Source organism: Haematobia irritans, chromosome 4 (genome assembly GCF_050003625.1).
Source record: "Haematobia irritans isolate KBUSLIRL chromosome 4, ASM5000362v1, whole genome shotgun sequence".
NCBI lineage: Eukaryota > Metazoa > Arthropoda > Insecta > Diptera > Muscidae > Haematobia > Haematobia irritans.
The window spans coordinates 215,018,370-215,090,458 of record NC_134400.1 but is presented as its reverse complement, the minus strand read 5'-3'; the positions used below and the strand labels follow the sequence as shown (position 1 = coordinate 215,090,458).

Sequence of the window (72,089 nt, the reverse complement as noted above, 5' to 3'; positions counted from 1 at the left end):
AATCGTCTAATATCTTCTACATTATTGGTATTACAGGAAAAGGTGTTAAGAACTAAAAAATCTCGTGGATGTGAGAAAGACGTGAGGGAAAATGCAATTAGCAAGAAAACAATGTTTTTTTTTTGAGTTAGTCTTTATGAAATTGTTTTTACATCCTGGAAAAGAATAAACGTTTATCACAAAAAGTATATAATTTTCTTCCAAATACACTTCCTTACAGCGAAAAGCAAATGAGAAACGAACTTTGTTTGTCTAAAATTTCGTTTGGGAGGAAAGAATTATTTTTTGCGTGTAGAATGTTGTCTCTAACAAACACGCAAGAATTTGTCCATATCGGTCCATAATTATATATAGCCCCCATATAAACCGTTCCCCAGATTTGATCTCCGGAGCCTCTTGGAGGAGCAAAATTCATCCGATCCGGTTGAAATTTGCAACGTGGTGTTAGTATAACGCCGCTAATATACATGCCAAAATTGGTCCATATCATTCTATAGTTATATATAGCTGATCCCCAATCGTGATAAGAGAGAAGTTCACCAATGTGGTATCACAATGGACTGAATAGTCTAAGTGAGCCTGATACATCGGGTTGCAACCTAACCTAACCGTTTCGTTTTGAAAAATTTTTATGAATTAGTCTTTCTGGGAATCATTACTGGCGTTTATTTCAATGTCAACGTTTAAATTTTTCTTTTCAATTCTGAGCTAATTAATTCTGTGAAATATGCATGCTTTGCTCAGAATGCAAACCACAGTTTGTCTATCACTTTACAAATAAATAGAATTTGCTTACCCCATTACTCCCTTTTGGTTTAAGAGTGTAATAGTCAAAGTCATCTATCCCTGGGGGGAAACGTCAAACAGTCTGGCTTGTTTTTTTTTTTTTTTGCTTTCGCTTCTTGGTGATTTTATTCGCCATTTGGCGTTGTGTTTTAATGAAGATCAAGTGGTGTGAGTTGCATTACAAAACGAATCAAAAAAGAACGATTGCAAAAAACCCAGGGGGGGATGGTAGGATAGACGGACGATGACGAAAGCCGGTCGGCTTGTTGCTGAGGGTGCATTAGAATAAAGGGTTATAGCTGGTGTAAATTTTCTTTACATTCTCCATCATTCGCGTCAAGTCCTTTACCCCCTCTTGAATAGAGAGAAAAGTTACAATCCCCTGCCATGCACTATAAAGCTATGAGTTATGCATTCAGGATTTTATTTCATTGTGTCTTCTCTTCTCCGGTTACGCTTTTGTTCATGGTACACTCGCACACACACACGAAGCTCTGTCTGACTATTTGCGATGTTTTTATTTCATCTTCCTGTCGTGTTGCCATACAAATTCAAATTGTATTTTTCCGGCTTGAGTAGCTCAAGTTGAATTGTTGCTGATGCTGCTGCTGCCGCTTCTACTCCACAGAAACTGGGAATATTTTCATTCTCAACTCCCCTTGATTCTCATTGTTGCTGATGGCAATGGAGATGAATGTAGCCACAGGCTGCTGAATGCTTGTCTGGCTAACTGGTGAATTGTGATGATTTTATGCGGTGAGTGCATGTTGCGCGTGCTTTACTGGAAGTTAACTTCCTGTTGGTGTTGTTCTTGTTGTCAGATAAAAAAAACACCAAGCATCAGCTATTGTTTCAGCATCTTTTTTGTTATGCGGGAGGAGGCGAGGGGGATTAAGGACAAAAACCAGAATTCCAAGGATGCGTAGTCACATCGTGAAAACAATACTGCGCGTCTTAATTCCTAAAGCGAGTTGTCAACGCTTATGGTCCTCTGACCACGGGAATCATGAAGCAAGATTGCCCAACACCCTTCCATGTTAGAATAGTGACAATTGTCTTGAACATTATTTGCTTTCAACAAAACGGAGAAGTGTTTCCTTTAATTACCCATCCACATTCCCCTACAATAAAATTCGTTTCGTCCATTGTGCGCCCTCCAAGAATTAATTAAAATGCATCACAGCCTCTTTTGTCATCAGAGTTTAGAACAACACCAAGAATCTGCACCACTCTCCCTCTCCCCATATGGACTTGAACATAAATATCCTTTGGTACGTGGTCATGCAAGAAAAAACAGAAAAGTTTCCGTTGCACTCTCACATTGCAGTTTACGCATTTCAAGTATAGTTTTGGGACCAACTAAGACCCCCAGAATTGTACAACAATTACCTCACGCAGTAGCAAAAAACAACAACAAAAACTACACAAACAAGGTAAATCCAAGAGATTTTCGTAAAGAATTCAACTGCAAATATTTTTATTGCCAAAGCGTGTGGTAAACTTTAACTACGCCCAAAAGGGTAGGACCACTTTAAAGGCAGGTGCGTTCATTAGGGAATAAATTTGACTTAAATCTTAGTAAGTTCATTTGTGTTATGTACTCCAGTATCTTTACTATGGACCCCACAGTAGATGGGAAGCAAAGAAATTTGCGTGTCCGTCACTATATATACTATCTGGAATCGGTTCTGAGTCCTGTTAGGTATAGTACAGCCGGATATTTCAGACTATTCCGTTTCCGTTCTCCCGCCAGTAGCCAAGACACTTGAGGCACTACTCCTCCAGAGCCTTGTGGAGAATTTTCCAGCTGCCAAACATTAACATGCATTGCATATCTTTTCAGCTTATATATGTTAGATACAGGACTCAATCGACCCAAGACGTGTCGCAAAACGGCATTCGCTACGGTCAACCATGACATACTACGTAGCTATACCTAAACACTTTCCTCCAAAACAACAGTAGGGATCGATATGCCAAAATTACTTATACCAAATTTAAAGGCGATTGAAGTCAAACTATGAACTATAACTCGTACCAAAAATAATCTACCAAAATTTGCAAAAAATTTTACCAACTTTCTATTTTCGCAAAGAAAAAAATTTTGACAAAATTTACTATATATATAAAATTTTGACAAAATTGTCTATAGAAATAAAATTTTCTATGGAAATAAAATTTTGACCAAATTTTCTATAGAAATAAATTTTTTGACAAAACCAAATTTTGACAAAATTTTCTATAGAAATACATTTTTGACAAATTTTTTTTATAGAAACAAAATTATGAAAAATTTTTCTATAAAATGAAAATTTTGACAAAATTTTCGATAGAAATAAAATTTTGACAAAATTTTCTATAGAAATAAAATTTTGAGAAAATTTTCTATAGAAATAAAAATTGCACACAATTGTCTATAGAATAAATTTTTGACAAAATCTTCTATAGAAATACAATTTTGATAAAATTTTCCATAGGAATTAATTTTTTTCAAAATAATCTATAGAGAAAAAAATTTTAATAAAATTTTCAATAGGAATAAAATATTGACAAACATTTTCTATAGAAATAAAATTTTGTTGTTTTTTTTTATCTCAGCTTAAAGCCATGCATTGACTAAACTACAAGTGTAGCTTAACCAACAGAGGAAAAGTATGCTTGTCAAATTTATTTGGGCAAAGCCCTATAGACTGCAAGATGGTTGGATGTACAGCTGTTTCGGAATTACCACATTCCTCATCAGCATCCTCTACACACAAAAATTTTTTTTTCTGATTCAATCACCAAATTAATTGATCCAATTAATTTTTTAATTGAAATGTCTTCAATCACGAAAATGATAGTATCAATCACAGTTTTAACTGGGCATAGAAAAAATTCTTGATTAAAAAATTAATTGATTTTTTCAGCAAATTTCAATTAATTTTTTAATTGATTCAATTAAAAATTTAATTGATGTTGATTGCAAAACTCAAATAATTTATTAATTAAAAAAGGTAACTATTTTTAATTACTTTCTGAATTGGCTTAAAGTTTTTATTTGGATTAACAAATGATTGGTTGAAATACATTTTTCATTAAAAATTAAAAAAAATCAGCACTTTTTTTAACTGAATTAGTCTTCCGAATTTGATTAAAAAGTTAATTGTATCAATTAATTTTTTAATTAAAATTTTTAAAATGTTCAATCATTGACTTAATTAACTTAATTTTCTATCATGATTAAAAAGTTAATTGTATCAATTAATTTATTAATTGAAAAAATTTTCAACTTCAATTAACTTTTTAATTGGAAATATTTTGGTGATATTTTTTTCTGTGTACTTGCTGAAAAACTATCAACCAATTATCAGAATAAATTCGGGTAATTCACTCAACCCAAAGTGAACTACACTTGAACCTCCCGAAAAAGGGGTTGATAGTCGGCTACTGCCTAAACAAATTTGCCAGCATATCTCTTTTCCTTTGCCAAACTCAAATCATCGATTTGAATGTATTTGGCTGGGTTTGTTTTTGAGCGTGCTTCCTCTATCTTCATTCGTTTTGTTTGTTATTGTTGGCTTCTCTTCAATCGTTATTGTTGGTTTTGACTATCAAACCCTTTTTCGGGAGGTTCAAGTGTAGTTCACTTTGGGTTGAGTGAATTACCCGAATTTATTCTGATAATTGGTTGATAGTTTTGCTGCAAGTAGAGGATGCTGATGAGGAATGTGGTAATTCTGAAACAGCTGTACATCCAACCATCTTGCAGTCTATAGGGCTTTGCCCAAATAAATTTAACAAGCATACTTTTCCTCTGTTGGTTAAGCTACACTTGTAGTTTAGTCAATGCATGGCTTTAAGCTGAGATAAAAAAACAACAATAACGATAGAAGAGAAGCCAACAATAACAAACAAAACGAAAGAAATAAAATTTTGACAAAAAATTTTAAATAAAGAAAATTTTCAATAGAAATAAAATTTGCACAAAATTTTCTATAGAAATAAAACTTTGACAAAATTTACTATAGAAATAAAATTTTGACAAACTTTTCTATAGAAATAAAATCTAAACAAACTTTTTAATAGAAATAAAATTTTTACAAAATTTTCTTTAGAAATAAAATGTTGGCAAAATTTTCTATACAAATAAAATTTAGACAAATATTTTTATAGAAATAAAATTTTGACAAAATTTTCTATAGAAATAAAATTTTGACAAAATTTTCTATAGAAATAAAATTTTGACAAAATTTTCTATAAAATAAAATTTTGACAAAATTTTCTATAGAAATAAAATTTTGACAAAATTGTCTATAGAAATAAAATTTGTTGTTGTTGTTGTTGTGATCTCAGCTTTAAAACCATTGAGTTGACTTAACTAAAAGAGTAGCTTAACCAACATAGGACAAGAATGTTTAGGACAAGAATTTTGACAAACTTTTCTATAGAAATAAAATTTTTACAACATTTTTGATTGAAATAAAATTTTTACAACATTTTTGATTGAAATAAAATTTTGATAAAATTTTCTATAGGAAATAAAATTTTGATAAAATTTCCTATAGAAATAAAATTTTGACAAAATTTTCTATGGAAATAAAAAAAAATTTCAAGATAAAACAAGTAAATAAAGTCTAAAGTCGGGCGGAGCCGACTATATTATACCCTTCACCACTATGTAGACAAACATTTGTGTTACCATCTCAACTACTTAAAATTTGCTGGGAGCTATATAAAAGTTTGCATTTCCAGATACAAATACTTTTAATGGAAACAATTTTTTGTACTTCTACAAAAACTCTAGAATTAAAATTTAAATCGGCTAACGCCCTGGGATGAAACACAATGTTAGTAAAAAATATCGGAAATATGAAGCGAGAGAAATTTTAATGCAATTTTACAAAAGAGATTTATGATTTTTCAGGCGATACATATGTATTCAAGATATAGGACAATTCGAGTAATATTTACAATTTTTGCTACTCAGCAGTGGCGATTTTACAAGGATATTGGTTAGATCTCGCCAAGATATGTGGTCAAGTGTGGGTTGTGATATATTATTTGGTCTAGTCTACTGGACTTATATGGCCCCAGAAGCCAGAGGTTTACCCTAATTTGCTTAAAAATTTGCACAAGAAGAACAATTATTACTATAGTCAAGTGTGCAAAATTTGATTGAAATCGGTTCAGATTTAGATATAGCTCCGATATATATTTTTCGCCGGATATGGACTAATACGGTCCCAGAAGCCAAAGTTTTACCCCAATTGGGTTGAAATTTTGCACAGGGACTAGAATTAGCATTGTAGCTATGCGTGCCAAATTTTATTGAAATCGGTTCAGATTTAGATATAGCTCCCATATATATCGTTCGCCCGATTTACACTCATATGACCACAGTGGCCAATCTTTTGCTCCGATTTAGTTGAAATTTTGCACAGGGAGTAGAATTAGTATTGTAGCTATGCGTGCCAAATTTGGTTGAAATCGGTTCAGATTTAGATATAGCTCCCATATATATCGTTCGCCCGATTTACACTCATATGACCACAGTGGCCAATCTTTTACTCCGATTTAGTTGAAATTTTACACAGGGAATAGAATTAGCATTGTAGCTATGCGTGCCCAATTTGGTTGAAATCGGTTCAGATTAAGATATAGCCACCGTGGTGCAATGGTTAGCATGCCCGCCTTGCATACACAAGGTCGTGGGTTCGATTCCTGCTTCGACCGTACACCAAAAAGTTTTTCAGCGGTGGATTATCCCACCTCAGTAATGGTGGTGACATTTCTGAGGGTTTCAAAGCTTCTCTAAGTGGTTTCTCTTTAATGTGAAACGCCGTTCGGACTCGGCTATAAAAAGGAGGTCCCTCGTCATTGAGCTTAACATGGAATCGGGCAGCACTCAGTGATAAGAGAGAAGTTCACCAATGTGGTATGACAATGGACTGAATAGTCTAAGTGAGCCTGATACATCGGGCTGCCACCTAACCTACCCTAACCTAACCTAAGATATAGCTCCCATATATATATATATATATATATATATATATATATATATATATATATATATATATATATATATATATATATATATATATATATATATATATATATATATATATATATATATATATATATATATATATATATATATATATATATATATATATATATATATATATATATATATATATATATATATATATATATATATATATATATATATATATATATATATATATATATATATATATATATATATATATATATATATATATATATATATATATATATATATATATGTTTTTCTGATTTCGACAAAAATGGTCAAAATACCATCATTTTCCCTTTTAAAATCGTCTCTGCTTAGTCGAAAACTTGTAAAAAGGACTGTAATTTCCCTTATCATCAAATACATATATATCGAGCGATAATCATAAAAAAAAAAACTTTTGCGAAGTTTCTTTAAAATTGCTTCAGATTTAAATGTTCCCATATTTATACTCTGCGCCACACTGTGGAACAGGGTATTATAAGTTAATGCATATGTTTGTAACACCCAGAAGGAGACGAGGTACACATATGGTGTGTTTGGCAATAATGGGTGGTTCCCTGAGCCAATATAACCATGTCCGTCCGCCCGTCCGTCTGTCTGTGAACACATTTTTGTGATCAAAGTCTAGGTCGCAATATAAGTCCAATATCAATAATTAAGAGCATACACAATAAATAGAAATAAAATGTTAATATTGTTTGATTTTATTCTTAATTAGTGAAATTCAGGTTTATTGCCTAATTTATAAACCAAGTGTATAGATTTTATAGAAGTCTAGCAAATTTTGTCCAGATCGGAAAATGTGTTGTTTTGACATTTTTTTTTCGTAAAAATTTAAATAATTTGTACCATTTTGTTTACTCTTAATATGTTTTTAAACTATTTGAAACAAAGAAAGTTAAAATTACCCATTAAAAATATTAAAAAATGAGTCAAAAAAATTATGTAAAAGAACTTCCTGTGTAGTGAAAAATAGAATACATTTTGGAAGACAATACCTTTGGAAGTGCTTTTAAAGTTGTGCCTTTAGAAGAACTTCCATTTTTTTGCTGGAATAAGAATTGAATTCGTATTTTAAGGACATGAAGTTTTTGTGCATAAGACAATCTTTTTATACTGTGATGCTGGCATTGAACCCATAATGCTTTATATGGAATGAGAGCAACTATTAATATCCCACTCTGAATACCGCCCTGGTACTAAACAAACAATAAAAAAAAGTGCGTCCAAAAGCCAACTCTTAACATTTTTACAACACAACACTCTGTAAACTCTTAAACATCTTTGCAACAACCTTTGAATTTTCCACATTCACACGTAGCGAAATTTAAACGTTGAACTATAAACAGTAAAAGTGCAATTCTAACTGTGGTAGACAGTGAGTCAAGCGTATCGCACCACAAACTTTTTCCCAGCACGTTCGATGGCAAAAATGCTGCATGATGTTGCTGCAGCTAAACGCCTCAATCTTTTGCAATAGCAAGCAGATCATAGCCAAAAGCTGAAAGCCTTCAGCACATGCAAAACTAAGGACGAAGCGAAAAAGTGATCAACTTTTTAGCCAAAACTTAACCACAATGACAAAGATACCCCGAGATACTCTCTTCTCAGGAACATTGACCGCACATGGATGAGATGGCCCCCTCAAAAAAAAAAAAAAAAAAAAAAAAACAACGAAAACTTGGAAAAATCTAAGGCATAACACGACAAAGTTGCCAAAGGATACCTTTTGCCAGAGGCAAGATTTAAGCGTGTATCCATCTATCCATTCACACCCCAAATTCGATATGCCCAACGCGTACACAACGTGGTGGTATTGCATGGGAGCCAAAGAAAAAAAAATACCAGCCTTGCTCCACTCCATGCACTTTGGAAACTCCAGATAATTCTCAATGCAACCAAGTACGGTTACACTAAAGCATCACAATTGAGTCGTAGCGGAAGCTAAAGTGGAGCTATGAAACAATTTACTAAAGTTGCTCAAAACTTGCAAGCGAACCAAGAGCAAAGTTTCCATTTTGTTTTTGTTCCAGCATTCACGTGCATTGCGATGTTAGCATCGAGCGTAACATTAGAGCTGCGGATACCTGAAGCCAGGCAAAGGATGTAGCTCACCAGAGACCTTAAGTTTAAAATGCAAAAATATTGTTGCAACATTGTTTGGCCCTCTGTCCTCGTCTAGATTTTAACGGCGGATGGTCTGTATGGTGTTGATGTTATAGCGTGCCTTTTGCCATAGGTCGTAAAGGTAATGTCACAAGAAAAAACTGGCCTTTGCAAATCGTTTATGCCTCTGATGTGATGTTAAGGGATTTGGGGAATCAATTTAATTTGTGCGTTTTTTTTTTTTTTTTTTTTTTGAAAAAAGAAAGGAGAGTATAAAGTCGGGTAGCGTCGACTTTATTACACCCTGCACCAGTGCGGTGATCAACGCTTTCTTAACCATCTGATGCGAATTCCAAAACTAATCTACCAAATATTTGAAGAACATTTTACCAACAATCTACCAAATTTAAAAAAAATGTTATCTTCAAGTTTTTTATCAAAATTTTGTATTACTTTAGAATATGTTGCCAAACCTTTATTTCTGTAGAAACTTTAGTCAAAATTTTATTCCTATAGAAAACTTGGTCAACATTTACAACATTTTAATTCTCTTAAGCCAACATTTCTATAAAAAATTTTGCCAAAATTTTATTTCTATAGAAATTTTTGCCAACATTTTATTTTTATACCCTGCACTGTGGAACAGGGTATTATAAGTTAGTGCATATGTTTGCAACAACCAGAAGGAGACGAGATAGACACATGGTGTCTTTGGCAAAAATGCTCAGGGTGATCTCTTGAGTCGATATAGCGATGTCCGTCTGTCCGTCTGTCCGTGAACACATTTTTGTAATCAAAGTCTAGGTCGCAGTTTTAGTCCAATCGACTTGAAATTTGGCACAAATATGTGTTTTGGCTCATAATAGATCCGTATTGATTTTGGAAGAAATCGGTTCAGATTTAGATATAGCTCCCATATATATATTTCGCCCGATATGGACTTATATGGCCCCAGAAGCCAGAGTTTTACCCTAATTTACTTAAAATTTCGCACAAGAAGAACAATTAGTACTATAGTCAAGTGTGCCAAATTTTATTGAAATCGGTTCAGATTTTGATATAGCTCCCATATATATCTTTCGCCCGATATGGACTAATACGGTCCCAGAAGCCAGAGTTTTACCCCAATTTGGTTGAAATTTTGCACAGGGAGTAGAATTAGCATTGTAGCTATGCGTGTCAAATTTTGTTGAAATCGGTTCAGATTTAGATATAGCTCCCATATATAGCTTTCGCCCGATTTATACTCATATGGCCACAGAAACTATTTTTTTGCTCCGATTTAGTTGAAATTTTGCACAGGGAGTAGAATTAGCATTGTAACTATGCGTGCCAAATTTGGTTGAAATCGGTTCAGATTTAGATATAGCTCCAATATATAGCTTTCGGCCGATTTACACTCATATGACCACAGAGGCCAATTTTTTGGTCCGATTTAGTTGAAATTTTGCACAGGGAGTAGAATTAGCATTGTAGCTATGCGTGCCAAATTTGGTTGAAATCGGTTCGGATTTAGATATAGCTCCCATATATATGTTTTTCCGATTTCGACAAAAATGGTCAAAATACCAACATTTTCCTTGTAAAATCGCCACTGCTTAGTCGAAAAGTTGTAAAAATGATTCTAACTTTCCTAAACTTTTAATACATATATATCGAGCGATAAATCATAAATAAACTTTTGCGAAGTTTCCTTAAAATTGCTTCAGATTTAAACGTTTCCCATATTTATACCCTGCTCCACACTGTGGAACAGGGTAAATTTTTACTAAAATTGTGTTCCGCCCTAGTGCATTAGCCAACTTAAATTTTGAGTCTATAGATTTTGTAAAAGTCTATCAAATTCTGTCCAGATCGAGTGATATTTAAATGTATGTATTTGGGACAAACCTTTATATATAGCCCCCAACACATTTGACGGATGTGATATGGTATCGAAAATTTAGATCTACAAAGTGGTGCAGGGTATAATATAGTCGGCACCGCCCGACTTTAGACTTTCCTTACTTGTTTTTATATAAAACTTTGCAAAAATTTTGTTACTACGGAAAATGTTCCCAAAATTTTATTTCTATAGAAAAAAGAAAATTTTGCCAAATTTTTTGCCATAGACAATTTTGACAAAATTTTATTTCTATAGAAAATTTTGCTAAAATTTTATTTGTATTGAAAATTTGGCTAAAATTTTATTTCTATTGAAAATTTGGCCAAAATTTTACTTTTATAGAAAATGTTGCCAACATTTTTATTTCTATAGAAAATGTTATCAAAATTTTTTCAATAGACAATTTTGTCAAAATTTTATTGCTATAGAAAATTTGGTCAATATTTTTTTCCAAAATTTTAATTATCTAATGCCAACATTTCCATAAAAAATTTTGCCAAAATTTTATTTCTATAGAAAATTTTGCAAAAATTTTTTTCTATAGGCAATTTTCCCAAAATTTTATTTCTATACAATATTTTAGCAAAACTTTATTTCTATAGAAAATTTGCCAAAATTTTATTTCTATAGAAAATTTTGCTAAAATTTTATTTCTATAGAAAATTGTGCTAAAATTCTGTTTCTATTGAAAATTTGACCAACATTTTTTTATAGAAAATTTTGCCAAAATTTTATTGCTATAGACAATATGGTCAACATTTACAACATTTCTCAATTTTTTTTTTAATTTTAATTCTCTAATGCCAACATTTCTATAAAAATTTCCCCAAAATTTTATTTCTTCTTTATATAAAATGCAAAATTTTGCAAAATGTTATTTCTATACAACATTTTACGAAAGCTTTATTTCTATAGAAAATTTTGCTAAAATTTTATTTCTATTGAAAATTTTGCTAAAATTTTATTTCTATTGAAAATTTGGCCAAAATTTTATTTCTACAGAAAATTTTGCCAACATTTTTTTCTATAGACAATTTTGCCAACAATTTATTTCTATAGAAAATTTTGCCATAATTTTATTTCTATAGAAAATTTTGTCAAAATTTTATTTCCATAGGAAATGTTGCCAACATTTCTTGCCAAAGACAATTTTGACAAAATTTTATTTCTATAGAAAATTTGGCTAAAATTTTATTTCTATTGAAAATTTGGCCAAAATTTTATTTTTATAGAAAATTTTGCCATAGACAATCTTAACAAAATTTTATTTCTATAGAAAATTTGGCTAAAATTTTATTTCTATTGAAAATTTGGCCAAAATTTTATTTTTATAGAAAATTTTGCCTAAATTTTATTTCTAAAGAAAATTTTGCCTAAATTTTATTTCTATAGAAACTTTTGCCAACATTTTTTGCCATAGACAATTTTAACAAAATTTCATTTCTATACAAAATTTTGCTAAAATTTTATTTCTATTGAAAATTTGGAGAAAATTTTATTTTTATAGAAAATTTTGCCTAAATTTTATTTCTATAGAAAATTTTGCCAAAATTTTTTCTATAGACAATTTTGCCAAAATTTTATTGCTATAGAAATTTTTACCAAAACTTTTTCTGTAGACAATTTTGTCAAAATTTTATTGCTAAGAAAATGTGGTCAACATTTACAACATTGGTCAACATTTTTTTTCCAAAATTTTAATTCTCTAATGACAACATTTCTATAAAAATTTGGCCAAAATTGTATTTCTATAGAAAAGTTTGCCAAAATGTTATACCTTTTTTATATAAAATTTTGCCAAAATTTTATTGCTACGGAAAATCTTTTTTTTTGCCAAAATTTTATTTCTATAGAACATTTGGACAAAAGTTTATTCCTATAGAAATTTTTGCCATATTTTTTTTTTGTAGACAATTTTGCCAAAATTTTATTTCCATACAATATTTTGCCAAAATTTTATTTCTATAGACAATTTTGCCAAAATTTTATTTCTATAGAAAATTTTGCCAACATTTTATTTCTATAGAAAATTGTACCAACATTTTATTTCTATATAACATTTTGCCAATACTTTATTCTATAGAAAATTTTGCCAAAATTTTTGTGTCTATATAACATTTTGCCAAGACTTTATTTCTATAGAAAATTTGCCAAAATTTTATTTCTATAGAAAATTTTGCCAAAATTTTATTTCCATTAGAAAATTTTTATGGCAAAACCTTATTTCTATAGAAAATAATACTAAGAAAATTTTATCGAATTTGTTTTATATACAATTTGGTCAATTTGTATTAAATAGAAAATTGTGTCAAAATTATATTTCTACAAAAAATTAAGTACATCTTTGTTAGTGAGGAATATTTTACAAAATCTACCAAAATATCAAGAATTCTACCAATCTACCAAACAGCAACAAATCTACCGTTTTTGGTAGAATTCTACCAACTGTAGCAACCGTGTTCAGGACACGACCCTGAGCATTATTACCAAAGACACAATGTGTTCAACTCGTCTCCTTCTGGGTGATGCTAACGCATTCACTAACTTATAATGCAGGGTATAAAACAGTAGGTATCAAACTCCACTTTCTCTCACTCTGCACCTGTACAAAGCCAACATTTTGAAACAAAAAATATATTATCCTTTTTCAAAAATGTATCTTTGATGTAGCTAGGCCCCAGTATGTAAAGGATATAGAAAGGTTCTCATTGGATGAAGTATAACCATTTCTTATGTTTGGGGACTCACGCACTTTGCCTTTGTTGCCATTACCAGTCTATGCTGTTCCCTTTAACGTTGTCCCTTATGAGGAACTGAAGGTCATCTTTATTTGAACTTTTTGAACAAATTGCAATTATGTGACTGGGCCATAAGAGAATTGCTATACGGGTCCATTGTAGTAATGTAAAAACTCATAAAAATGAAGCATAATAAAACAACACCAAAGGCAAGCAATGTAACACCAAAAACTTTCCTTGAACATAGCTACAACTACAATGTCAAGTCCTTGTTCCTTCGCTATCTCTCTCTCTCTTTCTGTATACCGAGGTGAGTGAGTGGTATTTGTCTGTGACTAGCTCACCATATTTCCTTGGAATAATTTAACGGAAAGCATAATGGCAATAACTATTTCCTCAAATACTAATATCCCTGAACTGAAAACTGAAATTATTTTCTGAGGGAAGCAGCTAATTTACCATAAAAACTAATGTCCGTCTTCATTCGGTGTTGAGTTGCAATCATTTTGAATGTCTTCAAGCATGACAAGATTATGGAAAAATATATATAAAAAAAGAAAACTTTAAATTTTATTTAATGTTCGTCCATATTGAAATCGGCTTTATTTCAGCTCCTTCGAATGGAGGAAAATTAGGGTCAAAAGAATGGTAACTTCTATTTGTTATAAATCAGGAGTTAAAGAATTCGTAGATGCTATTGTTGAAATCGTATTTGGTCATGTCGATTTTTAGATACTCAGTAATTATATCTGATAAGATCATTGATGTTTCATTAACTAAGCCAAAATTTTACTTTTATAGAATATATATATAGAATATATATATATATATTCTATACAAAAGAGAAATGTCTATAGAAATGAAATTTAAAAAAAAAAAAAAAAAAAAAATATATATATATATATATATATATATATTATATATATATATATATATATATATATATATATATATATATATATATATATATATATATATATATATATATATATATTATATATATATATATATATATATATATATATATATATATATATATATATATATATATATATTTTTTTTTTTTTTTTTTTTTTATATATTTTTTTTTTTTTAAATTTCATTTCTATAGAAATTTCTCTTTTGTATAGAAAGGTTGTCAAAATGTTATTTCTATAGAAAAATTTGTCAAATTTTATTTCCATAGAAAATGTTGTCAAAATTTTATTTCTATAGAAAATTTTGTCCAATTTTTATTTCTATAAAGCAAATTTTGTCAAAATTTTATTTCTATAGAAATTTTTCTCACAATACTATTTCTATAGAAATTTGTTTCAAAAATGTTATTTCCATACAAAATTTTGTCAACATATTATTTCTATAGAAAATTTTATCAAAATTGTATTTCTTAAGAAAATTTTGTCAAAATTTTATTTGTATGGAAAATTTTGTCAAAATTTTATTTCCATGGGAAATTTTGTCAAAATTTAATTTCTATGGAAAATTTTGTCAAAATGTTATTTCCATGGGAAATTTTGTCAAAATTTTATTTCTATGGAAAATTTTGTCAAAATCTTTTCCCATGGGAAATTTTGTCAAAATGTTATTTTCATGGAAAAATTTTGTCAAAATTTTATTTCTATCTACAATTTTGTCAAAATTTTTATTTCCATGGGAAATTTTGTCGAAATTTTATTTCTATGGAAAATTTTGTCAAAATGTTATTTCCATAGAAAATTTTGTCAAAATTTTATTTCTATGGAAAATTTTGTCAAAATTTTATTTGTATGGAAAATGTTGTCAAAATTTTATTTCTATAGAAAATTGTGTCACAAATTTTATTTCTATAGAAAATTTTGTCAAAATTGTATTTCTTAAGAAAATTTTGTCAAAATTTTATTTCTATGGAATATTTTGTCAAAATTTTATTTCTATAGAAAATTGTGTCAAAATTTTATTTCTATAGAAAATTTTGTCAAAATTGTATTTCTTAAGAAAATTTTGTCAAAATTTTATTTCTGTGGAAAATTTTGTCAAAATTTTATTTGTATGGAAAATGTTGTCAAAATTGTATTTCTATAGAAATTGTGTCAAAATTTTATTTCTATAGAAAATTTTGTCAAAATTGTATTTCTATAGAAAATTTTTTCAAAATTGTATTTCTTAAGAAAATATTGTCAAAATTTTATTTCTATGGAAAATTTTGTTAAAATTTTATTTCTATGGAATATTTTGTCAAAATTTTATTCCTATAGAAAATTGTGTCAAAATTTTATTTCTATAGAAAATGCTGTCAAAATTGTATTTCTTAAGAAAATTTTGTAAAAATTTTATTTCTATGGAAAATTTTGTCAAAATTTTATTTCCATAGAAAATTTTGTCAAAATTATATTTCTATGGAAAATTTTGTCAACATTTTATTTCCATAGAAAAATTTGTCAAAATATTATTTCTATAGACAATTTTATCAAAATTTTATTTCTATGGAAAATTTTGTCAAAATTGTATTTCAATAGAAAAATTTGTCAAAATTTTATTTCCATAGAAAAATTTGTCAAAATATTATTTCTATAGACAATTTTATCAAAGTTTTATTTCTATGGAAAATTTTGTCAAAATTGTATTTCAATAGAAAAATTTGTCAACATTTTATTTCCATAGAAAAATTTGTCAAAATATTATTTCTATAGACAATTTTGTAAAAATTTTATTTCTATGGAAAATTTTGTCAAAATTTTAATTCCATAGAAAATTTTGTCAAAATTTTATTTCTATGAAAATTTTGTCAAAATTTTATTTCTATGGAAAATTTTGTCAAAATTTTATTTCCATAGAAAAATTTGTCAAAACATTATTTCTATAGAAAATTTGTCAAAATTTTATTTCTGTAGAAAATTTTGTCAAAATTTTCACAGAAAATTTTGTCAAAATTGTATTTCTATAGAAAATTTTGTCAAAATTTTATTTCCATAGAGAATTTTGTCAAAATTTTATTTTAATAGAAAAATTTGTCAAAATTTTATTTCCATAGAAAAATTTGTCAAAATATTATTTCTATAGAAAATTTTGTCAAAATTTTATTTCCATAGAAAAATTTATCAAAAGTATACTTCTGAACTAAAGCACTTCTTATGTGGAGAGGAATATTTTGCGAAATCTACCAAAACACCAAGAATTCTACCAATCAACCAAACAGTCAAATATCTAGCATTTTTGGTAGACGTTGACCAATGGTGGCAAACGTGATTTGGATCAATTTTTGGCCATTTTGATGTGATCGACACTTTGGTATTTGTTAGTGCCAACCTTACTCTTCAAAATATCCCAGACGCAAAAGTGAAACAGATTGAGATCCAGATTTTGTTGTGGCCGTTGTGCGTAGAAATTAAGCTATGAATAACCTTTTTAAAATCGAAAGATCAGTCTATATAGGGGCTATACCTAAACAGGGACCGATACGGACCATTTACGACACACCTCTTTATGGTCCTAAGGTACATCTATATTTCTAATTTCCGGCAATTTGGATAAAAACTACGAATTCTAGAAGCCCAAGGAGATCGGTCTATATGGGGGCTTCACCAAAATATGGACCAATAGGCACCATTTGCGTCACACCTATTTGTCTTAAAATACCTGTAGATTTTCAATTTCAAGCAAACCGGCTAGAAAATATAGTCTCTAGACGCCCAAGAAGTAAAACCGAGAGATCGGTCAATATGGGGGTTATACCAAAAAATGGACCGATACACCTCAATTTCGGCACACATATTTGGGGTCCCAAAATACCTCTAGATTTCCAATTTCAGGCAAATCGGGTAATAAATACAGTTTATAGAAGCCAAGGAATAAAAATCGTGAGATCGGTCTATATGGCGACTATACCAAAACATAGACCGATACGGACCATTTTCAACACACCTCTTTATGGTCATAAAATACCTCTAGATTTTCAATTTGAGGAAAATCGGATAGAAAATACAGTTTCTAGACGCCCAAGAACCAAAATCGGGAGATCGGTCTATATGGGCCTATACCAAAACATGGACCGATACGGAGCATTTTCGACACACCTCTTTATGGTCCTAAAATACCTCCAGATTTTCAATTTCAGGCAAATCGTATAGAAAATACAGTTTCTAGACGCCCAAGAAGTAAAATCGGGAGATCGGTCTATATGGGAGCTATACCAAAACATGGTCCGATGGGCACCATTTTCGGCACACCTCTTTATGGTCCTCAAGTACCCCTAGATTTTCAATTTCAGGCTAATTGGACAAAAACTACGTTTTTTATAAGCCCAAAACCCCAAATCGAGAAATCAGTTTATATGGGGACTATATCAAAACTTGGACTGATATAGCCCATCTTCGAACTTGATCTGCCTGCACCCAAAAACGAATCTCTGCCAAATTTCAGGACGATAGCGCAATTATTGAAGGCTGTAGCGTGATTACAACAGACAGACGGACAGACGGACAGACGGACATGCTTATATCGTCTTAGAATTTCTCCCTGATCAATATATATACTTTATATAGTCGGAAGTCGATATTTCGATGTGTTACACACGGAATGACAAACTCATTATACCCCCATCACCATTCTATATAAAGTGAAACCTCTCAAACTTTGATACTCTGAAAAGCAGATACCTCCCAAAAGTGGATAATTGTCGTGAGATATTTCCTATATAATCACATTAAAATTAACCTCTCTTAACAGGAGAAGGATCCCAAATGTGGACAAAATTGAGGCGCTCGTGGCTGTCCAATCCTAAGAGGTTTCACTGTATTACACTGATTACATGAATATTTGCTCATATCGTCTAAAGGGTGATACGGAAATTTGGTCAAGGGAAAACGCGTGTAAATCGGTGAAATCGTTTATTTAAAAAATCAAATTAAATTTCTTTTTCAAGTTCAATTAGTATAAAATTCAGGAAAAATATTCAGTTAGGCTTTCGCTTTTCCAAATCCGAATTGCCGGGCCTCACGCTTGACACCTGCCATCAGATTTTGTACAGCCACCTTGTCCACCTTCTTCGCCGCAGAAAGCCAGTTTGCCTTGAACTGCTGCTCGTCCTTAGCAGTTTTTTTTTTGGTCTCCTTTAGGTTCTGCTTGACAATAGCCCAGTATTTCTCAATTGGGCGGAGCTCTGGCGTGTTGGGAGGGTTCTTGTCCTTGGGAACCACCTGCACGTTGTTGGCGGCGTACCATTCCATGGCCTTTTTACCGTAATGGCAAGATTCCAAATCCGGCCAAAACAGTACGGAACAACCGTGTTTCTTCAGGAAAGGCAGCAGACGTTTATTCAAACACTCTTTCACGTAAATTTCTTGGTTGACAGTCCCGGAAGCTATGAAAATGCTGCTTTTCAAGCCACAGGCACAGATGGCTTGCCAAACCAGATATTTCTTTGCGAACTTTGAAAGTTTTATGCGCTTGAAAATATCTGCTACCTTTCCCCTTCCTTTTGCCGTATAAAACTCCAGTCCCGGAAGCTGCTTGTAGTCGACTTTGACGTAGGTTTCGTCGTCCATTACCACGCAGTCAAACTTCGTCAGCATCGTCGTGTACAGCCTCCTGGATCGCGCTTTGGCCGTCGTATTTTGTTTATCATCGCGATTTGGAGTCACTACCTTCTTGTAAGTCGATAGTCCGGCTCGTTTTTTGGTTCGATGCCAACCAGCTTTGCGTGCGTGTAGCTCGGATTTTCGCGATGCGCGAGCAAAATTTTAATACGCTGCTCTTCTTGCTTGGACGGCATTTTGACAACTGAAGAGTGAATTTGAAATTGTGACCATATCACCCTTTACATGCAAAATTCAAAATTCATATTATTGTAATTTTAGTATTAAATCCAAATCTTTTGACAAGGAACATTTTTATACATTTTCTGTAATATTCCTCTTGATAGGTTAAGAGACAATAAAACAATGAGAGACCAAAAATTTACCACTTTAAATATTTCATAAAATGAAAATACTTTGAAAAACTTAATACAAACCTCATGAATGAACTCATATTTGGTTTGATTTTGTTACAACTAGTAGCCCAGTATATGATGATGGTGGCCCTTGACAAGTTTCTGATGCCACCGAAAATTGCCTTGCAGTTGTTGAATGGTCCATGATGAAATTACTTTACACCTAAACCAAGAAATCTATACAACCTCATGCATTCCCTCATGTCATCTCCGACGACATTCCTTGGTCTATGGCCATGAATATTACACAAAGTTTTTCCCAGTCGTTGGTCCATGTGTGGTCCATGGTTATCGACACAAAGTCCAGGTCGAACAACAAACGAAACCATTGGATAGACAGAGTCCCATACCCTGGCCTAGGCGAATGACCACAGCACATACAACCTACAGAGAAAACAGTCCGAACAGTGGTCTGGAATTGAGCAGCTGGTTGATGGTGTTTTTGCCTGAGGGTCTTCTTTTAAAGTTGGTCAACCACATGAAAATACACAAAAAGCTGATCATAAAACATCAATGCCATACTCTCCATGTAGCAGTAGCAGAAATAACAACAAACGGCCTTTGGCATAGCATAGGCCAGACATTGAGATCAAGGAGCAGGTCCCATCGTTGAATACATTTTATGCTCAAATGCCGACACCATCACAGTGTCGGCAGGATCCAACAAGTTGCCAAAGGTTTCAGACATTACCATCAAGCATGTGAATCGAGAACTTTTCACTTGGTTAAGTTGCTATGAGAATGTCATAGCTCGATGCTAGGGTGAATGAGGGAAGGGTTCTGGCTCTGCGGGCATGGAGGATAACAACCATATGCAGGTGTTGGTATTTCCTGTTAAATACAAAATGACTGATATATTTCAATTGTTAAACTATACACTCAACCTAATGATAAACCAATTGCGATAGAGATATTATAGGGAAACGGATGTTAATAATGCTTAAAATGGAGATTTCGGCGAATACGAGGATTCTCTTTTATTTGGCGGAATTGAGAACCATACCTCTTTCTTAAATCTTGATATTTTTGAGGTTATACATATTCAGAACGTTTGGATATACGAACGCTATTTGTGGTGCCACAAAATTCGAATTACACCGTGGACATTTCAGTTTTTACAAATTTCGACGTGGATTAATCGATTACTCCGAAAAATACACGAATATTTTTTCAATTAAAGTCTTTATTGTGTATTAAACAAGTAAGTTCGGCCAGGCCGAAACTTATGTACCCTCCACCATGGATTGTGTAGCAGCTTTTACTAAAGACTGTCATCCACAACCCAGCAAAAAAATTTGGAAATTCTTCTAAAGGCACAACTTTAAAAACACTTCCAGAAGATGCACTCCCAATGATGTTCTTTATTTTAACTACCCAGGAAGTTCTTTTAATTAAATTTTTTATAACTTGGGTTTTATACCCTCCATCATAGTATGGGGGTATATTAACTTTGTCATTCCGTTTGTAACAAATTGAAATATTGCTCTAAGACCCCATAAAGTATATATATTCTGGGTCGTGGTGAAATTCTGAGTCGATCTAAGCATGTCCGTCCGTCTGTTGAAATAACGCTAACTTCCGAATGAAACAAGCTATCGACTTGAAACTTGGCACAAGTAGTTGTTATAGATATAGGTCGGATGGTATTGAAAATGGGCCATATCGGTCCACTTTTACGTATAGCCCCCATATAAAGGGACCCTCAGATTTGGCTTGTGGAGCCTCTAACAGAAGCATATTTCATCCGATCCGGCTGAAATTTGTATATGGTGTTGGTATATGGTCTCTAACAACCATGCAAAAATTGGTCCACATCGGTCCATAATTATATATAGCCCCCATATAAACCGATCCCCAGATTTGGCTTGCGGAGCCTAAAAGAGAAGCAAATTTCATCCGATCCGGCTGAAATTTGGTACATGACGTTGGTATATGGTCTCTAACAACCATGCAAAAATTGGTCCATATCGGTCCTTAATTATATATAGCCCCCATATAAACCGATCCCCAGATTTTGCTTGTGGAGCCTCTAAAAGAAGCATATTTCATCCGATCCGGCTGAAATTTGGCATGGTGTTGGTATATGGTCTCTAACAATCATGCAAAAATTGGTCCACATCGGTCCATAATTATATATAGCCCCCATATAAACCGATCCCCAGTTTTGGCTTGCGGAGCCTCAAAGAGAAGCAAATTTCATCTGATGCGGCTGAAATTTGGTACATGATGTTGGTATATGGTCTCTAACAACCATGCAAAAATCGGTCCACATCGGTCCATAATTATATATAGCCCCCATATAAACCGATCTCCAGATTTGGCTTGCGAAGCCTCAAAGAGGAGCAAATTGCATCCGATCCAGCTGAAATTTGGTACATGGTATTGGTATATGGTCTCTAACAATCGTGCAAAAATTGGTCCACATCGGTCCGTAATTATATATGGCTCCCATATAAACCGATCCCCAGATTTGGGTTGCGGAGCCTCAAAGAGAAGCAAATTTCATCCGATCCGCCTGAAATTTGGTACATGATATTGGTATATGGTCTCTAACAACCATGCAAAAATTGGTCCACATCGGTTCATAATTATATACAGCCCCCATATAAACCGATCCCCATATTTGGCTTGCGAAGTCTCCAAGAGAAGCAAATTTCATCCAATCCGGTGGTAATTTGGAACATGGTGTTAGTATATGATATTTAACAACCGTGCCAGAATTGGTCCATATCGGTCCATAATTATATATAGCCCCCATATAAAACATTCTGCAGATTTGACCTCCGGAGCCTCTTGGAGGAGCAAAATTCATCCGATCCGGTTCAAATTAGGCACGTGGTGTTAGTATAAGGTCGCTAACAACCATACTAAAATTGGTCCAATCACACAAAAATTGGTCCATATCGGTTCATAATCATGGTTGCCACTAGAGCCAAAAATAATCTACCAAAATTTTATTTCTATAGAAAATTTTGTGAAAATTTTATTTCTATAGTATATCTTGCCAAATTTTTATGTCTATAGAAAATTTTGTCAAAATATTTTCTATAATTTTGTCAAAATTTTATTTCTATAGAAAGTTTTGTCAATATTTTTATTTCTATAGAAAATTTTGTGAAAATTTTATTTCTATAGAAAATTTTGTTAAAATTTTATTTCTGTAGAAAATTTTGTCAAAATTTTATGTCTACTTTGTCAAACTGAATTATATACGTATTGGATTGATCTTTTTTGATTTAATATATATGGACTTACATACAATTTAGAAGATGGTGTTAGGAGGTCTTAAGGTACCTTGCCATCGGCAAGCGTTACCGCAACCCAAGTAATTCGATTATGGATGGCAGTATGTAGATGAAGTTTCTACGCAATCCATGGTGGAGGGAACATAAGCTTCGGCCTGGCCGAACTTACGGCCGTATATACTTGTTTCATATTTTAATGGATAATTTTAACTTTTTTTGTTTCAAATAGGTTAAAAACAGAGTAAGAATTCATAAAATGGTACAAATCATTTAAATTTTGCCGACAAAAATGATAAATCCAATCTGAAAAAATTGTGAATTTTTGAAAATATTTGCGGTCAAACGTTTATTTATATGACAAAATATCACAGAATTTTTTATTTTCCATCCAAAACATTGAATTCGGATCACACCTAAAGAAGTGATGCAAAATCAGTGTAACGGCTTTTGAAGTGCTGGACTTCCGTCCTATAAGAAGCCCACGTTAAATTCATCGCTTCTGCGTCAATTTTGCACCACTTCCGGGAAAAGAACATTTTCACTACTTTTTTGGCGACACTTTTTTTTTTGCAAAATTGGAGCAGAAGCGATGAATTTAACACGGGCTTGTCATAGGACGGATGTCCTCCATTTCAAAAGCCGTAGCACTGAATTTGCATCACTTCTTTAGGTGTGATCCGAATTCAGTGTTTTGGATATAAATTAAAACATTTTGCAATAATTTACCAAATAAATAGTTTTTATATTTTTTATGATTTTTAAAGCATTGTACCGCTTGTCTGAAACGTTTGACATAAAATATTTTCAAAAATTGGCAATTTTTCTAAAATGGATTTAGTCTTTTTTTGAAAAAATTTTTATAATTTTTACCATTTTATTAATTCTTACTCGGTTTTTAACCTATTTGAAACAAAAAAGTTAAAATTTCCTTTCAAAAATATGAAAACAGCGAAAATTTTTCTATAGAAATAAAATTTTGCTAGATTATTTTTGGCGATTTGGACCAATTTTTGTGTGCTTGGCCATCGGCTATATATAACTATAGACCGATATGGACCAATTTTTGCATGGCTGTTAGCGGCCGTATACTACCGCAATGTACCAAGTTTCAACCGAATCGGATGAATTTTGCTCCTCCAAGAGGTTCCGGAGGTCAAATCTGGGTATCGATTTATATGGGGGCTATATATAATTATGGACCGATATGGATCAATTTTGCATGGTTGTTAAAACCATATACTAACACCACGTACCAAATTTCAACCGGATCGGATGAATTTTACTCCTCCAAATTACTACACATTTTTCGGAAAAACATATTTAAAACAAGTATATATGGCCGTAAGTTCGGCCAGGCCGAAGCTTATGTACCCTCCACCATGGATTGCGTAGAAACTACTGCTGAAGACTGTCATCCACAATCGAATTACTTGGGTTGCGGTAACACACGCCGATGGCAAGGTATCTTAAAACTTCCTAACACCGTAATATATACCACATAGTCCATACGTGGTATATATTAAACTAAAAAAGGGCGATTAAATACGTATATTATTAAGTTTAAAGTTTCTATAGAAATAAAATTTTGACAATATTTTTTATAGAAGTATAATGTGGAAAAAATTTCTATAGAAATAAAATTTGGAAAAAATTTTCTATAGAAATAAAATTTGGAAAAAATTTTCTATAGAAATAAATAAATTTTCTATAGAAATAACATTTTGACAAAATTTTCTATAGAAATAACATTTTGACAATGCTTTCAATAAAAATAAAATTTTTGTAGATACTTTTTGGCTCGAGTGGCAACCATGATTATGAACCGATATGGACCAATTTTTGTGTGATTGGGGATCGGCTGTATATAGCGGCCTTATACTAACACCACGTTGCAAATTTCAACCGGATCGGATGAATTTTGCTCCTCCAGGAGGCCCCGAAGATCAAATCTGGGGAAAGGTTTATATGGGGGCTATATATAATTATGGACCGATATGGACCAATTTTGGCATGGTTATTAGCGGCCTTACACTAACACCACGTTGCAAATTTAAACCGGATCGGATGAATTTTGCTCCTCCAAGAGGCTCCGGAGGACAAATCTGGGGATCGATTTTTATATAATTATATATAATTATGGACCGATATGGACCAATTCTTGCATGGTTGTTAGAGACCATATACTAACACCACGTACCAAATTTCAATCGGATCGGATGACTTTTGCTCCTCTAAGAGGCTCCGGAGGTCAAATCTGCGGATCGGTTTATATGGGGGCTATATATAATTATGGACCGATATGGACCAATTTTGGCATGGTTGTTAGAGACAATATACTAACACCACGTACCAAATTTCAATCGGATCGGATGACTTTTGCTCCTCTAAGAGGCTCCGGAGGTCAAATCTGGGGATCGGTTTATATGGGGGCTATATATAATTATGGCCCGATGTGGACCAATTTCTGCATGGTCATTAGAGAACATATACCAAATTTCCGCCGGATCGGATGAAATTTGGTTCTCTTAGAGGCTCCGCAAGCCAAATCGGGGGATCGGTTTATATGGGGCTATATGTAATTATGGACCAATATGGACCAGTTTCTGCGTGGTTGTTAGGTACCATATACTAACACCATGTACCAAATTTCAGCCGGATCGGATGAAATTTGCTTCTCTTAGAGCAATCGCAAGCCAAATTTGGGGGTCCGTTTATATGGGGGCTATACGTAAAAGTGAACCGATATGGACCAATTTTTGCATGGTTGTTAGATATCATATACTAACACCATGTACCAAATTTCAGCCGGATCGGATTTGCTTCTCTTAGAGCAATCGCAAGCCAAATTGTGGGGTCCTTTTATATGGGGGCTATACGTAAAAGTGGACCGATATGGCCCATTTGCAATACCATCCGACCTACATTAATAATAACTACTTGTGCCAAGTTTCGTTCGGAAGTTAGCGTGATTTCAACAGACGAACGGACGGACGGACATGCTCAGATCGACTCAGAATTTTACCACGACCTAGAATATATATACTTTATGGGGTCTTAGAGCAGTATTTCGATGTGTTACAAACGGAATGACAAAGTTAATATACCCCCCATCCTATGGTGGAGGGTATAAAAATATCGTTACGATGTTTTAAATGTATCGGGTTTTATCTTAAATGATACTGTGCCTATTTAAGGGTTAATTCAATAACAGTGCATCGATGAACTAAATTCAATTTTTGGAAATAAAGGTTAGGTTAGGCATAGTGTCCGCCCGATAATTAAGGCTCTCTTAAACAAATGTGATGCCACAGTGGATGTGCTTCTCGCTTATCAATAAGTGCTGTCCGATTCCATATTTAGACCAATGAAAAAGGACATCCTTTTATAGCCGAGTTCGAACGGCATTCCCCATTGAGGCGAAACCACTTAGATAAGCTTTGATACACCCAGAAATGTTGCTGAGAGGGAATACTCCACCGCTGGTTGGTGTTTGGTCGAAACAAAATCTAACCCATGACCCATTGTATACAAGGCAAACGTGACAACCACTACACAACGATGTCTCCATGTCGGTGAAGCTCCATCAAGGACCCTTATTTATAGATGGTATGGTGAATTCAACCGAGGTCGTAGTTCACTTCAAGATGAATTTCGTGAAGGTCGTCCAACCTCACTTGTTATTCCAGAAACCATTAATGCTGTGTACCAACTGATATTGCAAGATCATCATGGGACCTCTCGTGACATTGAGACAAACTGAAGCAGTGGTGGAGCTAACATACATTCAATATTGCATGCATTTGTTCACGTTGGATCCCACACAATTTGTCATTCGCGCAAAAAAAGGGTCGAAATAAATGCTCCAAAAAATACGATCGCGGTGCTTCGAAATACGTCTATGACATCGTGACAGGTGATGAAATATGGATTTACGTGTGTGGGTCCGAAAGTAAACAGCAGTCGAAATTTCGATACCTGAAGCAGCAATAGATGGGTTCAGAATGCATGTTTTGGAGATACCTTAATCCATGTGCCAAAAGTAGTTCGATACTTTGTTGAAACCCATGCAAAAGAGTCTAGATCTTAATGGGGAATATTTTGAAAAACAATAAAGTGATTTCCGATTATTATTATTTGTTTTTGTTCTCTAATCGAGAAATGTAAAATGCAGCTCTCGTACACCCATCACCATCCTCTGGTGGTGGGTATAAAAAGTTTCATTTTTTTATCGAAAAGTTGTCATTTTAAAGGTAAAATTTCATTTGAAATGAAATGAATGCTGTAATGTACTATCGTCGCTGGAATATTGTCTGTTTTCAACTCCACTTCTACTATTATTCATATGCCATTAAGTAATCACATGCTCATGTATAACAACAATCACAAATAGCCAAACTTTAGCCACTCTTACAAAGAGAGAACAAGAGCATAACAAAGGCTAGTGTTAAAATACTCAAAATTATCCCAGAAGCTATAACAGTTAAACATTTGTGTCTATGTATTTGTGAGTTTGCATGTGTTTATCGAGTCTATGTAAAGATTTCAAGAACAAAACATCAAAGGCATTAAAAATTCTTACTTTAACTTGTGATGTGAGAGTCCTAAAGAACTTTCAACAGTCTTAGGCACCCGGACAATGCATGTCAATAAATCATCGGGTATAATACAGGAGTATTTCGACAGACTTTCTTTGGTCAGACCAAGTAAGATACTAACTTAAATCGACTAAAAGCCAGCTCTTTTCCATCTTCATATTGTTAAAGCCATTTAGTTTAAATTTATTTTATTAGAAACAAAGTAAGAATGTTGGTTGTTATGGAATTTTCATATAGAGATAACGAGTGAAAAAAAAACGAATATTTGGATAGTGTGAATTTGAGACCATAATCGACCTGATCGGTCGATATTTCTATACATGGGAAAATTCTCTACACTACAAAAAAAAAAAAAAATAATTGAATACAAAGATTTCAACATATATTTTAAGCTATTTATTATTTACTCCACGGATCCACTATTACAATTAATTAAAGGCATTTGTATGCAATCCATGATAGAGCGGTCGAAAGGTTCTGCTTATTCTTTTTAGTTTGTGTATGATTTTCTACACCCGAGCCTTGAAATTCTTTGGTGGATGCTATATAAACTTTGGATAAGCCGAACTGTCAGTGTTTCTTACTTGGTTTCTCCAAAACTATTTCAATTTGACAACTCTATCCTAAGTGGACAATCCTACGTTTTAAAATACAATGTCATAGAGAAAACCATTGGTGTTTGTTAAACTAAATTAAGCAAGAAATTCAAGTGAAATATTTAGTTTCGACATTTGTCTCTAAGAATTACCACAATCTATGACCCATTCTATATATTTTTAGAATTTATCAAAACAAAAATAAATAAATAAAAGGAGAATAAGAAATCTATTAGGTACAACTTTAAAAGCACTTCCACAAATTTCCTCTATTTAACTACAATAAAGGGAACTGATGAGAATGTGGAAATCCGAAACAGCTGTCTCTTAACCATTTTGGACAACATTTTTAACTATTCAAACATTATAAAAAAACCTGGTAATGATGTGCTAATAAATAAGCCATGATATCATTACATGTACTCGAGTACGCTATGTGTACTTCGTACAACAGTCTCGAATGCTTATCACTATGATAAATGCATTTTGAAAATTTTACTTCTATAGAAAATATCATCAAAATTTTATTTCTATAAAAGATATTGTAAAAATATAATTTCTACAGAAAATATTGTCAAAATTTTATTTTTATAGAAAATTTTATCAAAATTTTATTTCTATAAAAAATCCTGTCAAATTATATTTGTATAGAAAATTTTGTCAAAATATTATTTCTGTAGACAATTTTGTCAAAAATTTTGCTTCTATAGAAAAATTTATTAAAATTTTATTTCTATAGAAAGTTTTGTTAAAATTTTATTTCTATAGAAAATGTTGTACGCTTGTGTACTTCGTACAACAAAACACTCTCGAATGCGCATCACTATAATAAATGCATTTTGAAAATTGTATTTCTATTGAAAATTTTGTCAAAATTTTATTTCTGTAGAAAATTTTGTCAAAATTTTATTTCTATAAAAAATTTTGTAAAAATTTTATTTCTATAGAAAATATTGTAAAAATTTTATTTCTATTAAAATATTTGTCTAAATTTTATTTCTATAGAAAATTTTGTCAAAATTTTATTTCTATAGAAATATTTGCTTAAATTTTATTTCTATAGAAAATTTTGTCAAAATTTTATTTCTATAGAAAATGTTGTCAGCATTTTATTTCTATAGACAATTTTGTCAAAATTTTTTTTCTATAGAAAATTTGGTAAAAATTTTTTTCTATAGACAATCTTGTCAAAATTTTACTTGTATAGAAAATTTTGCCAACATTTTATTTCTATAGAAAATTTTGTAAAAATTTTATTTGTATAGAAAATTTTGTAACAATTTTATTTGTATAGAAAATTTTGTAAACATTTTATTTGTATAGAAAATTTTGTCAAAATTTTATTTGTATAGAAAATTTTGTCAAAATTTTATTTCTATAGAAAATTTTGTCAAATTTTTTTTCTATAGACAATCTTGTCAAAATTTTATTTCTATAGAAATATTTGCTTAAATTTTATTTCTATAGAAAATTTTGTCAAAAGCTTATTTCTATAGAAATATTTGCTTAAATTTTATTTCTATAGAAAATTTTGTCAAAATTTCATTTCTATAGAAAATTTTGTAAACATTTTATTTGTATAGAAAATTTTGTCAAAATTTTATTTCTATAGAAAATTTTGTCTAAATTTTATTTCTATAGAAAATTTTGTCAAATTTTTTTTCTATAGACAATCTTGTCAAAATTTTATTTCTATAGAAATATTTGCTTAAATTTTATTTCTATAGAAAATTTTGTCAAAAGCTTATTTCTATAGAAATATTTGCTTAAATTTTATTTCTATAGAAAATTTTGTCAAAATTTCATTTCTATAGAAAATTTTGTCAAAATTTTATTTCTATAGAAAATTTTGTCAAAATTTTATTTCTATAGAAAATTTTGTCAAAATTTTTTTCTATAGAAATATTTGCTTAAATTTTATTTCTATAGAAAATTTTGTCAAAAGCTTATTTCTATAGAAATATTTGCTTAAATTTTATTTCTATAGAAAATTTTGTTAACATTTTATTTCTATAGAAAATTATGTAAAAATTTTATTTCTATGGAAAATTATGTAAAAATTTTATTATACCCTTCGCCACACTGTGGAACAGGGTATTATAAGTTAGTGCATATGTTTGCAACACCCAGAAGGCGACGAGATAGACACATGGCGTCTTTGGCAAAAATGCTCAGGGTGGGCTACTGAGTCCGTCTGACCGTGAACAGATTTTTGTAATCAAAGTATAGGTCGCAGTTTTAGTCTAATCGACTTCAAATTTGGCACAAGTATGTGTTTTGCCTTAGAATAGAACCCTATTGATTTTGGAAGAAATCGGTTCAGATTTAGATATAGCTGCCATATATATATATTTCGCCCGATATGGAGTTATGTGGCCCCAGAATCCAAAGTTTTACCCTAATTTGCTTAAAATCTTCCACAAGAAGAACAATTGTACTGATTGTCAAGTGTGTCAAATTTTATTGAAATCGGTTCAGATTTAGATATAGCTCCCATATATATCTTACGCCCGGTATGGACTAATACGGTCCCAGAAGCCAGAGTTTTACCCCAATTTGGTTGAAGTTTTGCACTAGGAGTACAAATAATAGTGTAGTAAAGTGTACAAAATTTTATTGAAATCGATTCAGATTTAGATATAGCTCCCATATATATCGTTCGCCCGATTTACACTCATATGACCACAGTGGCCAATCTTTTACTCCGATCTAATTGAAATTTTGCACAGGGAGTAGAATTAGCATTGTAGTTACGCGTGCCAAATTTTATTGAAATCGGTTAAGATTTAGATGTAGCTCCCATATATGTCGTTCGCCTGATTTACACTCATATGGTGATTTACACTCATATGGTCAATTTTTAACTCCGATTTAGTTGAAATTTTACACAGGGAGTAGAATTATCATTGTAGCTATGTGTGCCAAATTTGGTTGAAAAGGGTTCAGATTTATATATAGCTCCCATATAAAGCTTTCGCCCGATTTACACTCATATGACCACAGAGGCCAATTTTTAACTCCGATTTAGTTGAAATTTTGCACAGGGAGTAGAATTAGCATTGTAGCTATACGTGCAAAATGTGGTTGAAATCGGTTCAGATTTAGATATAGCCCCCATATATATGTTTTTCTGATTTCGACAAAAATGGTCAAAATACCCACATTTTCCTTGTAAAATCGCCACTGCTTAGTCGAAAAATTGTAAAAATGACTCTAATTTTCCTAAACTTCTAATACATATATATCGAGCGATACATCATAAATAAACTTTTGCGAAGTTTCCTTAAAATTGCTTCAGATTTAAATGTTTCCCATATTTATACCCTGCGCCACACTGTGGAACATTACTAACATTGTGTTCCACCCTAGTGCATAAGCCGACTTAAATTTTAAGTCTATAGATTTTGTAGAAGTCTACCAAATTCTGTCCAGATCGAGTGATACTTAAATGTATGTATTTGGGACAAACCTTTATATATAGCCCCCAACACATTTGTCGGATGTGATATGGTATGGAAATTTTAGATCTACAAAGTGGTGCAGGGTATAATATAGGCGGCCCCGCCCGACCTTAGACTTTCTTTACTTGTTTCTATAGAAAATTTTGTAAAAATGTTATTTCTATGGATCATTTTGTAAAAACTTTATTTCTTTAGATTTTTTTTTTTTTTAATTTTATTTCTATAGAAAATTTTGTCAAAATTTTATTTCTAAGAAAATTTTGTCTAAATTTTATTTCTATAGAAAATTTTGTCTAAATTTTTTCTATATGGAAAATTTTGTCAAAATTTTATGTCTACAGAAAATTTTGTCAAAATTTTATTTCTATAGAAAATTTTGTCAAAATTTTGTTTCTTAGAAAATTTCTATAAAAAATGTCTTTAACATATAATTTTTATAGAAAATTTATGAAGTACCTCTTAGCTGGAGAGGTGTATTTTGCAAAATCTACCAAAACATCGTAAATTCTACCAATCTACCAAATAATAAAAAACTAACACTAACTCTTCATCTTAAACCAACCTTTAGATTTTTTCTACACAGAAAAAAATTTCACGAAAAATTTTCCAATTAAAATTTTAATTGAGTTTTAAAAAATATTCAATTAAAAATTTAATTGAATCAACAAATTTTTTAATTGAAACAAAAATCAATCACAAAAATTAATAGTATCAATTAATTTTTTAATTGGATCAATTAATTTTTTAATTGCCCTTCAATTAATTTTTTAGTTGATATTATCATTTCTGTGATTGAAGACATTTCAATTAAAAAATTAATTGGATCAATTAATTTCGTGATTGAATCAGAAAATTTTTTTTTTTGTGTGTACTTGATATGAGCTAATATCAATTTTTCCTTTCTGTCAAGTACACGCACAGAAAAACCATGTTTGGCCATGGTCGCCGCATCCATTTAATGCTTATCTGGAGCATGTAATTGCCGCGAAAACCATGTATTTTGTCTTTGTAAAAATAGTTTTCGAGCGGAGAAAAATGTATGGTGGCAATAAGCATTTGAATGGTTATCAAATACCACAAACATGTTCTATCATTTAAATGATAGAATTTGAGACCATTAAATGGTCGGGAAAATCATGTACCTGACCATTCAATTTTTTTTTTTTAATTTTTTACAGAAAAAAAAGTATTTTTATAGGTTAAGTATAGATATGTCTAGAACCATTACATGGCCATAAAGACCATTTACATTTTTCGTGACCATTTAATTTTTTAACTTTTTTTGCAGCGAAAAGAATTTTATAAAAACATTGAGCAGGTACACACGATTTTCATTTTGCGCGTCAGTCATGTGTTGATTGTTTCTTGGAATGGACGGAGAATACGGATTTACTGTGTTTTGTGTTAATTTATTTATTCATAAGTGGCACGTGGTTTTATGTGAAAACAAAAAAGGAAAGTGTAATTGAAAACAAGTAAGGAAAGTCTAAAGTCGGGCGGGGCCGACTATCTTATACCCTGCACCACTTTGTGGATCTAAATTTTCGATACCATATCACATCCGTCAAATGTGTTGGGGGCTATATATAAAGGTTTGTCCCAAATACATACATTGAAATATCACTGGAAGAATTTGATAGACTTCTACAAAATCTAAAGACTCAAAATTTAAGTCGGCTAATGCACTAGGGTGGAACACAATGTTAGTAAAAAACAAGCCGTAAGTTCGGCCAGGCCGAAGCTTATGTTCCCTCCACCATGGATCGTAGAAACTTTTTCTACACACTGCCATCCATAATCGAATTACTTGGGTTGATCGATCCAATACGTATATAATTCAGTTTGACAAAGTAGACATACAATTTTGAAAAAATTTTCTACAGAAATAAAATTTTAACAAAATTTTCTATAGAAATAAAATTTTCACAAAATTTTCTATAGAAATAAAAATATTGACAAAACTTTCTATAGAAATAAAATTTTGACAAAATTTTGTATAGAAAAATATTTTGACAAAATTTTCTATAGACATAAAAATTTGGCAAGATATACTATAGAAATAAAATGTTGACAAAATTTTCTATAGAAATAAAATTTAGACAAAATTTTCTATAGAAATAAAATTTTGACAAAATTTTCTATACAAATAAAATTTTGACAATGATGAAAATTTTATTATGAACCGCATAAAATTTTAACAAAATTTTCTATAGAAATAAAATTTTGACAAAATTTTCTATAGAAATAAAATTTTGGTAGATTATTTTTGGCTCTAGTGGCAACCATGATTATGAACCGATATGGACCAATTTTTGTGTGATTGGACCAATTTTAGTATGGTTGTTAGCGACCTTATACTAACACCACGTGCCTAATTTGAACCGGATCGGATGAATTTTGCTCCTCCAAGAGGCTCCGGAGGTCAAATCTGGAGAATGTTTTATATGGGGGCTATATATAATTATGGACCGATATGGACCAATTCTGGCACGGTTGTTAAATATCATATACTAACACCATGTTCCAAATTACCACCGGATTGGATGAAATTTGCTTCTCTTGGAGACTTCGCAAGCCAAATATGGGGATCGGTTTATATAATTATGAACCGATGTGGACCAATTTTGGCATAGTTGTTAGAGACCATATACCAATATCATGTACCAAATTTCAGGCGGATCGGATGAAATTTGCTTCTCTTTGAGGCTCCGTAACCCAAATCTGGGGATCGGTTTATATGGGAGCCATATATAATTACGGACCGATGTGGACCAATTTTTGCACGATTGTTAGAGACCATATACCAATACCATATACCAAATTTCAGCCGGATCGGATGCAATTTGCTCCTCTTTGAGGCTTCGCAAGCCAAATCTGGAGATCGGTTTATATGGGAGCTATATATAATTATGGACCGATTTTGGCATAGTTGTTAGAGACCATATACCAACATCATGTACCAAATTTCAGCCGCATCGGATGAAATTTGCTTCTCTTTGAGGCTCCGCAAGCCAAAACTGGGGATCGGTTTATATGGGGGCTATATATAATTATGGACCGATGTGGACCAATTTTTGCATGATTGTTAGAGACCATATACCAACACCATGCCAAATTTCAGCCGGATCGGATGAAATATGCTTCTTTTAGAGGCTCCACAAGCAAAATCTGGGGATCGGTTTATATGGGGGCTATATATAATTATGGACCGATATGGACCAATTTTTGCATGGTTGTTAAAAACCGTATACTAAGACCACGTACTAAATTTCAACCGGATCGGATGAATTTTGCTCCTCCAAGAGGCTCCGGTGGTCAAATCTGGGGATCGGTTTATATGGGAGCTATATATAATTATGGACCGATATGGACCAATTTTTGCGTGATTGTTAGAGGCCGTATACTAACATCAGGTACCAAATTTCAACCGGATTGGATGAATTTTGCCCCTCCAAAAGTCTCCGGAGGTCAAATCTGGGGATCGGTTTATATGGGGGCTATATATAATTATGGACCGATATGGACCAATTTCTGCATGGTTGTTAGAGACCGTATACTTAGACCACGTACCAAATTTCAACCGGATCGGATTAATTTTGCTGCTCCGGGAGGCTCCCCAAGCCAAATTTGGGGATCGGTTTATATGGGGGCTATACGTAAACGTGGTCCGATATGGCCCATTTTCAATACCATGCGACCTACATCAATAACAACTACTTGTGCCAAGTTTCAAGTCGATAGCTTGTTTCGTTCGGAAGTTAGCGTGATTTCCACAGACGGACGGACAGCCGGACAGACGGACAGACGGACGGACGGACAGACGGACAGACGGACGGACGGACGGACATGCTTAGATCGACTCAGAATTTCACCACGACCCAGAATATATATACTTTATGGGGTCTTAGAGCAATATTTCGATGTGTTACAAACGGAATGACAAAGTTAATATACCCCCATCCTATGGTGGAGGGTATAACAAGTAAGGAAAGTCTAAAGTCGGGCGGGGCCGACTATATTATACCCTGCACCACTTTGTAGATCTAAATTTTCGATACCATATCACATCCGTCAAATGTGTTTGGGTCTATATATAAAGCTTTGTCCAAAATACATACATTTAAATATCACTCGATCTGGACAGAATTTGTTAGACTTCTACAAAATCTATAGATTCAAAATTTAAGTCGGCTAATGCACTAGGGTGGAACACAATGTTAGTAAAAAAATATGGGAAACATTTAAATCAGAAGCAATTTTAAGGAAACTTCGCAAAAGTTTATTTATGATTTATAGCTCGATATATATGTATTAGAATTTTAGGAAATTAGAGTCATTTTTACAACTTTTCGACTAAGCAGTGGCGATTTTACAAGGAAAATGTTGGTATTTTGACCATTTTTGTCGAAATCAGAAAACACATATATATGGGAGCTATATCTAAATCTGAACCGATTTCAACCAAATTTGGCACGCATAGCAACAATGCTAATTCTACTCCCTGTGCAACATTTCAACTAAATCGGAGTTAAAAATTGGCCTCTGTGGTCCTATGAGTGTAAATCGGGCGAAAGATATATATGGGAGCTATATCTAAATCTGAACCGATTTCAACCAAATTTGGCACGCATAGCTACTATGCTAATTCTACTCCCTGTGCAAAATTTCAATTAAATCGGACCAAAAGATTGGCCACTGTGGACATATGAGTGTAAATCGGGCGAAAGCTATATATGGCAGCTATATCTAAATCTGAACCGATTTCAACCAAATTTGGCGCACTAGACTACACTACTAATTGCAAAATTTCAACCAAATTGGGGTAAAACTCTGGCTTCTGGGACCGTATTAGTCCATATCGGGCGAAAGATATATATGGGAGCTATATCTAAATATTAACCGATTTCTTTCAAAATCAATAGGTATCTATTCTGAGCCAAAACACATACTTGTGCCAAATTTGAAGTCGATTGGACTAAAACTGCGACCTAGACTTTGATTACAAAAATGTGTTCACGGACAGACGGACATGGTTATATCGACTCAGGAGCCCACTATGAGCATTTTTGCAAAAGACACCATGTGTCTATCTCGTCTCCTTCTGGGTGTTGCAAACATATGCACTAACTTATAATACCCTGTTCCACAGTGTGGAGCAGGGTATAAATATATTAAAATGTTACATGGTCGCCGCAAAAATAGTTCCTATCATATTATTTTGCTCTTCGAATATGATTGTGACAATCATGTTTCTTCTCTGCGTGTAGCTGCGAGGGTTTTAGGAATTCACATAGTTTTTTATCGCAAACGGATTCCTTTGGTCCATTCTTACTTCTCCGCAGAAAACATGCCCTGCAAAAAACTTTGGCCAACACTTTTCCGAACAATTTAGTTGACATTTGTTGTGGGGAAATTATATTAGACCACTCCTAGTCATCATCAAGTGCCATAATGCTTTAAGGAAAATCGTTCGAGGAGAATTTTAGTTTTAGTACAATTTCCTTTTTTTAGGGAAAATGGCCTTAATTTTGAGTAAATTACGTATCCCAAAATTGGTTTGTATAATAGTTCATTTTAAGTCAATGTTTTTTTCAATGTGCATGAAGGTCAACCCAACCACCATACCCAACCAATTTCTGATATGACCCACATATACCACAAACACATTTATGCCCTTTGAATCGATTCCAATTTTGCACATATAATTGAGAAATAGTTGTAATAGTTTTTTTTTTTTGTTGTGGAATAACCCATATAAAGTGATATAAACGTTTGCATTTATATCCAAATATATACGTATGTATATGTCTGCGCTTCTATGTACTATATGTATGTATTAAATGCTATGCAATTTCTGTTCTGTTGCATGCATTGCCTTTTAGTCCTGTTGATTTTTCATCATATGGTTCAATTATTTTTGCACTTTTTTTCTTTTGTATGTCCAATTTATACATTAGAGCAATCATGGATAAACTATCTATGCCAATTGTTGCTTAGTATACTCTTTATAAAATTTCTAAAAGCATTTATCAATACTTTAAATTTTAATAAGAAAATATGCAAGAAAAATTTTAAAAGATTTTTTTGCGACAACAGAATTTCAAGCATTTGTTAAATTTAAGAGTTATAGTAAATAAGAAAACTTTATGCTAAATTGCAAGATAATTGAAATTTACTTGAAATTCAATTGTGCTATTGTGGGCAAAAGTACACTGAACAAGTATATACAGCAGTAAGTTCGGCCGGGCCGAATCTTACATACCCACCACCATGAACCAAATATTAGGGTTTCCTTTGAAATTTCAGGAGGGCTTGAGGACACTTCCGGAATATAAATTTAAAGATTTCACCTATGAGGACTATATCAGATTCTGGATTTATAAGAACAATTTTTGTTTGAGTTGTAGAGGAATTATTAACATCTCTTGTAAGTGTGCAAGAAAATTATAAAATAACGTTTTGATTTGAAATTTTAAATCTGTAGATTTTCACCCGAGAAGTAAAATTTGGAAATTTTACATTGAGTTTCAAGCAATTTTCATGATCAGTTGCCCTTCTACACCCTCAAGAAGTTAAGTCGGTCTATATGGAGGCATTACCAAATGGACCGATAAAAACTTAATCCCATACACGTTTTTGTGAGCCTCAAATACCAGAATATTTAGAATTTCAGGCAAATCAGATAAAAACTACGGTTTCTAGAAGCCCAAGAAGTTAAATCGGGAAATCGGTCTATATGGGGGCTATACCAAAATATGGACCGATACTCACCGTTTTCGGCACACCTCTTTATGGCCCGAAAATACCTCTAGATTTCCAATTTCAGGCAAATTGGATAAAAACTTGGGATTCTAGAAGCCCAAGAAATAAAATCGGGAAATCGTTCTATATGGGAGCTATATCAAAATATAGACCGATACTCACCATTTTCGCCACACAGAAGTAAAATCGGGAAATCGTTCTATATGGGAGCTATACCAAAATATAGACCGATACTCACCATTTTCGCCACACCTCTTTATGACCCGAAAATACCTCTAGATTTCCAATTTCAGACAAATTGGATAAAAACTACGGTTTCTATAAGCCCAAGACCCCAATTCGGGAGGTCGTTTTATATGGGGACCATACCAAAACATGGACCGATACTCTCAATTTTCGGCACACGTATTTGTGGTCCTACAATACCTCTAGATTTCCAATATCAGGCAAATTGAATAAAAACTGCGGTTTCTATAAGCCCAAGAAGTAAAATCGGGAGATCGGTCTATATGGGGGCTATACCATAACATGGACCGATACTCACAATTTTTGGCACACGTATTTGTGGTCCTACAATATCTCCAGATTTCCAATTTCAGGTAAAAAACTGCGGTTTCTATAAGCCCAAGAAGTAAAATCGGGAGATCGGTCTATATGGGGGCTATACCAAAATATGGACCGATACTCACAATTTTTGGCACACCTCTTTATGGTCATAAAATACCTCTAGGTTTCAAATTTCAGGCAAATTGGATAAAAACTACGATTTCTATAAGCCCAAGACCCCAAATCGGGAGGTCGGTTTATATGGGGACTATATCAAAACCTGGACCGATATAGCCCATCTTCGAACTTGACCTGCCTGCAGACAAAAGACGATTTTGTGCAAAAATTCAGCACGATTGCTTCATTATTGAAGACTGTAGCGTGATTACAACAGACAGACAGACAGCCAGACAGACAGACGGACATGGTCATATCGTCTTAGAATTTCTCCCTGATCAAGAATATATATACTTTATATAGTCGGAAATCGATATTTCGATGTGTTACAAACGGAATGACAAACTTATTATACCCCCGTCACCATTCTATGGTGGTGGGTACAAAAATAGAAAATTAATAAAAAAGTAAAAAAATAATAAAAAACAAGTATATACGGCCGTAAGTTCGGCCAGGCCGAATCTTATGTACCCTCCATCATGGATTGCGTAGAAACTTCATCTAAACACTGCCATCCACAATCGAATTACTTAAGTTGCGGTAACGCTTGCCGATGGCAAGGTAGTCCATACGTGGTATATATTAAATCAAAAAAAATCGATCCAATACGTATATAATTCAGTTTGACAAAGTAGACATAAAATTTTGACAAAATTTTCTACAGAAATAAAATTTTAACAAAATTTTCTATAGAAATAAAATTTTCACAAAATTTTCTATAGAAATAAAAATTTTGACAAAATTTTCTATAGAAAGAACATTTTGACAAAATTTTATATAGAAATAAAATCTTGGTAGATTATTTTTGGCTCGAGTGGCAACCATGAATTTGAACCGAATAAAATTTGAACAAAATTTTCTATAGAAATAAAATTTTGACAAAATTTTCTATAGAAATAAAATTTTGACAATGATGAAAATTTATTATGAACCGAATAAAATTTTAACAAAATTTTCTCTAGAAATAAAATTTTGACAAAATTTTCTATAGAAATAAAATTTTGACAAAATTTTCTATAGAAATAAAATTTTGGTAGATTATATATAATTATGGACCGATGTGGACCAATTTTTGCATGGTTGTTAGAGACCATATACCAACATCATGTACAAAATTTCAGCCGGATCGGATGAAATATGCTTCTCTTAGAGGCTCCACAAGCCAAATCTGGGGATCGGTTTATATAGGGGCTATATATAATTAAGGACCGACATGGACCACTTTTTGCATGGTTGTTAGAGACCATATACCAACATCATGTACCAAATTTCAGCCGGATCGGATGAAATTTTCTTCTCTTTGAGGCTCCGCAAGCCAAATCTGGGGATCGGTTTATATGGGGGCTATATATAATTATGGACCGATGTGGACCAATTTGTGCATGATTGTTAGAGACCATATACCAACACCATGTACCAAATTTCAGCCGGATCGGATGAAATATGCTTCTCTTAGAGGCTCCACAAGCCAAATCTGGGGATCGGTTTATATAGGGGCTATATATAATTAAGGACCGATATGGACCAATTTTTGCATGGTTGTTAGAGACCGTATACTAACATCATGTACCAAATTTCAGCCGGATCGGATGAAATTTTCTTCTCTTTGAGGCTCCGCAAGCCAAATCTGGGGATCGGTTTATATGGGGGCTATATATAATTATACACCGATGTGAACCAATTTTTGCATGGCTGTTAGAGACCATATACCAACACCATATACCAAATTTCAGCCGAATCGGATGAAATTTGCTTCTCTTTTAGGCTCCGCAAGCCAAATCTGGGGATCGGTTTATATGGGGGCTATATATAATTATGGACCGATGTGGACCAATTTTTCCATGGTTGTTAGAGACCATATACTAACATCATGTACCAAATTTCAGCCGGATCGGATGAAATTTTCTTCTCTTTGAGGCTCCGCAAGCCAAATCTGGGGATCGGTTTATATGGGGGCTATATATAATTATGGACCGATGTGAACCAATTTTTGCATGGCTGTTAGAGACCATATACCAACACCATATACCAAATTTCAGCCGAATCGGATGAAATTTGCTTCTCTTTTATGCTCCGCAAGCCAAATCTGGGGATCGGTTTATATGGGGGCTATATATAATTATGGACCGATGTGGACCAATTTTTCCATGGTTGTTAGAGACCATATACCAACACCATATACCAAATTTCAGCCGGATCGGATGAAATATGCTTCTGTTAGAGGCTCCATAAGCCAAATCTGAGGGTCCCTTTATATGGGGGCTATACGTAAAAGTGGACCGATATGGCCCATTTTCAATACCATCCGACCTACATCGATAACAACTATTTGTGCCAAGTTTCAAGTCGATAGCTTGTTTCGTTCGGAAGTTAGCGTGATTTCAACAGACGGACGGACGGACGGACGGACATGCTTAGATCGACTCAGAATTTCACCACGACCCAGAATATATATACTTTATGGGGTCTTAGAGCAATATTTCGATGTGTTACAAACGGAATGACAAAGTTAATATACCCCCATCCTATGATGGAGGGTATAAAAATAAATTTCATTTCCGCTGGGATTTGAACCTGTGCCGTTTGACTTTTTCGCTTCCATGGAAGTTCTTTTGCGAAGGTTTTGCAAATTATGAGAATATGACGAAATATTGATACTTTGTACAGATAAAGGTGGAAAAACAGTAGCGATGACAAAAGCGGACTACAAAACAAAAATGGGAAATATCTTAATGGATTTTTGTACCTACAGACGACTCAAGAAGGATCCGACTACGAGCCTCCAAAATAAAAATAACAGCTTAGTGGAAAAACTGTTTAAGGTTAATGCAATTACCTTTAATGAAAAGAAAAAATGGGCAAATAAAACATCTTTGCCACCTAGGATATATGTACTCCCAAAGATTCACAAGGAAGGTACGCCTCTAAGACCAATCTGCTCTTCAATCAATTCTCCAGGATATGACCTTTCCCGATATTTAGTCGACATTTTAAGACATTTGACGAAGGAATCAAAGTATAATATAAGAGACGCGGTGGATTTTAAATCTAGATTGACCAATGTTAAAATAGAATCTGACGAAACATTAATATCTTTTGACGTAATTTCCTTATTTCCAAGTGTACCAGTTGAACTAGCCATTAAGACAATTGAGAAAAAGTGGAATATTTTGGAGCAGTACACTAATATACCCCGAGGACTATTCATTGAAATATTAAAATTTTGCATTAAGGACACAAGGTATTTTAAATATGAGGAAAAGTTTTACAGTCATCAAAAAGGATTACCCATGGGATCTCCAGCTTCACCAGTAATTGCTGATATAGTAATGGAAGATTTATTGGATGACTCGATTGGAAAAATGCCAAATAAGCCCAAAATATTGACGAAATATGTGGACGACTTGTTTGGAATCATAAAGAAAACAGAAACGATCAACACTATCAACGTTCTAAATTCATACAATAAGCTAATTCAATTTGCGATGGAAGAGGAAAATGACAACAAACTGGCATACTTGGACACGATAGTAATAAGGAAAGAAAATAGGATTCTTCTTGATTGGTACCAAAAAGACACAGCTTCTGGACGATTGGTCAATTTTCATTCCAAACATCCAAAATCAATGATAATAAACACCGCGAACAATTTCATAAATAGAGTTTTGACAATAAGTGACAAGATATATCATCATCAAAATAAGCAAAAGATACGAGACATTTTATTAATGAATGACTTCCCAAAGAAGACTATAAAAGAAGCACAGAAGCCAAAAAAGGACAATATCAATAAGGAGCCAAAAATATATAAATCTGTCACTTTTATACCTGGTTTCTCCGAAAGATTCAAAAACTCTGAAATTTATGACAAGGACAAGATTCAACTCGCTTTCAGAACTCACAATACAATGGACCAATTCTATGGGAAAACAAAATCAAAAGTTAAAAAGGAGGACAAATCAAATTTAGTATACCAAATAAAATGTAATGGAGACGGGTCCGACATATGCCAAAAGGTATATGTTGGTACTACAGGAACTAAATTAATGACGAGAATTTCATCCCACAAATCTTACCACAAGGCTAGAGATAAGCCATTGGATCAAAAGACGGCACTCGCAACCCACTGTACACAAACTGGACACAGCCCGAATTTTGACGATGTAGATGTATTAGTGCAAGAGAGTAATCCGTTCCGACGATATACCTTAGAGATGCTTTATATCACCGACGTTCCCAGCGAGAAGAGATTAAACTTTAAAACAGACACAGATAAATGTTCTCAAATGTATAGATACATCATAAAAAAACACGGACGCAGACATATTTAGTTGGCAATCAAATTTCCTAACAAGTATATACGGCCGTAAGTTCGGCCAGGCCGAAGCTTATGTACCCTCCATCATGGATTGCGTAGAAACTTCTTCTAAACACTGCCATCCACAATCGAATTACTTAAGTTGCGGTAACGCTTGCCAATGGCAAGGTAGTAGACATAAAAGTTTGACAAAATTTTCTACATAAATAAAATTTTAACAAAATTTTCTATAGAAATAAAATTTTCACAAAATTTTCTATAGAAATAAAAATGTTGACAAAATATTCTATAGAAAGAAAATTTTGACAAAAATTTCTACAGAAATAAAATTTTAACAAAATTTTCTATAGAAATAAACTTTTGACAAAATTTTCTATAGAAATAAAATCTTGGTAGATTATTTGTGGCTCGAGTGGCAACCATGATTATGAACCGAATAAAATTTGAACAAAATTTTCTATAGAAATAAAATTTTCACAAAATTTTCTATAGAAATAAAATTTTGAAAATGATGAAAATTTTATTATGAAACGAATAAAATTTTAACAACATTTTCTCTAGAAATAAAATTTTGACAAAATTTTCTATAGAAATAAAATTTTGACAAAATTTTCTATAGAAATAAAATTTTGACAAAATTTTCTATAGAAATAAAATTTTGGTAGATTATTTTCGGCTCTAGTGGCAACCATGATAATGACCGATATGGACCAATTTTTGTGTGATTGGACCAATTTTGGTATGGTTGTTAGCGACCATATACTAGCACCACGTTGCTAATTTGAACCGGATCGGATGAATTTTGCTCCTCCAAGAGGCTCCGGAGGTCAAATCTGGAGAACGTTTTATATGGGGGCTATATATAATTATGGACCGATATGGACCAATTCTGGCACGGTTGTTAAAGATCATATACTAACACCATGTTCCAAATTATAACCGGCTTGGATGAAATTTGCTTCTCTTGGAGACTTCGCAAGCCAAATCTGGGGATCGGTTTATGTGGGGGCTATATATAATTATGAACCGATGTGGACCAATTTTTGCATGGTTGTTAGAGACTATATACCAACATCATTTACCAAATTTCAGCCGGATCGGATGAAATTTGCTTCTTTTGAGGCTCCGCAAGCCAAATCTGGGGATCGGTTTATATGGGGGTTATATATAATTATGGACCGATGTGGACCAATTTTTGCATGATTGTTAGAGACCATATACCAACACCATGTACCAAATTTCAGCCGGATCGGATGAAATATGCTTCTATTAGAGGCTCCGGAAGCCAAATCTGGGGATCGTTTTATATGGGGGCTATATATAATTATGGACCGATGTGGACCAATTTTTTCATGGTTGTTAGAGACCATATACCAACACCATGTACCAAATTTCAGCTGGATCGGATGAAATTTGCTTCTCTTTTAGGCTCCGCAAGCCAAATCTGGGGATCGGTTTATATGGGGGCTATATATAATTATGGACCGATGTGGATCAATTTTTGCATGGTTGTTAGAGACCATATACCAACACCATGTACCAAATTTCTGCCGGATCGGATGAAATTTGGTTCTGTTTTAGGCTCCGCAAGCCAAATCTGGGAATCGGTTTATATGGGGGCTATATATAATTATGGACCGATGTGGACCAATTTTTGCATGGTTGTTAGAGACCATATACCAACACCGTGTGCCAAATTTCAGCCGGATCGGATGAAATATGCTTCTGTTAGAGGCTCCACAAGCCAAATCTGACGGTCCCTTTATATGGGGGCTATACGTAAAAGTGGACCGATATGGCCCATTTTCAATACCATCCGACCTACATCGATAACAACTCCTTGTGCCAAGTTTCAAGTCGATAGCTTGTTTCGTTCGGAAGTTAGCGTGATTTCAACAGACGGACGGACGGACATGCTTAGATCGACTCAGAATTTCACCACGACCCAGAATATATATACTTTATGGGGTCTTAGAGCAATATTTCGATGTGTTACAAACGGTATGACAAAGTTAATATACCCCCATCCTATGATGGAGGGTATAAAAAGCAGACGTAATCACTCTCTACAATTTTTTGATTATTTCCTAAAAATACTTTAATGTAAATATAAATTGTTTGTGTTACTCGTACATTGTGTACTAATATTTGTTATTTATGTAGATCCCCGTCGAAGACTAACGATGTTAGTCGAAATATTGGAGAATAAAGTTAACAAGTAATCAAAAATCGTAAAAAGGATTTTTTATTAAAAGGACCTCAAGCCGAAATAATAATAAAATAAATTATGAGAATATTTAATTTTTTTTTGTTGATTTTTAATGGACAAAATATATTTATACGAAAATATATGCCGAAAATTAAAACGATGCATAACATAAAAAAAATATATTTTTTTTTTAAATATTTGATAAAAAATTGCCGCTGGTGAGAATTGAACCTGCATTTCTTATTTTTGTTTTGTTTTGTTGATACTAATAAAGAACATATGGAGAAGCAATTAGAATGTTATTCCTTGGTGTCGTATTACGATCATACCACAAACATTTGAATTTACCTTTCGACGCTTTATGTTCAATGGCGTTTATGGCTGAGTGAGCTAAGGCGTTCTGTTATGGTGCCAACAATCCCAGGTTCAACCCCTGGTCGGAGCGAAAAAGGTTTTCAAATTGTAAAAAATTAGATAATAGGAAAAAAATAGTGTAATAAAAAATATGGATGAAAAAAAAGGAATTGGTTAAATTTTTTTTTTTTTGCTTTTTAAATTTCTTCATTGAAATTAACTTCCAGGGCCCAACTTGTAAAGCAAAGCAAAGGATCCAAAAAGGGAGTACTTCCGTCCTATGACAAGTCCATGTAAAATTCATTGAAGATGATCCAAACTACTTTTTTGGAAGCTGTTTTTTTGCTGGTTATAGTATGGTGGTGGCTAAAGGAATTTCTCAAATTTCGGCTTAGAAATACGAAAAGATAATCAGACTAAAATTTCGAGCTGCAATATGCAATTAAACTGACATGCTACTAAGCGCTAGGACTCAGACTGTTCCTTCTGAGAAATGCACAAAATTACTATACTCTCTTACACAGTAGTGCATAGAAGGTTTGGATTTGGCCAGTTCATTGATATAAGAGAAATTGTCCTCTAACCCTCCAAGGATGATAATGGGATCTCTTTACCGACTATGTCATCATCTTCTACCAAGTTTAGTCATTATACCCTTCACCACTACTGTGGTACAGGGTATAATAAGTTTGTGCATTTGTATGTAACGCCAAGAAGGAGTAATCATAGACCAACCTTTTAGTATACGGATCGGCTTAGAATTAAATTCTGAGTCGATTTAGCGATATCCGTCTGTCTGTCTGTCTGTCTGTTGATGTATTTTTGTGTGCAAAGTACAGCTCGCAGTTTTAGTCCGATTGTCCTAAAATTTGGTATAGGGTCCTGTTTCGGCTCAAAGACGATCCCTATTGATTTTGGAAAAAATCGGTTCAGATTTAGATATAGCTGCCATATATATTTTCACCGATCTGGTCATAATTGGCGTGTATATCAACCGATCTCCCTCAAATTCCGTACATCCGAATATTTTATAAGTCTCGAAAAACTTGCAAAATATCAGCAAAATCGGTTCAGATTTAGATATAGCTCCCATATATAGCTTTCGCCCGATTTACACTCATATGACCACAGAGGCCAATTTTTAACTCCGATTTAGTTGAAATTTTGCACAGGGAGTAGAATTAGCATTGTAGCCATGCGTGCCAAATTTGGTTGAAATCGGTTCAGATTTAGATATATCTCCCATATATAGCTTTCGCCCGATTTACACTCATATGTCCACAGAGGCCAATTTTTAACTCCGATTTAGTTGAAATTTTGCACAGGGAGGAGAATAAGCATTGTTGCAATGCGTGCCAAATTTGGTTGAAATCGGTTCAGATTTAGATATAGCTTCCATATATATATGTTTTTCTGATTTCGACAAAAATGGTCAAAATACCAACATTTTCCTTGTAAAATCGCCACTGCTTAGTCGAAAGGTTGTAAAAATGACTCTAATTTTCCTAAACTTCTAATACATATATATCGAGCGATAAATCATAAATAAACTTTTTTGAAGTTTCCTTAAAATTGCTTCAGATTTAAACGTTTCCCATATTTTTTTACTAACATTGTGTTCCACCCTAGTGCATTAGCCGACTTAAATTTTGAGTCTATAGATTTTGTAGAAGTCTATCAAATTCTTCCAGATCGAGTGATATTTAAATGTATGTATTTGGGACAAACCTTTATATATAGCCCCCAACACATTTGACGGATGTGATATGGTATCGAAAATTTAGATCTACAAAGTGGTGCAGGGTATAATATAGTCGGCCCCGCCCGACTTTAGACTTTCCTTACTGGGTTTTCTCTTGTATATGAGCTAATATTAGATTTGCCTCTTTTACCAAGTTGCGGCAGAGGTTTTAAGGACTCACATAATTTTTATCCTAAACGGAATCCTTTTATCCATTCTTACTTTTCCCACAGCAAACATGCCCTACAACACTTTTGGTCAACACTTCTCCGAAGAACTTATTAGACATTATACTTTTTTTTGTGGACTACTCTTCGTCAGCATCAAGTGCTATTATGTTTTAAGGAAAATCATTCGAGAAGAAGATAATGATGCGAATGATGATGATGGTAGTATTGCCATTTTTTTCTTTTTTTTGCTTAGCAATGAAATACAAACGAATTTACGCTTCATTTATGACAACAATAGCAGGAAAACACTTCTGCTAACCAAGACAAAATAAAAAGTAAAACGGACAAAAGCAAAAACAAAAACCGTCTACATAGCCTGAAATGTTATACGGGTACTGGTCCTGGTGTGACATTGAACAAATTGTATTATGTTACCCCCATCCCCCCATAGGGAAACTACTATGTGTAAGGTAAGGGAGTGCTTGGAGAGGATTACAAATGTACTCCTTGAAATCACGAAGAAATACAAGTTCTGGTCGAGCAAGACAATGCCTGAGGTTACAGGAGCATTGGAGCATTTGTACATTGGACTACATAACAAGAGAACATTACAATGGCATTTAAAACTGAACAAGCAGCAGCGGCCCCAGCATGGTGCCAGTACTAACAATAAAAGCAACACCAAAAAAAAAAAAAAAAAGAATGGAAAGACCATGTCAGTGATTCAACACCGATGGTGTTACTTTTGTTGTTGTTATGTTATAAACAACAAGGAATACTATTTTACTTCTTTTACAGCCAGATGGAGATGTAAGAAACACACTTGGAAGATTACTGGAGGACAAAGAGAAAGCAACTGGGAGCTGAACACAAGCGGGAAACCGAAAGTGAAGTGTGGTGCTATACGATGCAGTATCGATTTGGTCCATATATCGAGTTATTTTTTATAACCCTAAATAACAGTTAATTTTACCTTTCCCCTGGACGGAGAATCGAGCCGCGGACCATGCAATTTTTAAGCCAACACACTATCCACTGAGTTATGTAGCCGTTATTGTCATCAATAGACAATTACCCATATACGAGTATATAGCATAGCTTGCGGCGCTCACGAGCCGATTAAACAAACTTTATTTAACAGAAACATACATATAGTTGGGCACCGTGGAGTAGTGGTTGCTACGTTCGCCTTGCATGCCAAAGGTCGTGGGTTCGATCCCTACTTCGACCGAACACCGAAAGTTGTTATACCCTGCTCCACACTGTGGAACAGGGTATTATAAGTTAGTGCATATGTTTGTAACACCCAGAAGGAGACGAGATAGATACATGGTGTCTTTGGCAATAATGCTCTGGGTGGGTCCCTGAGTCGATATAACCATGTCCGTCTCTCCGTCTGTCCGTCTGTCCGTCCGTCCGTCTGTCTGTGAACACATTTTTGTGATCAAAGTCTAGGTCGCAATTTAAGTCCAATCGCCTTCAAATTTGGCACATGTTCCTAATTTGGGTCAGAATAGAACCCTATTGATTTTGGACGAAATCGGTTCAGATTTAGATATAGCTCCCATATATATCTTTCGCCCAATATGCACTAATATGCACCCAGCAGCCAGAGTTTTATACCGATTTGCTTGAAATTTTGTGCAAAATTTGATTGAAATCGGTTCAGATTTAGATATAGTTCCCATATATATCTTTCACCCGATATGGACTTATATGGCCCCAGAAACCAGAGTTTTGGCCCAATTTGGTTGAAATTTTGCACTAGGAGTACAATTAGTAGTATAGTCAAGTGTGCAAAATTTGATTGAAATCGGTTCAGATTTAGATATTGCTCCCATATATATCTTTCGCCCGGTATGGACTAATATGGTCCTAAAAGCCAGAGTTTTAGCCCAATTTGGTTGAACATTTTGCACAGGGAGTAGATTTAGCATTGTAGCTATGCGTGCCAAATTTGGTTGAAATCGATTCAGATGTAGATAAAGCTCCCATATATATTTTTCGCCCGATATGGACTAATATGGTCCTAGAAGCCAGAGTTTTATCCCGATTAGCTTGAAATTTTGCACAAGGAGTACAATAGTAGTATAGTCATGTGTGCAAAATTTGATTGAAATCGGTTCAGATTTAGATATAGCTTCCATATATATTTTTCGCCCGATATGGACTTATATGGCCCCAGAAGCCAGAGTTTTGGCCCAATTTGGTTGAAATTTTGCACTAGGAGTACGATTAGTAATGTGTGCCAAATTTGATTGAAATCAGTTCAGATTTAGATATAGCTCCCATATATTTTTCGCCCGATATGGACTAATATTGTCCTAGAAGCCAGAGTTTTGGTCCAATTTGGTTCAAATTTTGCACAAGGAGTACAATTCGTAGTATAGTCATGTGTGCCAAATTTGATTGAAATGGGTTCAGATTTAGATATAGCTCCCATATATAACATTCGCCCGATATGGACTAATATGGTCCTAGAAGCCAGAGTTTTGGCCCAATTTGGTTGAAATTTTGCACTAGGAGTACAATTAGTAGTGTTATCAAGTGTGCTATATTTTATTGAAATCGGTTCAAATTTAGATATAGCTCCCATATATATCTTTCGCCCAATATGGACTTATATGGCCCCCAGAAGCCAGAATTTTGGGCCAATTGGGTTGAAATTATGCACTAAGAGTACAACTAGTAGTGTAGTCAAGTGTACCAAGTTTTATTGAAATCAATTCAGATTTAGATATAGCTCCCATATATATCGTTCATCCGATTTACACTCAAATGACAAAAGTGACCAATCTTTTAAACCGGTTTTCTTGAAATTTTGCACAGGAAGTAGAATTAACATTCCAACTGTCTGTATCAAATTTGATTGCAAATACCAACGTTTTCCTTGAAAAATCGCCTAAAAAAATGTTTATAGATTTATTGGTATAATTAAAAACCCTACACCCCAAATTATTTTTTAACGAATTTGGCTATATTGCCACAATAATTGAACGATCTCCTATTCTATTTCTTCCAATGTAAATCTTAACTTTGTGCTATTCCACGGAAGTATCATAGAATATGAAATTTACACAAAAATCATTCAAGCCAGAAGCAACTATTTTTAAAATCAATGTGATATTTTATATATGTATAAACGGGCGGTGTTAAGCTTACGTTCGAAATTATTTGCAAAATCTAACAAGTGAGGAAAGTCTAAAGTCGGGCGGGGCCGACTATATTATACCCTGCACCACTTTGAAGATCTAAATTTTCGATACCATATCACATCCGTCAAATGTGTTGGGGGCTATATATAAAGGTTTGTCCCAAATACATACATTTAAATATCACTTGATCAGGACAGAATTTGTTAGACTTCTACAAAATCTATAGACTTAAAATTTAAGTCGGCTAATGCACTAGGGTGGAACACAATGTTAGTAAAAAAATATGGGAAACATTTAAATATGAAGCAATTTTAAGGAAACTTCGCAAAAGTTTATTTATGATTTATAGCTCGATATATATGTATTAGAATTTTAAGAAATTAGAGTCATTTTTACAACTTTTCGACTAAGCAGTGGCGATTTTACAAGGAAAATGTTGGTATTTTGAAATCAGAAAAACATATATATGGGAGCTATATCGAAATCTGAACCGATTTCAATCAAATTTGGCACATATGACTATATTACTAATTGTACTCCTAGTGCAAAATTTCAACAAAATTGGGCCAAAACTCTGGCTTCTGGGGCCATATAAGTCCATATCGGGCGAAAACTATATATGGAAGCTATATCTAAATCTGAACCGATTTCAACCAAATTTGGCACGCATAGCTACAATGCTAATTCTACTCTCTGTGCAAAATTTCAATTATATCGGAGTAAAAGATTGGCCACTGTGGTCATATGAGTGTAAATCGGGCGAAAGCTATATATGGGAGCTATATCTAAATCGGAACCGATGTCAACCAAATTTGGCACGCATAGCTACAATGCTAATTCCACTCTCTGTGCAAAATTTCAACTAAATCGGAGTTAAAAATTGGCCTCTGTGGTCATATGAGTGTAAATCGGGCGAAAGCTATATATGGGAGATATATCCAAATCTGAACCGATTTCAACCAAATTTGGCACGCATAGTTACAATGCTAATTCTACTCCCTATGCAAAATTTCAACTAAATCGGAGCAAAAAATTGGCATCTATGGGCAAGTGAGTGTAAATCGGGCGAAAGCTATATATGGGAGCTATATCTAAATCTGAACCGATTTGGCTGATATTTTGCAAGTTTTGCGCGACCCATAAAATATTCGGATGTACGGAATTTGAGGAAGATCGGTTGATATGCACGCCAATTATGACCAGATCGGTGAAATATATATATGACAGCTATATCTAAATCGGAACCGATTTTTTTCCAAAATCAATAGGGATCGTCTTTGAGCCGAAATAGGACCCTATACCAAATTTTAGGACAATCGGACTAAAACTGCGAGCTGTACTTTGCACACAAAAATACATCAACAGACAGACGGACATCGTTAAATCGACTCAGAATTTAATTCTAAGCCAATCCGTATACTAAAAGGTTGGTCTATGATTACTCCTTCTTGGCGTTACATACAAATGCACAAACTTATTATACCCTGTACCACAGTAGTGGTGAAGGGTATAACAATCTTAAATCTAATTGCTTGAAAGGAAATTACATCACAAAATAAATGGCAAAGTTAGTACCGCATGTAATGCAGAAAAAATCTTACATTCGGGAAATCCATGGCTTCCAAAATTTTTTTACTAACATTGTGTTCCACCCTAGTGCATTAGCCGACTTAAATTTTGAGTCTATAGCTTTTGTAGAAGTCTATCAAATTCTGTCCAGATCGAGTGATATTAAAATGTATGTATTTGGGACAAACCTTTATATATAGCTCCCAATACATTTGATGGATTTGATATGGTATCGAAAATTTAGATCTACAAAGTGGGTATAATATAGTCGGCCCCGCCCGACTTTAGACTTTCCTTACTAATTTTTATATAAAATTTTGCCAAAATTTTATTTCTGTAGAAAATTTTGTCTAAATTTTATTTCTATAAAAAATGTTGTACCATTTTTATTGCTACAGCAATTTTCTCAATATGTTATTTCTATTGAAAAAAAACTCAAATTTTTATTTCTATAGAGAATTTGCTCAAAATTTTATTTCGATAGAAAATTTTCTCAAAAACGTATTTCCATAGAAAATTTTCTCAGTATTTTATTTCTATAGAAAATTTTTTAAACATTTTATTCCTATAGAAAATTTTCTCAATATTTTTTTCTATAGAAATTTTTTTCAAAACTTTATATCAATAGAAAAATTTCACAAAATTTTATTTCTATAGATATTTTATTTTTAATTTCACTTCTATAGAAAATGTTGTCAATTTTTTTTTATAGAAAATGTTTTCAAAACTTTATATCTATAGAAAATTTTCGCAAAATTTTATTTCTATAGATTTTTTTTTTTAATTTCACTTCTATAGAAAATGTTGTCAATTTTTTTTCTATAGAAATTTTTTTCAAAACTTAGTTTTATAGAAATTTTGCTCAAAATTTTATTTCTATTGAAACTTTGCTCAAAATGTTATTGCTACAGAAAAACTTTGTCAAAATTTTATTTCTATAGAAAGTTTTCTCAAAATTTTAGATCTATAGAACATTTTATCAAAAGATAATTTTCTCAAAAGTTTATTTCTATAGATTTTTTTGTCAAATTTTTATTTCTTTCGTTTTGTTTTGTTATTGTTGGTTTATTCTTCAATCATTTTGTTGTTTTTGATTTCAGCCTAAAACCATGCATTGATTAAACTGCAAGTGTAGCTTAACCAACAGAGGAAAAGATTTTCCAAAAAATTTTCTACAGAAAAATTTCTTTTGTATAAATTTTTTTCAAATTTTTTTCTACAGAACGTGTTGTCCAATTTGTTGTTGTTGCGGAAAATTTTCTAAAAATTTTATTTTTACAGAAATATTTCTCAAATATTTATTTTTATAGAAATTTTTATCAAAATTTTATTTCTATAGAAAATTTTCTGAAATTTTTTTTCTATAGAAATTTTTTCAAAATTGTATTTCAATAGAAAATTCCCAGCAAAAAACTGGGTAAGCACTAGTGATTCTTTCAGTAATACCGGTAATCAAACAGTTACTACTTGTAGTATAACCTGTGAAATGTGTCTTATTAAAGACTTAAAGTCAGATATAAACGAAGTGGACTGTGTTGTTGGTTAAAAAGTAATTTTTTATTTAAAATATACAAACGATTTTGTTTGGTGACAAAAGTTTAAAATTTTCGAAGCAATTCAAAAACTCTAACAAAAGAAAAAAAGTATTCGGTACACGTTTTCCAAACGTTTTTTTTTTGCGTGTATTTTTAAACCCTTCAAACCCCCAATAAATTTTAATAAAATTTAAGTTTTAAGTTTTTGATAACACTTTTGTTGTTAGTATGACGTATATGTTTTTTTTTTCTCCGAATGTTGTCAAAAAAAAATACAGAAAATGTTGTCAAAATTTTATTTCTATAGAAAATTTTGTGTAATTTTTATTCCTACAGAATTTATTTCAAAATTTTATTTGTATAGAAAATTTTTTCTCAATTTTTGTCTATAGACATTGTTTTTTTTTTAATTTTATTTTAATCAAAATTTTGCTCAAAATTTTGTTTCTATGGAAAATTTTCTCAATATATATATATTTTTTTATAGAATATTTTCCAAAAATTTTAGTTTTATAGAAAATTTTGGCAAAATTTTATTTCTATGAAAAATTTTGTCCCATTTTTATTGCTACAGAAAATTTTCTCAAAATTTTATTTCTATGGAAAATTTTCTCAATATTTTATTTCTATAAAAAAAATCTGAAAATTTTATTTCTATATAAAATGTTGTACCATTTTTATTGTTATAGAAATTTTCTCAATATTTTATTTCTATAAAAAGATTCTGAAAAATTTATTTCTATAGAGAATTTGCTCAAAATTTTATTTCCATAGAAAATTTTTTCAAAAAGGCATTTCCATAGAAAATTTTCTCAATATTTTATTTCTATAGAATTTTTTTTAAACATTTTATTCCTATAGAAAATTTTCTCAAGATTTTTTTCTATAGAAAATTTTTTCAAAACTTTATATCTATAGAAAATTTTCTCAAAATTTTATTTCTATAGATTTTTTTTTTAAATTTCACTTCTATTGAAAATGTTGGCAATTTTTTTTTTTTTCTATAGAAATTTTTTTCAAAACTTAGTTTTATAGAAATTTTGCTCAAAATTTTATTTCTTTAGAAACTTTGCTTAAAATGTTATTGCTACAGAAAAACTTGGTCAAAATTTTATTTCTATAGAAAGTTTTCTCAAAATTTTAGATCTATAGAAAATTTTATCAAAATTTTTATTTCTAAAGATAATTTTCTCAAAAGTTTATTTCTATAGATTTTTTTGTCAAATTTTTATTTCTTTCATTTCGTTTTGTTTTGTTATTGTTGGTTTATTCTTCAATCATTTTGTTGTTTTTGATTTCAGCCTAAAACCATGCATTGATTAAACTGCAAGTGTAGCTTAACCAACAGAGGAAAAGATTTTCCAAAAAATTTTCCACAGAAAAATTTCTTTTGTATAAATTTTTTTCAAATTTTTTTCTACAGAACGTGTTGTCCAATTTGTTGTTGTTGCGGAAAATTTTCTAAAAATTTTATTTTTACAGAAATATTTCTCAAATATTTATTTTTATAGAAATTTTTATCAAAATTTTATTTCTATAGAAAATTTTCTGAAATTTTTTTTCTATAGAAATTTTTTCAAAATTGTATTTCAATAGAAAATTCCCAGCAAAAAACTGGGTAAGCACTAGTGATTCTTTCAGTAATACCGGTAATCAAACAGTTACTACTTGTAGTATAACCTGTGAAATGTGTCTTATTAAAGACTTAAAGTCAGATATAAACGAAGTGGACTGTGTTGTTGGTTAAAAAGTAATTTTTTATTTAAAATATACAAACGATTTTGTTTGGTGACAAAAGTTTAAAATTTTCGAAGCAATTCAAAAACTCTAACAAAAGAAAAAAAGTATTCGGTACACGTTTTCCAAACGTTTTTTTTTTTTTGCGTGTATTTTTAAACCCTTCAAACCCCCAATAAATTTTAATAAAATTTAAGTTTTAAGTTTTTGATAACACTTTTGTTGTTAGTATGACGTATATGTTTTTTTTTTCTCCGAATGTTGTCAAAAAAAAATACAGAAAATGTTGTCAAAATTTTATTTCTATAGAAAATTTTGTGTAATTTTTATTCCTACAGAATTTATTTCAAAATTTTATTTGTATAGAAAATTTTTCTCAATTTTTGTCTATAGACATTGTTTTTTTTTTTAATTTTATTTTAATCAAAATTTTGCTCAAAATTTTGTTTCTATGGAAAATTTTCTCAATATATATATATTTTTTTTATAGAATATTTTCCAAAAATTTTAGTTTTATAGACAATTTTGGCAAAATTTTATTTCTATGAAAAATTTTGTCCCATTTTTATTGCTACAGAAAATTTTCTCAAAATTTTATTTCTATGGAAAATTTTCTCAATATTTTATTTCTATAAAAAAAATCTGAAAATTTTATTTCTATATAAAATGTTGTACCATTTTTATTGTTATAGAAATTTTCTCAATATTTTATTTCTATAAAAAGATTCTGAAAAATTTATTTCTATAGAGAATTTGCTCAAAATTTTATTTCCATAGAAAATTTTTTCAAAAAGGTATTTCCATAGAAAATTTTCTCAATATTTTATTTCTATAGAATTTTTTTTAAACATTTTATTCCTATAGAAAATTTTCTCAAGATTTTTTTCTATAGAAAATTTTTTCAAAACTTTATATCTATAGAAAATTTTCTCAAAATTTTATTTCTATAGATTTTTTTTAAATTTCACTTCTATTGAAAATGTTGTCAATTTTTTTTTTTCTATAGAAATTTTTTTCAAAACTTAGTTTTATAGAAATTTTGCTCAAAATTTTATTTCTATAGAAACTTTGCTTAAAATGTTATTGCTACAGAAAAACTTGGTCAAAATTTTATTTCTATAGAAAGTTTTCTCAAAATTTTAGATCTATAGAAAATTTTATCAAAATTTTTATTTCTAAAGATAATTTTCTCAAAAGTTTATTTCTATAGATTTTTTTGTCAAATTTTTATTTCTTTCGTTTCGTTTTGTTTTGTTATTGTTGGTTTATTCTTCAATCATTTTGTTGTTTTTGATTTCAGCCTAAAACCATGCATTGATTAAACTGCAAGTGTAGCTTAACCAACAGAGGAAAAGATTTTCCAAAAAATTTTCTACAGAAAAATTTCTTTTGTATAAAATTTTTTTCAAATTTTTTTCTACAGAACGTGTTGTCCAATTTTTTGTTGTTGCGGAAAATTTTCTAAAAATTTTATTTTTACAGAAATATTTCTCAAATATTTATTTTTATAGAAATTTTTATCAAAATTTTATTTCTATAGAAAATTTTCTGAAATTTTTTTAAAATTGTATTTCAATAGAAAAGTTGTTCAAAATTTCAGTTCGATACAAAATTTGCTTAAGAATTTTATTTCGATAGAAAATGTTCCTAAAATTGTATTTATAAAGAAAATTTTGCCAAAATTTTATTTATTTTTATTTATTTATTTTTATTTTCATCATGTAATTTGTAGCCGCTTAGTGGCCAATTTATATAAATTACAACGGACTACTAACTATGAAATACAGTACAAATCAAGTTATGACAATGTGAGAACTTATGCGTGTATATAATAAATATAAATGTGTATAAAATAGTATAAAAATAAATTAATTAATAATATGAAATATGACAAAACATTTTAGGTTCCCAATATAATTAAAAGAAGACAAAATAAGAAAAGATTATTTACTAAATCAACCACAACAAAGCAACACTACTAACATCTTTATATAGAAAATTTAGTCAAAATTTCATTTCTAAGAAGATTTTGTCAGAATTTTATTGCTATAGAAAAATTTTTACAAGTTGTATTGCTACATAAAATTTTGCCAAAAATTTTATTTCTATAGAAAATTTAATTACCTCCATCCAGAATTCTACCAATCCACCAAGCAGTAAAATATGTGCCATTTTCGGTAAATTCTACCAACTGTGGCAATCGTGCTCAGAATGTAATTCTGAGTCGAGCGATGTATATATTTCGGTATATAAAGGGTGATACGGTCAAAATTTGGTTAAGGGAAAACGCGTGTAAATCGGTGAAATCGTTTATTTAAAAAATCAAATTAAATTTCTTTTTGAAGTTCAATTAGTATAAAATTCAGGAAAAATATTCAGTTAGGCTTTCGCTTTTCCAAACCCGAATTGCCGGGCCTCACGCTTGACACCTGCCATCAGATTTTGTACAGCCACCTTGAAGGCCAGTTTGCCTTGAACTGCTGCTCGTCCTTAGCAGTTTTTTTGTCTTCTTTAGGTTCCGCTTGACAATAGCCCAGGATTTTTCAATTGGGCGGAGCTCTGGCGTGTTGGGAGGGTTCTTGTCCTTGGGAACCACCTGCACGTTGTTGGCGGCGTACCACTCCATGGCCTTTTTACCGTAATGGCAAAATGCCAAATCCGGCCACAACAGTACGGAACAACCGTGTTTCTTCAGGAAAGGCACCAGACGTTTATTCAAACACTCTTTCATGTAAATTTCTTGGTTGACAGTCCCGGAAGCTATGAAAATGCTGCTTTTCAAGCCACAGGTACAGATGGCTTGCCAGATATTTCTTTGCGAACTTTGACAGTTTTATGTGCCTGAAAATATCTGCTACCTTTCCCCTTCCTTTTGCCGTATAAAACTCCTGTCCCGGAAGCTGCTTGTAGTCGGCTTTGACGTAGGTTTCGTCGTCCATTACCACGCAGTCAAACTTCGTCAGCATCGTCGGGGATCGCGCTTTGGCAGTCGTAATTTGTTTATCATCGCGATTTGGAGTCACTACCTTCTTTTAAGTCGATAGTCCGGCTCGTTTTTTGGCTCGATGCACGGTTGTAGACGATACACCCAGCTTATTTGCGGCATCTCAGAGAGAGAGGTTAGGGTTTCGCTTGAAACTACCGGCAACTCTCTTTGTTGTCTCAGCAGCTTCCGGTTTTCGATTTCCTCCCGATCCAGACTTCCTGGCTGTCGACAAACGTTCCCCAAACACTTTAATTACATTTGTAACGGTTGATTTGGCAACTTTTAGCGATTTTGCCAGCCTTGCGTTCGAGTAGCTCGGATTTTCGCGATGCACGAGCAAAATTTTGATACGCTGCTCTTCTTGCTTGGACGGCATTTTGACAACTGAAGAGTGAATTCCAAAATCAAAATAGGAGCAACATTCTACACACACACACCTTCAAAATGAGGGGTGTTCAGGTTTTTTAAATGCAAAATTGGAAGAAATACGTCAAGTTTATATTGACCAAATTTTGACCGTATCACCCTTTAGTACATTTCAGCCAATCTGTATATTGGGGGCTATATCAATATCTAAGCCGTTTTTGTTCAAATTTAAGAATTAAACAAGAAGCTCACCACCAGTGGTACCACAATGGATTGATCAGTCTATGTTAGCCTAAAATAACGGGCTGCCAGTTATACCTAATCAAACATAATGTAAGGGTTTGATTTTAGGCCTTTATGTTTCGCAATATTTAACAATTCCTTGAAGATCTAATTCCATGTTTTCCACATGGACTAAAACTAAAATAATTTCACCGTATAGTAAAGATGTCCATTTCTAATTTTGATGTGACTGTGGAAAAATCACACATCCACCTACAATGCATAATTTATCCACCCCAATTCACTGTGTCACGTACAAAGTTCATCTTAAAGCTGTCAATAACATTGCCATGCTCACATTTTTGTGTTAGCTAATACTCCAAAGTCATTTTTGTATTGCAAACAAAATGAATGAAACCATTTCCAATTGCCATAAACAAAACAAAAAAACATTATTGCTTTTTCTCTTCGCCCCTCCCCCACACCATGTATTTTGTACCAAAAAAGAGAGCCAAATTATATACGCCTTGGATGACATTTAATTCATTTTGGGTCGTATTCTAAAAACGACGACAAACGGATGCATACTCGTAAAAAACCAGCCATGAACATTCATCTCCTCTACCACTATTGACGACTAAAACAGATAGGTGGCTGCCATTAAGGATCCACTCCAGTTCATGGTCCACTTACATTTTTTCGATGGCAGTGTGATTGCGTTGCTAATGTTCGTGGGTATTTATGTGCGCGTCTGTGTGTGTGTGTGCGTGCTTATTTTATTATTCAATGAGAGCAACAATTGGCATGCAACACGTGTCTGAAATCAGTAAAACCGTAACACCATATCAATGCTAATCCCATTCTGCATAATGTGAGGGAGGACACAAAAACATCATTGTTCTCTCCCCCTCTCTTTTCCCTCTCTACCTGCCCATGCATGAACAAAAACAATGTCAGCCACAGTAACAAAACTGTTTAGTTGATGTTACAACAAAAGCAATAACAAAACAAAAAACAACTTGATGTTCTTGTCTTTTGTTACCGTTGGTTGTCGATGATGGTGGCATCGGCATCGTCATCGTTTTCGTTTATTGCTGTTTGTCGTTCAGTTACCGTTTCCTGTCACGTGATAACATTTTTATGTTTACTTTATTCCCCTCAACCTGCATGCTTTGTTGAAGCCATATTTTTTTTGCAGATGTCTTGCATTATATCCAACTACAATGATCATAGGGATATACGAGGATGGTTCCAAGAAATAGAAACCCTTAGAAAAAGGTGGTTCCTTATGGCAGATCACTATGACAAACGAAATCACGTATCTTTCACCAAGAGAATGGCTTATACAGTGTGACTGATATGAATTGCAACAAAATTCAAACAAACTTGCTATCATTTCGAAACCGCTCGTCTGACAGCTGACAGATTTATTGCAATACCAGTTCATTTTATTGTTTACAAACTTACAAATGTATTTTCATTTATTGCATTCAGAAATAGTGATATTCGTAATGGAATTCAAGCGTGATAGTATGACTGCTTTATATTCGGCTGAAAAACCTCAAGCGGCTATTGTGAATATTTTTTTTGTTTTTCATACATTTGCTCGTTTTTGTGGTACGGGCAGTTTTGCATCAAAAAGTGGACGATAAAAAGCTTTGACAACACCAGAAAAGATCCAAAAAGTGAAGACCAGATCTGATGGAAATCCAGACCGCACTAGTAAAAATCATGTTCGTCAGGACTAAGTTCCCAAAATAGCAAGAGCTCACCAATTCACAAACAATAATTTATACTGAAAAGAGCCAAGGAGTTGCTTTGCTGACATAAACTAGGCCCATTAGCGAATTTTAATTTCTCGCGAAAATGTCCTAAATACAGCATTAAAACCCTGGATAGATAAACATTTCAGCCGCAAATCATGGACATTCCAAGAGGACTCAGCACCATTAAAGTGGAAAGTCTAATGGCAGACAATGTGAAGGATATAAATACAACACACAATTTTTTTTTTATTCAATCACGAAATTAATGGATCCAATTAAATTTTTAATTGAAATGTTTTCAATCATGTTTCAATCAATGATAGTGTTAATTAAAAAATTTATTTAAAGTCAATTAAAAAATTAATTGATACTATTAATTTTTGTGATTGATTTTTGTTTCAATTAAAAATTGTTGAATCCATTAAATTTTTAATTGAATATTTTTATACCCTCCACCATGGGATGGGGGTATATTAAATTTTTTTTTATACCCTCCAGCATAGGATGGGGGTATATTAACTTTGTCATTCCGTTTGTAACACATCGAAATATTGCTCTAAGACCCCATACAGTATACATATTCTGGGTCGTGATGAAATTCTGAGTCAATCTGAGCATGTTCGTCCGTCCGTCCGTCTGTTGAAATCACGCTAACTTCCGAACGAAAGAAGCTATCGGCTTGAAACTTGGCACAAGTAGTTGTTATTGATGTAGGTCAGATGGTATTGCAAATGGGCCATATCGGTCCACTTTTACGTATAGCGCCCATATAAACGGACCCCCAAATTTGGCTTGGGGATCCTCTAAGAGAAGCAAATTTCATCCGCTTCGTCTGAAATTTGGTACATGGTGTTAGTATATCGTCTCTAACAACCAAGCAAAAATTGGTTCACATCGGTGCATAATTATATATAGCCCCCATAAAAACGGACCCCCGATTTAGCTTGCGGAGCCTCTAAGAGAAGCAAATTTCATCCGATCCGGCTGAAATTTGGTACATGGTGTTAGTATATGGTCTCTAACAAGCACGCAAAAATTGGTTCACATCGGTCCATAATTATATACAGCCCCCATACAAACCGATCCCCAGATTTGGCTTGCGGAGCCTTTAAGAGAAGTAAATTTCATCCGATCCGGCGGAAATTTGGAACATGGTGTAAGTATATGGTCTCTAACAAGCATGTACAAATTGGTCCACATCGGGCCATAACTATATATAGCCCCCATATAAACCGGTCACCAGATTTGTCTTGCGGAGCTTCTAAGAGATGCAAATTTTATCCGATCCGGCTGAAATTTGGTACATGGTGTTAGTATATGGTCTCTAATGACCATGCACATTGGTCCACATCGGTCCATAATTATATATAGCCTCCATATAAACCGATCGCCAGATGTGACCTCCGGAGCCTCTTGGAAGACCAATATTTATCTGATTCACTTGAAATTTGGTATGTGGTGTTAATATATGGCCTCAAACACCAATGCAAAAATTGGTCGAAATCGGTCCATAATTATATATAGCCCCCTTATAAACCGACCCCAGATTTGGCCTCCGGAGCCCCTCAGAAGAGCAAAATTCAACCGATTCTCTTGAAATTTGGTACGTGATGGTAGTATATGGTATCCAACAACCATGCAGGAATTGGTTCATATCAGTCCATAATTATATATAACCTCCATATAAACCGATCCTCAGATTTGACCTCCGGTGCCTTTTGGAGAAGCAAAATTCATCCGATCTGGTTGAAATTTGGTACGTGGTGGTAGTATATGATATTTAACAACCATGCCAAAAGTCGTCCATATCAGTCCATAATCATATATAGACCCCATATAAACCGATCCCGAGATTTGGTTTTTGGAGCCACTTGGAGGAGCAAATTTCATCCGAGTCAGTTGAAATTTCGTACATTGTGCTAATATATGGCCGTTAGCAACCATGCCTAACTAGGTCCATATCGGTCTATAATTATATATAGCCCTCAGATAAATCGATCCCCAATCACACAAAAATTGGACCATATCACGTTCATAATTGTATATAGCCCCCATATAAGCGACCCCCATATTTCAATTCTGGCTCTCTACCACGTATGGACTAACTCACAATTTAGAAAACGATGTTAAGAAGTTTTAAGATAACACAACCAAAGTAATTCCATTGCGGATGAAAGTCTTTCGAAGAAGTTTCTACGCATTCCATGGTGGAGGGTACATATTTAAGATTAAGGTACATACTTGTTTAAAACTCAATTAAGACTTTAATTGGAAAAATTTTCGTGAATTTTTTTTTCTGTGAAAATGGGGAAATCATCACTCAAATTTTATGTAACATGTGGGTGTTGTCGCCATGTCAGAAGAACATATATGCGGGGGCTATATATAAATCTGAGCCGATTTGGATCAAATTCATAACAGGTTGGCTGATAAGTCCCCGGTCTGACACATAGACGGCGTCGCTAGTATTAAATGCATATTATTTTTATATAGTACCAACCTTCAAATGATTCGTGTCAAAATTTGACGTCTGTAAGTCAATTAGTTTCTGAGATAGAGCGTCTTTTGTGAAGCAACTTTTGTTATTGTGAAAACAAAATGAAAACAAGTATATACGGCCGTCAGTTCGGCCAGGCCGAAGCTTATGTACCCTCCACCATGGATTGCGTAGAAACTTCTACTGAAGACTGTCATCTACAATCGAATTACTTGGGTTGCGGTAACACTTGCCGATGGCAAGGTATCTTAAAACTTCCTAACACCGTCTTCTAAATTACAAGGTAGTCCATACGTAGTATGGACGTCTGTAAGTCAACTAGTTTCTGAGATAGAGCGTCTTTTGTGAAGCAACTTTTATTATTGTGAAAAAAAATGGAAAAAAAAGGAATTTCATGTTTTAATAAAATACTGTTTTCTGAAGGGAAAAAATACATTGGAAGCAAAAACTTGGCTTGATAATGAGTTTCCGAACTCTGCCCCAGGGAAATCAACAACGATTGATTGGTATGTAAAATTCAAGCGTGGTGAAATGAGCATGGAGGACGGTAAACGCAGTGGACGCCCGAAAGAGGTGGTTACCGACGAAAACATCAAAAAAATCCACAAAATGATTTTGAATGACCGTAAAATGAAGTTGATCGAGATAGCAGAGGCCTTAAAGATATCAAAGGAACGTGTTGGTCATATCATTCATTAATATTTGGATATGCGGAAGCTCTGTGCAAAATGAGTGCCGCGTGTTGATGATTCTGTGCGGTGTTTCCAGCTGTTAACTCGTAATACACCCGAGTTTTTCCATCGATATGTGACAATGGATGAAACATGGCTCCATCACAACACTCCTGAGTCAAATCGACAGTCGGCTGAGTGGACAGCGACCGATGAACCGTCTCCGATTATCTTGAGAAGGGAAAAACCATCAACAGTGACTATGACGCTATTGGAGCGTTTGAAGGTCGAAATCGTGGCAAAACGGCCCCATAAAGGGTGACACGGTCAAAATTTGGTCAATTTAAACTTGACGTATTTCTTTCAATTTTGCATTTAAAAAACCTGAACACCCTCATTTTGAAGGTGTGTGTGTAGAATGTTGCTCCTATTTTGATTTTGGAATTCACTCTTCAGTTGTCAAAATGCCGTCCAAGCAAGAAGAGCCACGTATCAAAATTTTGCTCGCGCATCGCGAAAATCCGCAAGCAAAGCTGGCACAATCGCTAAAAGTTGCCAAATCAACCGTTACAAATGTAATTAAAGTGTTTGGGGAACGTTTGTCGAGAGCCAGGAAGTCTGGATCGGGAGGAAATCGAAAACCGGAAGCCGCTGAGATGACAAAGAGAGTTGCCGGTAGTTTCAAGTGAAACCCTAACCTCTCTCTCCGAGATGCCGCAAATAAGCTGGGTGTATCGTCTACATCCGTGCATCGAGCCAAAAAACGAGCCGGACTATCGACTTACAAGAAGGTAGTGACTCCAAATCGCGATGATAAACAAAATACGACGGCCAAAGCGCAATCCCGGAGGCTGTACACGACGATGCTGACGAAGTTTGACTGCGTGGTAATGGACGACGAAACCTACGTCAAAGCCACTACAAGCAGCTTCCGGGACAGGAGTTTTATACGGCAAAAGGAAGGGGAAAGGTAGCAGATATTTTCAAGCACATAAAACTGTCAAAGTTCGCAAAGAAATATCTGGTTTGGCAAGCCATCTGTACCTGTAGCTTGAAAAGCAGCATTTTCATAGCTTCCGGGACTGTCAACCAAGAAATTTACATGAAAGAGTGTTTGAATAAACGTCTGCTGCCTTTCCTGAAGAAACACGGTTGTTCCGTACTGTTTTGGCCGGATTTGGCATCTTGCCATTACGGTAAAAAGGCCATGGAGTGGTACGCCGCCAACAACGTGCAGGTGATTCCCAAGGACAAGAACCCTCCCAACACGCCAGAGCTCCGCCCAATTGAGAAATACTGGGCTATTGTCAAGCGGAACCTAAAGAAGACCAAAAAAACTGCTAAGGACGAGCAGCAGTTCAAGGCAAACTGGCTTTCTGCGGCGAAGAAGGTGGACAAGGTGGCTGTACAAAATCTGATGGCAGGTGTCAAGCGTGAGGCCCGGCAATTCGGATTTGGAAAAGCGAAAGCCTAACTGAATATTTTTCCTGAATTTTATACTAATTGAACTTGAAAAAGAAATTTAATTTGATTTTTTAAATAAACGATTTCACCGATTTACACGCGTTTTTCCTTGACCAAATTTTGACCGTATCACCCTTTATTTCACATGCTTAAAATACGAATACGAATTTTGCTTAGAATAGAAGACGTATTTCTCTGAAAAAAAGTTTTTCCTTGTCTAAAAGTCTCTAAACTTTTCAATGAAGTCTGTTTGTCCTTATAGCTAAGTGATTCGACATAAAAATGTGTATCCTAACATGAATGAAAAATTCGTTTTAATGAAGACAAAATGGATTTAATATATCTGAAAAAATCTTCAAAATTAATAAAATGTTTCAACACATTGTTTTAAAGTCATTATACCCTAAACCACATAGTGGTTAGGGTATAATAAGTTTGATCTGCCGAAAAATGTGCCTACCAGAAATATTGATTTTAGACCCCAAAAAAATATATACCGATCGACTCAGAATCACCTCCTGAGTCGATCTAGCGCTTGGTGTCCGTCCGTGTGTCCATGTGTTTGTTGTTCACAGGATTCCGATCGCAATTATTAACCGATTTTCATGAAATTTGGTACAGCGGAGCGGAGCGGTTTTTCTTTTCTCCGGAGCGGGAGCGGAGCGAAAAAAATGGACCGCTCCGGATCCCTGGTGTTAATTAAAAAAATCATTGAAAGTCAATTAAAAAATTAATTGATACTATTAATTTTTGTGATTGAATTTTGTTTCAATTAAAAATTGTTGAGTCCATTAAATTTTTAATTGAATATTTTTATACCCTCCACCAAAAGATGGGGGTATATTAACTTTTTATACCCTCCACCATGGTTAGGTTAGGTGGCAGCCCGATATATCAGGCTCACTTAGACTATTCAGTCCATTGTGACACCATATTGGTGAACTTCTCTCTTATCACTGAGTGCTGCCCGATTCCATGTTAAGCTCAATGACAAGGGACCACCTTTTTACAGACGAGTCGGAACGGCGTTCCACATTGCAGTGAAAGTACTTAGAGAAGCTTTGTAACCCTCAGAAATGTCACCAGCATTTCTGAGCGGGGATAATCCACCGCTGAAAAACTTTTTGGTGTTCGGTCCAAGCAAGAATCGAAACCACGACCTTGTGTATGCAAGGCGGTCATGCTAACCATCGCACCACGGTGGCTCACTCACACCTTAAGAAGTGATGCACATTCAGTGCATCGGCTGTTGAAATGTTGGACATCCGTCCTATGACAAGTCCATATTAAATTCATCGCTTCTGCGTCAATTTGGCATCTCTTCCGGATCCTAAAAGAACATTTTCACTACCTGTTTGGCGACGCTTTTTTTTACTGGGATGATCAATATAGTAATGACCCAGCATGGCATGAGATAGCACAGTTTTTTCTCTGTACAGTAATATAGCTTTCGCTCCGAAATCAGAAACAGATTCTTTTTTATGCAAGCAGGTCGAGCTCAAAAAATGACTAAATGGACTTTCTCTTGCCTAGTTCATGTTGTAAAATTCGTTGAATCTGAGTGATATGATAACTGCATTAGCTTGACTCAACCTCGTGACAGAAACCACCAACAAAAAAAGAAAAACACAAAATTGTGATGATATGAATATGATTTGCATGAATTTAAAATGTTACAAAAAAAACACTGAACAACAGCATTACAACTATTCAAAGAAAAGCAAACAAAATACCAAAAAAAAAATCCAACAACATGGCAAGTTGTGTGTTGCCCGTCCTTCTTCATTGCATTCTGTGGCATTTGGGAGAGCAACATAAAATTCCCAAAATTCTTTTACAGACCAGAAAAAAAGTCGTTAAAAACTCAGTTACCATTTTTATTCATTTTTTTTTTTTTTTGGCGAAGGGTAAATGTAAAATGACTACCCAAAAATTTTAAACTTTTTAGCCATTTAATGTCCGGAAAATGGATGAATGTTCTTTATTTCCGTAGTGTTGAGTTGAAATGCTACCGCTGATATTGTAAAAGGTTGGGTTACACAACAAAAAAAAAAAAAACACTGTTGGTGAATGTCATAAAATGGCTTTCGTTTTTTTGTTTTCTTGAATCTTTTTATTATGCTAGGCAACGATGTGGAGGAATTTAATTCAATGTTTTAACAAATAAAAATGAATTATAATTAGGTGTGAAGTAACAAAAGAGAATGACATTATTTTAGAACGAAAGTAGCCAAAGTTTACATGGGAAAATGAATGCATGGACCATGGGCCGTATGAGTGCTTTTTTTGGCAAATCACATTGTCCATACGCCACAATGGCCACTTTTACGCCAAATGATCAAATTAACATGCTTTCTCGAATATCGATTGGTATTCCATTTTCAGTATTCACAACAAATAACCAAACGTGAAAATTTTATGTTTTTAATTGCACGGTGGTTTTTCCAACTAATGATCGCTCAGAAGGATTGTGCAAATTAACAAAAACAAGTAAGGAAAGTCTAAAGTCGGGCGGGGCCGACTATATTATACCCTGCACCACTTTGTACATCTAAATTTTCGATACCATATCACATCCGTTAAATGTGTTGGGGGCTACATATATATAGGTTTGTCCCAAATACATACATTTAAATATCACTCGATCTGGACAGAATTTGATAGACTTCTACAGAATATATAGACTCAAAATTTAAGTCGGCTAATGCACTAGGGTGGAACACAATTTTAGTAAAAAAACAAGTAAGGAAAGTCTAAAGTCGGGAGGGGCCGACTATATTATACCCTGCACCACTCTGTAGATCTAAATTTTCGATACCATATCACATCCGTCAAATGTGTTGGGGGCTATATATAAAGGTTTGTCCCAAATACATACATTTACGTATCACTCGATCTGGACAGAATTTGATAGACTTCTACAAAATGTATAGACTCAAAATTTAAGTCTGCTAATGCACTAGGATGGAACACAATGTTAGTAAAAAAAAAAAAATATTGGAAACATTTAAATCTGAAGCAATTTTAAGGAAACTTCGCAAAAGTTTATTTATGATTTATCGCTCGATATATATGTATTAGAAGTTTATGAAAATCAGAGTCATTTTTACAACTTTTCGACTAAGCAGTGGTGATTTAACAAGGACCATTTTTGTCGAAATCAGAAAAACATATATATGGGAGCTATATCTAAATCTGAACCGATTTCAACCAAATTTGGCACGCATAGCAACAATGCTAATTCTACTCCCTGTGCAAAATTTCAACTAAATCGGAGTTAAAAATTGGCATCTGTGGTCATATGAGTGTAAATCGGGCGAAAGCTATATATGGGAGCTATATCTAAATCTGAACCGATTTCAACCAAATTTGGCACGCATAGCAACAATGCTAATTCTACTCCCTGTGCAAAATTTCAACTACATCGGAGTTAAAAATTGGCCTCTGTGGTCATATGAGTGTAAATCGGGCGAAAACTATATATGGGAGCTATATCTAAATCTGAACCGATTTCAACCAAATTTGGCACGCATAGCAACAATGCTTATTCTACTTCCTGTACAAAATTTCAACTAAATTGGAGTTAAAAATTGGCCTCTGTGGTCATATGAGTGTAAATCGGGCGAAAGCTATATATGGGAGCTATATCTAAATCTGAACCGATTTCAACCAAATTTAGCACGCATAGCTACAATGCTAATTCTACTCCCTGTGCAAAATTTCAACCAAATTGGGGTAAAAGTCTGGCTTCTGGGACCGTGTTAGTCCATATCGGGCGAAAGATATATATGGGAGCTATATCTAAATCTGAACCGATTTCAATAAAATTTGGTACACTTGACTATAGTGCTAATTGTTCTTCTTGTGCAAAATTTTAAGTAAATTAGGGTAAAACTCTGGCTTCTGGGGCCATATAAGCCCATATCGGGCGAAATATATATATGGGAGCTATATCTAAATCTGAACCGATTTGTTCCAAAATCAATAGGGATCTATTCTGAGCCAAAACACATATTTGTGCCAAATTTGAAGTCGATTGGACTAAAACTGCGACCTAGACTTTGATTACAAAAATGTGTTCACGGACAGACGGACAGACGGACATGTCTATATCGACTCAGGAGCCTACTATGAGCATTTTTGCCAAAGACACCATGTGTCTATCTCGTCTCCTTCTGGGTGTTGCAAACATATGCACTAACTTATAATACCCTGTTCCACAGTGTGGAGCAGGGTATAAAAATCCCAAGGGTGGAAAGCACAATTGTCACAGTTGGTAGAGTTCTACCGAAATTATTAGAATTTTTTGCTGTTTGATATATTGGTAGAATTCTTGGCGTTTTGGTAGATTTTTCAACGTCAGTTTATCTTGTGTTATATTTACTTTTGACAAATTTAAGTGGGTGATACAGATTGCTCCATTAATACAGAATAACGTCTATATTTCAGACGACAATTTTGGGGCTATAAAGTCTACACAAACTTTTTATTCATGAAAAGCTTCATGAAGATGAATTATCGAATTATTTAATCAATAGCTTCAATGATCTCAATCTAAGTTTTACGTAATTTTTGCCATCCTTGATTAATACAACGACAACCAAAACCCCTCGTACTCCACAGAAAAAAAAATTCACGAAAATATTTCCAATTAAAATCTTAAGTGAGTTTCAAAAAATATTCAATTAAAATTTTAATTGTTTCAACACATTTTTTAATTAAAACAAAAGTCAATCACAAAAATTAATAGTGTCAATTAATTTTTTAGTTAGATCAATTAATTTTGTAATTGACTGTCAATTAATTTTTTAATTGATACTATCATTTTCGTTATTGAAAACATTTCAATTAAAAATTTAATTGGATCAAGATTAGTTGGATCAGTTCAACAAAATTTTAACCAATTTGTTGCTAATTGATATTTTTTTTTCACGAAAAAGTTTTCAATTAGAATCTTAATTGAGTTTTAAAAAATATTCACTTAAAAATTTAATTGATTCAACAAATTTTTTAATTGAAATAAAAATCAATCACACAAATTAATAGTATCAATTAATTTTTTAATTGATACTATCGTTTCTGTGATTGAAGACATTTCAATTAAAAAATTAATTGGGTCAATTAACTTCGTCTTTGAATCAAAAAAAAAATTTTGTGTGTACATAATTTTTTTTCTGATTCAAACACGAAGTTAATTGACCCAATTAATTTTTTAATTGAAATGTCTTCAATCACAGAAACGATAGTATCAATTAAAAAATTAATTGACAGTCAATTAAAAAATTAATTGATACTATTAATTTGTGTGATTGATTTTTATTTCAATTAAAAAATTTGTTGAATCAATTAAATTTTTAAGTGAATATTTTTTAAAACTCAATTAAGATTTTAATTGAAAACTTTTTCGTGAATTTTTTTCCTGTGTACGTACAAGGTGACTGATATATATTGCAACCAACTTCAGATTGCTATCACTTCTAAACCGGTCGTCTGATAACTCACAAATTTATTCCAGTGACAGTTCATTTTATTATTAATAAGCTTAAAAAAGCATTTTGATATTTTGTATTCAGAAAATATGGAAAGCCCCAAATGGCTGTCGTTAGAACCTTCCAGCATTTAAAAGTGAATAAATGCTTTGATTTCTCTCTTGATCTCGTCCAACGAGCGGACGATTAGAACGGTAACAACACCAGAAATGATCAGAAAAGTGATGGTGACAGATTTGAAAGAAAATGTGATTGTAAGCTGAACATATCGCGAGATATTTCCAAGGCATTTTTCTAAACAATTTCCCTATATGTCCTAAAGACAGTATTGAAGCCCTGGCCAGACAAATATTTCGGACGCAGAGCATGGACATGGCCAAAGTATCGCAGAGCCTCTTTTGTGCTGCAAGTGATGGCCTTGTCGCCACGGTTGCCACAGTTGATAGAATTCTATTAAAAACTGGTAGACTTTTTAATGAAGTTTTGGTAGATTTTACAAAAATGTTCCTCTCCAATTAAGAAGTACAATTTTCTATAGAAATTGTATTTTACAAAAATTTTCTATAGAAATAAAATTTTATGAGAATTTACTATAGAAATGAAATTTTGCAAAAGAAAAATCTACAAAAATAAAATTTTGCAAAATGTATAAAATAAATAAAATAACAAAATAAAACTTTGACAAAATTTTCTGTATAAATATTTTCTTAAAATTTTGGTATATTATTTTGTGCACTAAAGGCAACCGTGTTTGTTTGTCCTTTGAAGACAAAGATAGACAATTCAAAAATAAAATTTAAAAAAATTAAAACGGTATAGCGCTTTACTTTGTTGATGTAAAGCAAAAACATCAGCCCCGCTATATATTCTTCATTAGGGAGTAATTCTTAGATGTCCTACGTCTTTCGCCTCACGTCCGTAAACATGCTGCAACC

The 72,089-nt window shown here is 33.0% G+C and overlaps 1 protein-coding gene across 1 annotated transcript; it reads left to right on the top strand.

The window, feature by feature from the left end:
* Window positions 1-13,737: 13,737 nt before the first annotated feature.
* On the top strand, window positions 13,738-71,344 carry LOC142235985 (uncharacterized). The gene is made up of 3 exons (XM_075307235.1): window positions 13,738-13,865; window positions 42,027-43,193; window positions 71,239-71,344. Exons 1-3 carry the CDS (start codon window positions 13,738-13,740, stop codon window positions 71,342-71,344), a joined length of 1,401 nt encoding a protein of 466 aa, XP_075163350.1.
* Window positions 71,345-72,089: the final 745 nt, after the last annotated feature.

Coding starts and splice junctions, on each gene's coding strand:
- LOC142235985 (XM_075307235.1), top strand. CDS start 13,738: ATGAAGCATAATAAAACAACACCAAAGGCAAGCAATGTAACACCAAAA. Junction 13,866..42,026: donor CTCTCTTTCTGTATACCGAG/GTGAGTGAGTGG, acceptor CTTATTTCCAAG/TGTACCAGTTGAACTAGCCA. Junction 43,194..71,238: donor ACAGATAAATGTTCTCAAAT/GTATAGATACAT, acceptor TTTTGTATTCAG/AAAATATGGAAAGCCCCAAA.